Consider the following 71677-nt stretch of genomic DNA (forward strand, 5'->3'; position numbering starts at 1 on the left):
TGGCTGAATTTCCCCAACAGCCTCAATGAGATTATCATCATGGTCAGCTGCCTTGGTCAGTGCCAATACTGCCAACAACCACAGAGCCACTGGTAAGGCTATTTAGCAGACCTCCCAGCACTGTGCCTGCCTAGTTTTAAGACCCCAGAATCACTTTTCAAGCTTAAAAGAAGCAGCCATTTTTGCAGGGGCTAAAAAACACAAAGGCTCAGTGTCAAGGGATGAATGATCCCTTTCCTGGGGCATGGTGATAGGAAGATAAAGTGTTACTTTGAGTTATTGGATCCTATAATCAGCATCCTTTCTAGGATACAAGGATTTATTAAGTAGAGTGTGGTTCTGTTGGTCAACTTGTCCCTCTTTTCCCTGCCAAAAGTGCTCAAATCTAAAATTTTATTATAAATTATATTATTATAATTATAAATACTATCTTTTGATTTCTTCCAAATCATCTCTGCTCTCTGTCTGTCCAAAACATAGATAGCCTAGCTTAGGTAGGTAGCATGAGGTAGCATGAAAGAGGGAAATAAATACTGAACAGAAAGTCAGAAAAGACTGGGTCTATCCTAGCTATGCCCAATGTGTGTTCCCTTGGACAACTGGGCTTGAATTTCATCATCTTTAAAATGAGGAATTGGGGGCAGCTAGGTGGCTCAGTGGATAAAGCACTGGCCCTTGATTCAGGAGGACATGAGTTCAAATCTGGCTTCAGACACTTGACACTTACTAGCTGTGTGACCCTGGGCAAGTCACTTAACCCTCACTGCTCAAAAAAATTAAAATAAAATAAAATGAGGAATTGGTTATTGGTTCAGATGATTGAGAAACTCCCTTCCAGCTCTGACATTCTGGGTTTATGTTCTAAGCCCTATTTAAACTCTGACAATACATTCCAGGATTCATTCCTTCTCAAACCATCTGGGTTCTCATACTGTATGTTCTAAGGTCTCTTCTTGCTCTGACATTTTATGTTCTTATATTCTGTATTCCTATTCCCCTTCAAGCTCTAACAGTTCTATGATTTCACTCTGCAGCCCATTGAAACACAATTAGCTTCAGTGATTAAAAATGAAAATTTCTTACAGAGAAGTAGACAAGGAAGAAGGAAGCAAATAAAAGAAGCAGCCCTATAAAGAAAAAACAGTCAGGTTCCCATTCTGAAAGCTTTGTTTCTGATAGAGGGAAGGGGCCTAAAAAATGAGCCCATCTGTAAATCAAGGAAAGGACAAAAAATAAATTTTCTGAAGGACTCAGGGATTTCACACCATAAAAATAAGAAATGGTCCATTTGAAGACTTCATATAAGGTCCAGGGATTAATGAGCATGTGTGTGGTCCAGGCTTTAGGGACCTAAAACTACTCTTCAGAGGAGACTAGTAAATAATGGGAAAAAAGAACAAGGTAGATAAATTGCATCTGAGCTATTTTGGGGAATGCTCAATGAGAATAGAGGATACACAAGATTCTATACTGAGTGTTAGAAGATGGGGTTCAGAGCTCTGCCACTTACTGACTACGATTTTGGACAAATTACTCCATCTCTCTGGGCCTCCATTTCTTCATCTGCCAAATTAGAGGGCTGGATCACATGATCTGAGTTCCTTCCTCTAAAAGTCTATGAGAATGTGTGAACCACTTAAAAATGTAATATGCTAAAAGATCTAGCCAGGTCAGAACCATAAGTGACCTCCAACTAAAGAGGGTTTCCCACAGTTCCAAACCCACTACCTGCACAATAGCCCACCAGTGATTCTTGCTCCTATCAAACACCGTAGAGTTATCAGTGAACTGCCCAAACCCGTTTGTCTGTTAACCTCAGAGTATCAACCCTCCCTTGCATTCCTTCTGTTTGGCTCCTTGGACATTGTTGGAGTGGTTCCTTCCTCCACTTCTTGGGATCAGCTAGAGGTTAGCAATAGAGAGAAGTCCTCACCCCCAAGCCTCTATTCAGACACATTCTTGTCACCCTGCAAACAAGGGGAAGGAAAGGTCGCTGTCAGCATCCTTCATCTCCAAGACCCAAAGAGAAGGTCGGAAATATTCAGGGAGAGGAAGAAGGCAGGAAAGGGATATTCTCCCTCTCCTCTTTGGAGTAACTTGGGAAGTCCCTTTTTAAAGAAAAGACTGCACAATTGGAAGAATCAAAAAGTGTTGCCAAACTTGTCCAGCCCAGAGGGGAGGAATCTTGGAAGAAAAGCCCCTCCCTCCCTCTTTTCCAACTGTAGATGTGTCCTCTTCCCTGGGTGGGTTTCTACTTTACTCTGTGTGTCTCCCCCACCTTCCTTATAGTTCTCTCTCTGTATGCCAGTGCCTGCTCCCCTTACCTGCCCTCCAAATCCTTCAGAAACTAAGGATAATAAAATATGTGACCCTTCCCTTTGTAATCAGGGTAAAAACCTCTTTCTAGATGACAGCTGGGAAGGGGTTGGGATGTTTAGAAATGGAGAAAGCAAGGATTAACTAGCCTTCCCCACCATCTCCCCATATTTCTGTGTTCCTCTCTGACTTCTCTGCTTTCTCCTTTGAGGGGGTAGAACAGTAGGGAGTGTGTTGGATTCTTCCAGAGGGCAATATGATATAATCCTGGCTCTAATGCTAACTAGGTAAATCCCTTCACTTCTGAGTCTGTGCCTTTACCAAATCTCAAGAGTTGGAATGAATGGCCCTCAGAGACCATCTAATCCAATTGATCCCTGAACAGTTGTTGTTGTTCAGTCATGTCCAACTCTCCACGACCCCATTTGGGGTTTTCTTGGCAGAGAGACTGGAATGGTTTGCCATTTCCTTCTGCAGCTCATGTTACAGATGAAGAAACTGAGGCAAAGAGGGGTAAGTGATTTTCCCAGAGTCACACAGCTATTTAGTGTGGGAGACCTGATTTGAATTTAGGAAGACGAGTCTTCCTGACTCCAGGCCTGGTGTTCTATCCACCACACCACCTAACTGCCCCAATCACTGAACAGAAATCCATTCAAAAACAGACTAAATCCAAACTCTCCTAGAAACTCTCCAGTGATGGTAAACACACCGAGCTCCTGAGGCAGTACATTCCACTTCCAAATTGCCCTAAATGATAGGAATTAGTACCTTACATCAACTCTAAATCTGCCTTTTAGCCACTTCCTCTCTCTTCCCTTCCCCCTACCACAGAGCCTAGTTCTGTCCTCTCAGGACAAACAGAACAAGTCTAATCCATCTCCCCCCTTAAACACACTTTAACTCATTGATGCCCTTCCTAAGATGGGGCACTCAGAGCTTAACACAGGACTCTAGCTGTTGTGTAAGCAAGTTCAAATCCAAGAGGATTATTAACTCCTTCATTCCAAAGGTGATAGTTTTAAAACAAGGAAATCAAATGGGCTTAAATGGAGTTAAATGGAGTCATGGAGTCTGCTCTATCCAGAAAAACTCAGACAACCTTCTGTTTGTCCCCGTTACACATGACATATGAATGTAATAGAATATTATTGTACTATTTAAAAAATCACAATGAGGAAATCAGAGAAGCATGTGAAGACTTCAATGAACTGATGCAGAATGAAGTGAACAGAACCAAGAATACAATATATACAACTACAGTATTGTAAACCAAAAGAACATCACCAAACCTCACCCCTCTTCCATCCCCAACTCAACATTCAGTAATTATAACCAAGCTTGTGGACTATTGCATATGTGTCAGATATGGTTCATGCATTGTTTTTGCTGACCTGTTTCTTCTCTTTTTGGATCTTTGCTACAAGAAATGGCTCATGTGGGGTATATTCAGAAACAAATGAGGCACCAATTCAAAAGATATCAATAAACATAAGACAATTTTTTAAAAAATCAAATAAGTGGATTGGACAGATGAATTCTTTCAGTTCTATTAGAGTTCTTTCAGTTTTATCATTATATAGTTATAATTTTCCTTAGGTCTTTTAATGGGAAAGCTTTGTTAAGTCAAACATTATACTAAATGAGAAGGGTTTTAACTACCACCCCAGACAGAAGGAGGGTGCAGTGTGAGAGATAAAGGGAGAGAAGTATGGATTAGGGAACACAGTCTGGGTGAATGAGAAGCAACACTTTATAAACCACTGATAGGGAAGAGAGAAAGGGAAGGGAATAAACATTTATATAGTGCCTAGCATATGTGCCAAGCACTTTGAAATATTTCATTGGATCTTTACAACAACCCTGCTATTATGATCACCATTTTACTATTGAGGAAACTGAGGCAGGCAGTGGGGTCACACAACTAATAAGTCTCTGAGGCTAAATTTGAACTCATGTCTCCCTGACTCCAGGCCTAGTGTTCTGCACACCATGGTGTCCCCTAGCCAGCCACCTCTTTTATTATTTAGAATAACAATAATAGTAATACAAAAGAAGATTCATCATGGAATGTCAGAAGACATGTGTTTGAATCCTGCTTCTGTTATCTGAGAAAATTAAATTCATTCTGTATCATTTTCTTATTGATCTATTTACAGTTAATTGATTTTCATCATGGGTCTGTCTCTGAACTCAGCTCAGAATTCAGCCAGCCTCCAATGGCTTAAATTTAGAAATCCAGTTCTCTTGCATATCACTGTTCTATTCTTGCCTCAAGGAATTCAACTAACTTGGGTGGGGTGCAGTTTGCCATAAGAGAGTCGGGCCTAATATCTTTACACCACCAAGCTATCAGGGATGTCTGATCTGCTGTCCAAAAAGTCCGGGCCACTATCTTGCAGGTGAACTCCAACAATGAACATTTCTTAGTCATGGAAGAAAGGAGTCATTGTTAGTCTCTCATCACCAAACTTCCAATCACTCATACTGTTCCCTGTGCCTCAGTTATGTAGCCAATCATGTTGGCTCAACTCCATGATGTCACCTACCCTATTGTTCTTTCTTCCTTCCTTTTCTTTTTTCTTCCTTCCTTTTTTTCTTTCTTCCTTTTTTCTTTTTCTTCCTTCCTTCCTTTCTCCATTCAAATACATATTTATTTATTTGTTTGTTTATTTATTTATTTATTACTGAGACCAGGGAAAGACCATAGCTTAAAAAGGCCAAGGTCTCCCACTGTATCTGGGGCCATCTCCAGTCATCCTGATGTATATCTTGCCACTGGACCTAGATGGCTCTGAAGGAGAGAGTGAGATTGGTGACCTTGCACATCCCTCCCTCATTTAAATCCAATTCAGTGCAGGTCATGACATCACCCTGATGTCATGGTCCTCTTTGAGAACAAAGGACAAACAACAGCAACATCTGTCCTCCCCAAAACCTAGAAAAGAGAAGCTGTTCTGTTGCTCAGGGTCTTTGGCTAGAAACCGAGGCAACCATTGACCTATCTTATTCTCAGTTTCATGCATTTATAATAAATTATCTTGCTCAGATAAACATACCTCAGTTTACCCTTTTGTTAAATTTCACTTGCTACATTCTTGTAGTGTTGTTGTTCAGTCATTTTCAGTCATGCCTGATTCTTCATGGCCCTATTTGGAGTTTTCTTGGCAAAGATACTGGAGTGGGTTGCCATTTCTTTCTCATGCTCATTTTACAGACGAGGAACTAAGGCAAATAGGGCTAAGTGACTTGCCCAGGGTCACACAGCTAGTAATTTCTGAGGCCTGATTTGAACTCAGGAAGATGAGTCTTTCTGACTCCAGAGCCTGCTCTCTATCCACTGCACCACCTAACTGTCCTGTTACCTGTATAGCCTTGGACAAGTTCCTTTCCCTCGGCAAGGTAGACAAGCCAATAGAAGGCTGGGCCTGATCCTGGCCTCGAACATTTACTAGTTTTGTCACTTTTGGCAAGACACTTAACCTCTGCCTCAGTTTCCTCATCTGCAAAGTTGGGATAATAATAAGCACCTACCTCACAGGGTTGTTATGGAGACCAGTGAGGTAATATTTGTAAAGCACTTAGCACAGTGCCTAGCATATAGCAGGTGCTTAATAAATGTTTTATTTCCTTCCTTCCTTCCTTCCTTCTCTACACCCCGTGTCCTTTTCTGTGAAGTAAGAAGATTAGATATGATTTAAGGTCCCTTGTAGTTCTAGTTCCTGAGTTGGAAGCAGTAGTTACAATAGACACTGTGCGAGAAGCTGTTCTGTCCTTGTTTGCTTTCCCCCACTCCTACTCTCAATAATCTTCATAATCATTCATTCAACACACATTCAGAACTGGTATCTATCTTGTCCAAAGAACTGTCCTAGAGGTGCCATAAGGTGTAAGAATTGTCTAAGAGGGGGCAGCTATATGGCACAGTAGATAAAGCACCAGCCCTAAATTCAGGAGTACCTGAATTCAAATCCCGCCTCAGACACTTGGCACTTACTAGCTGTGTGACCCTGGGCAAGTCACTTAACCCCCATTGCCCTACAAAAAAAACCAACCAAACAAAACAAAAAAACAAAAAGAATTGTCTAAGATATATTTTTGCCCCAAGGAGTTTATGGTAAACAAGTGCACAGAAAACCATAATATGAGCAAGTGTGCACCAAATACCATGTGAGTGGCATTCCTGGCCAGCTATGAGGCATCAGGAGGCTATGGGGAAAATTGAAATAATCTACAATTGTGAGGAGAAAAAGGTACATAGGCTTGTCCTGTCAGGAATGAAATCTGTTCCTTTCCCTTCTTCCAAGAGATACAAAGAGCTCGAAGGATGCATTTTGAAGCAAAAGAATACAAGAATGCTACTGGGAAGAAGGGGCAACTGGCCCTGACTCTTGGGTGGGACGGCATGTCTGCTATAAGATTTAGAGTTAGCAGATACCCTAAAGACCTTCTAGTCTAACACCTTTTACATATGAAGAAACTGAGGTCTGGAAAGATGACAGGACATGAGCGAGGTCACACAAATAGTAAGAATTGAGATTCTGGGGCAGCTAGGTGGCGCAGTGGATAGAGCACTGGCCCTGGAGTCAGGAGTACCTGAGTTCAAATTCGGCCTCAGACACTTAATACTTACTAGCTGTGTGATCCTGGGCAAGTCACTTAACCCCAATTGCCTCACTAAAAAAAAAAAAAAAGAATTGAAATTCTAACCTAGGTCTACTCATCTCCATATCCAGGGCTTGTTCTATAATATCAGGTCAATAGAAAGAGTAACACGGGCAAGGGCATAAAGGTGGGGAAATGTAGAAAATGTAGAAAAGTAGGTAAAGAACTTTGGTCAGAGCACAGGGTAGTTTAGACAAGGAAGAGGAGAAAAGAATAGAATGCTGAATAGGCCAGCTCAAGTTGGCCCATGAATGGCAGGCTAAAGATTTTGGACTTTAGACAAGAGGAAGCCATTAAAAGTCTCTGAGTATCGAAATAACATGATGGGAGTTATTCCTTGTGAAGACTGATCTGGAAACATATGCAGACGAGATTATAGGGAAAGAAATTGGAGGCAGTAGTTAACACAAGAGGTAGGAAGACCTGGAAGGACATGGTCTCAGTAGGCCAAGAAAAGAGAGTTCTAGAGGCAAGAGATATTATGACTTGGTGACTTACATGGGGCAAAGGAAAAAGGAGTCAAAGGTGCCCAAAAGATTTCTTTGAGGCCAGGTTTTAGAGAATTATCTATACAGTAAATGTATCACATGGGCAGGCTATTAGCTGAGATGACTCCTCTCTCTTTGAGATTCTAAGGGGCTGTAATTAAAAGGAAAAAAGAGAGAGAGAGATCATAGTGGCTAAAGAATTGGTCCTGAACCTTGTCTAGGTTCAAATCCTGTCCCTGATATATATTAGCTATAGGACTCTGGGCCCATCACTTAATCTTTTTCTTTTAAAAAAATGTATTTTGTTAAATATTTCCCAATTACACATAAAACATTTTTAACATTCATTTTTTAAAATTTTGAGTTCCGGGGGCAGCTAGGTAGCACAGTGGATAGAGCACCAGCCCTGGACTCAGGAGTACCTGAGTTCAGATCCGGCCTCAGACACTTACTAGCTGTGTGACCTTGGGCAAGTCACTTAACCCCCATTGCCCCACAAGGGAAAAAAAAAATTTTGAGTTCCCAATTCTCTCTTCCTCCCCTTCCTTTCCCCTTGAGAAGGCAAGCAATATAATATTGATTACACATGTGAAGTCATACAAAATATGTTTCCATATTAGCCATGTTGCAAAAGAAAACATACGAAAAACCTGAAAATTAAAGAAAGTTTTAAAAGTATGCTTCAATCTGCACTCAGAGTTCATCAGTTCTCTCTCTGGAGGTGGTTAGCATTTTTCCTTTGGAATTGTCTCAGATCATTGCCTTGATCAGAGTGTCACTAAATCTCTTAGGGTCCTAAGCAACTTTCTATGACTTTAAATAGCAGAAATGGTTCATATCTGTATTGGTAGAAGTTCCTCAGCTCCTATGAGGAAATAAGTCAGAAGGTAAAGAGGAGATGATAGCCTATTCCATTTAAAGGAGGTATTGAATTCTTCACTTTAATAGAAATGTTGATGCTCTACCACCTTCACAATGAATGTTTTCCTGTAGGATAAAATTTTTTCTCAAGAAATAAATGAGGGGACGTGGCAGCTAGGTAGCGCAGTGGATAGAGCACTGGCCCTGGAGTCAGAAGTACCTGAGTTCAAATTTGGCCTCAGACCCTTGCCACTTACTAGCTATGTAACTCTGGGCAAGTCACTTAACCCAATTGCCTCACCAAAAAAAAAGAAAGAAAGAGAGAGAGAGAGAGAGAAAGGAAGGAAGGAAGGAAGGAAGGAAGGAAGGAAGAAAGAAAGAAAGAAAGAAAGAAAGAAAGAAAGAAAGAAAGAAAGAAAGAAAGAAAGAAAGAAAGAAAGAAAGAAAGAAAGAAAGAAAGGAATGAGGGGAAGCTAGATGGCACAATGGATAAGGCACCAGCACTGTAGTCAGGAGGACCTGAGTTCAAATCCAGCCTCAGCCATTTGACACGTACTAGCTGTGTGACCTTGGGCAAGTCACTTAACCCCAATTGCCTCACCAAAAAAAGAAAGAAAGAAAGAAATGAAAAACTTTCTGGTGGCCGTTTTTCCAAGATGGCAGCCAAAATACCATTTGAAAGGATCAGGAGCAATTACCATTTCATCAGGGCTTCTACCGCAAAACCCCTTAGAAGGCAGGTAGTAAGAGTGATATTATGCCTATTTGACAAAAGAGAAAATAATCTCAGGCTGTGTCCAGATCCACACAGCTGATGATTACAAAGATTACAAGCCCAACCCTCCTTACATACATTCAGTGGCACCATGTTCCCTTGCCCAGGATCACACAAACTTCAACCAATACAGATGTGTACCATCTTTGTTTTTTGTTGACTTTTAGTTGACATTGTTCCCAGCATCTGCACCAATTTACAATCCTTTTGGGGTTATCTCCACCATTTACTAAAAATGAACTCCAAATCATAAAGCTGTTTCTGAATGTTAAGGCATGTGGAGAAACTGGAAAGTAACCAAAAAAGAGCAAGAGAAAGTAGAAAAGAGATATAACATTGATACTGTAAGGAGAGGTCAACAAAGGGTGCTTATGAGAAATGAGAGACTTAATATCTTTTCCCATACAAACATGCTATCGTTGGAAGAGTTAGCCTTATGAAGACCAGTTAATCTCCATCTCCACAGAAGACAACACCAGTTTGTAGTGTAACAAGGGTGAATTTGGTTGACTTCCCAAGTCAAGCATGATGAAACACTAAAACAGGTGGTACAACATGGGGCCTAGTTCTTTAAGGTTCTTAAAGATAGGACAAACATCAATCTTAAATGGCATAGGAGGCAGTGTGGCATAGTTAACCCCATCTATCTGGCTCTGCTAACTTTACAGAGTCACAGCAATTACTTAAGACTTGAAAAGGGACCTAGGACCAACGGACCTAGGCTTAAAGCCCTCTCTACAACATGCCCAACCACTGGGCATCCAATTCAGTCCAATGCGGGGCAACTTAGACGTGTAAAACCTGTACTACTAAGTTTACCCTCTGCGTTTGGTCCTGCCCTCAAGGAGTTCACATTCTAGTAGAGGAAGATGCTAAGCAGTCTGCAGGGATGGGGAATTTATTGGCAGGCAAAGCCTCTCCATTTTGGGTCATAACTACTTTATGATTTGAGGCTAGTCCTTTCTACTTTCCGAGCCTCGATTTCTTTTTTTCTAAAATGGGGGGGGAGGGGGTGCTGGGAGGTGTCTAGACGTCCTTTGGGGATCAAATCCCAGCAGCCTCGATAAAGTCGTCGTCGCTGCCCAGTCGCTGGGTAGGAGTAACCTCGGTTGAGGGCGGGGGTCGTCGGGGGGAGGGGAAAACGGGGTGTGGCGTTTCTCGGGACATGTGTCAGGGTCACCCATCCCCCACTCCCCTGGGCGGCCACGCGGCGCCCCCTGCCGGACGGCGCCCGTGGGAACGCCCGCCCTAGTCCCTGGCTGTGACTTCTCGCCCGGGTCCTGAGTCCGGAGCCGGCGCGAGACCCGACAGGCCCGGATTCCCGGAGCCCAAGAGCGTGGGGGACAGAGGGCGAGACCTTGGGGGAGGGGCGGGGAAAGGAGAAGGAGAGGGGGAGGGGAGCCTACCACCCGGCTGTTGCTTGGTGACCCTGCCCTCTCTCTACCCACCTCCTCCCCCCGCCCTTCTCGGGTATCAGACGGTTCCATTTCCCCAGGAGGGGACGCCCCCCAGCTGAACCTCTCTCGGACAAGCACTGCCGGATGGTTTCACCAGTCTTCCCCCCTATGGATGGTAGAGCGATCTTCGTGACGTCACAGGGGCGGGGCTCGGCGGGGCTGCCGGGTGCGGGAGGCGCCATTGGAGCCGGCTCTGCCCGAGAGCCCCGAGTGGAGGCGCCGGAGCAGGTCGGGCCATCTCGCTGCCGCAGCCGCCGCCCTCCTTCTTCTCCTCCTGGTCCCACTTGTCTTCGTCCTTCGGCCCCCGGGCATGGCGTGCGGGGCAACGCTGAAGCGACCCATGGAGTTCGAGGCGGCGCTGCTGAGCCCCGGCTCGCCGAAGCGGCGGCGCTGCGCCCCCCTGCCGGGCCCCGCGCCGGGCCTGCGGCCCCCGGACACTGAGCCACCGCCGCCGCCTCAGTCCCAGCTCCAGCCGCCGCTGTCCCCGCCCGGCAGCGACCGCCGACTGCGGACCCCGGGTAACAGGGGCGGGCCCTGGGAGTTGGAGTTGGGGCTGGGGCTGGGGCAGGGGCAGGGGCGGCGGCGGAGGAGGGGAAGGGCAAGGGCCCAAAGCCAGAGGCCGGGTTGGGCCAGAGCCGGGGCCGAGGCCCGGGGAGGGGGAGTAGGAACGGGGGCTGGGGACATGGGAGGGGGAAACGGCCGGTGAGCTTTCGACCCAGCCCGGCCCGGTGCGACCCGCCGTGGCCCAGACCTCGGAACGCATTGAGGCCAGGCCTTAAGAAAGAAAAGAAGCACCAAACAGCTGTGCGTCCCTGGGCTCCCGGGGTCCACCCTCTCATCCCTGGTGTGCTGCACACCCATGCTTAGCTACACCAGCTAGGCGATGTTCTGGGGAGGGGGGAAAAGGAGGCGGCTTCGCATTTCAGGAGGCGGGGGCAGGCTGAATTAGAAAAGGGAGCACATCAATACCGTGTCTAGCGATATTGCAGATTATATTAGGGGAACTAAGGCCTTGAGAAGAAAGGGGCGGAGGGGGGCCCTTAAGGGGAGGTGATACAGAAGAGGAGTACGTATTAGAACCCATTTCGGCAAATTCAAAGGGACTGGCCCAGTTTCTTTTGTTAGGAATTTTCTTATGTCAGATCTGGTTTGAAAGCATTAGGCTGGCAGGACTTGGAAATCATTTAAATACCCTAGGATTGTTGTGATTGGATTTGACCTGTAGGTAGTTAAAGAGATAGCCCAAAAAAAAGAGAGAGAAGGGAAGAGCTGCTGTGGGGCTCTCAGCAGAGGCCTTCCTTGGTATAGGAGCCAAGGAATGCATAAAAATTATTTATTTAAAAACGAAATTTAGTTATGTCCAAAGCACTTCCTGAAATAGGAGTGTCAAAAAGAAGTCTTTGGGAAATAACCTTAAAGTATCTAGCCTCCTGATTCCCCAGACTTACAAACTTAGAGCTTCCTTAAACTTATCTTTAACCATTTTTCCACCCCTTTAATCATCAAATTCTGCCATTCCTTCCTTAGAAGTAGATGATTCAATCCGTCTTTCATTTCACTAACCTAATCCAAGCCCTCACCTTCCCATCTAGATTACTGCAATAGTTTTAATCTAGTCCACCCTGCTTTGTGCTGTCAATCTTCCTAAGACATGATTTCATCCTCTCATTCCCTGCTACTTTACAGATCATATCCACATTCCCCATCCTAGCATTACATCAGTTAACCCCATCTTATGTATCTCACTCTTTTCCAAAATTATACATGTTCAGGCCAAACTAGTTTCCTTCCCATCACCCAAATATTGATTCTTTTTTCATTTTTTCACTTTATATTGATCTTGTCTTTACTAGGAAGGGTGCCCTTCCTCTTCCTCATTACTAAACTGAAACTTAACATCATTGGAGACTGAGCTCAAAGCTCAGTCCATTAAATTAACACAATAATCTTACTTTAAATCCCTGCCTTACCACTTAAGGTGCTATTATCATAGGTTTTAGAGCTATCTCTCTCTACTTATTTGAATATTGCCTTAGTATTTTTTCTTGGATTGTTTCAGAGAATGCTGGACTTAATGTTAGAGTATTTCTGGCCGTGCCACAAATTAACTGTGTGACCTTGGAGAAGTTTCTGTGCATCTTTGTGCCTCAGATTCCTTATCTGTAAAAAGAGGAAGATGAATGCTTGCCCCAACTTATCTCAGTATAACATTTAAGTGCGTTCTATATACAAGTCACTTGTGCTAGGTTCTGGGGACACTTAAAATGAAAAAATGACACATTCCCTGCCATCAAGGACCCTCCAGAAGAGGCATCAGGGACAGCCTGCTCAAATAAATGAAAGCAAGAGATATCAAGATGAAATCAGGGAACTGCTCTTAACAGTCCAGTTTTATTGGAACATAGAATGCATGAAGACAAAAATGTGAAATAAGACTGGAAAGGTAGGTTGGAGTTAGATTGTGGAGTTCCTTAAATGCCAGGCTAAGGCATTTGTATTTTTTTCCAAAGTTAATAGAAAGCCATTGAAGGTTTTTGAGTAAGGGAGTAGCTTGGTCTGATCTGTGCCTTAGGTACACTGTTTTAGTTTGCTGTGGGAGAAATGATCCTGGAAAAGGGAAGAGAGACTGAAGTCAAGGAGACCAATTAGGAGACTGTTAAAATAGTCCACACAAAAGATGAACTAGTGTGGGGGCAGTGGAAATAGAGAAAAGAACAAAAGATGTCGTGAAGGTAGAATTTATAGGACTTTGTATCTTAGTAGATTTGAGAGGTGAGGAAAAGGTTCTGAGACTGGAAGGCTAGTGGTACCTTCAAGAGAAATAGGGAAGGAACAGATTCAAGTGGGAAAACAAACTCAGTTTTGGATATGCTGAGTTTTGTAGGCCATTTAGGGAGGAGATGGGCAGTTGGAGATAAGGAACTGAATAATTTAGTGCAGAAATGAGACTTCTGAGAATCAAGTGAGATAATATGTGTAAACATGATTCAAGGAACATAAAGTGCTGTACTTATGTAAAGGAATTATTACAGTGCATATGGCATCTAAGGACAGTCCTGGATGTATTGTAAAGTCAGTAAATGCCTAGTGTATTGAATTTGAAGCATGTAGAAGGCTTCTAGTGTGGTTTTCATATTTTGCATGAGGACCAACCTAGATGAGTTGGAAGAGGCTTATCACCAGTCATAGGATCATCCTGTATTAGGAGCATAGATAGACAGCTAGAAGGAATCTTCAAGGTTCTCCAGTGGAATACTTTCTTTTCTCTTCCCCCCAATCCCCACCCTTTTTTGTTTGTTGGTTGGTTTGCTGATGAAGAAACAACTCCTGAGTGGTTGGGTGACTTGCCCAAGGATACACAAGGAATAAACCAGGATTTGAACCCATGTCCCCTCATTCTAAATCGGTATCTTGCTGGGTCATGACTTTTGAGCTACAGGAGCTCTACCAAGCAGAGGGGTTGTAACTGATATCAGTGGAGGGATGTATCCACACCAAAGAAACGAATCCTCAAAGTAAATATGACCATATAGATACAAATGGGAGCACAACTGGAGGATCCTAGAATCTCAGAACCAGAGGAAACCTTACCCACACCTGAACAGGAATCCCCTCCACAACATCCCCAGTGGTAACTGTCCATTCTTTGCTTGAATATCCTTCAGCAGTGTAGGGCCTTCAGTCATGACGTGGTCTCATTAATAGTAGGAGTGTGCTTTTCATTATAGTGAACTGATCTCTACTGTTCTTTTGTTCCTGGTTCTTGTTTCTGAGGTGTCAGCCACAAGTCTGTGACAGTCCTGCAGTTATTTGATAGTGGCCATCTCCCCCAAGGCTTCTTTTCTCAAGGCTGAGCATACCCAGTGCTTTGAGTTAGTCCTCTATGGCCATTCTATTTGCCCTGATATACCCAGCATGTCAGCACCCTTCCACAAATCCAACAGTAAACACAATATCCTGGAGAGATGCCTGGCCAGTACAGAAAACAGCAGGACTATTAGCACCTCCATTCTGGATATCTTGACTTTGATTTATGTAGCCTAAAATAGAATTGGTTCTTTTGTCTACCATGTCACATAGTTGGTTAGTGTTGAGCTCATCACCCCCTGAAAGTCCTAGGGTTTTTTTCTCATTTCTTTCTATCCTGGGTTTAGCCTACTGCTTTGAGGATCCATTCTAGCTAGTTACTCAGTCATTTATACTGAAAATAATTTAAGTTCAGTAATGAAATAACACATAATTACTGAGGGCTCACCATTCAGGGGATATTTTGTATGAATGGAGCCTTTGGAATTAAAAAAGAAAACCTTTGATTCCAGAGTGGAAGACTGAAAGCATATGGGGTAAAAGTGGGAGAAGTAGTTATTTTGCTGCATGTACAAATGAAACCAACCTCGTGAAGAATTCATTTTTAAATCACTAATTCTTTGCAGATGTTCCAGGATGGCAATAGCTATCACAAAGGTTTCAGTTTAAGGGTTGTCAAGCTTCACCAAAAAAACTTCTTAAAATAACTCATTTTACTTCAAAATAATTTGAAAAATGCCATACAGCTCTTTTTGTGAGAGAAATTATAACATCAAACAATATGTTATCTGTATTCTAAAAGTGAATTTGGGGCAGCTAGGTGGCGCTGCAGATAAAGCACTGACCCTGAATTCAGGAGGACCTGAGTTCAAATCCGGCCTCAGACACTTAACACTTACTAGCTGTGTGACCCTGGGCAAGTCACTTAATCCTCATTGCCCTGCCCCCTCCCCCCAAAAAGTGAATCTGTCGTCCTTCCTCAAGGGTGTGAGTGTTGGTCCATTGAACAGCAACAGTAAGTCTCATGCCCTATGTTTCCATCTTTGCCCAGATAGATAGATAGATACATACATACATACATACATACATACATACATACATACATACATACATACATACATACATACTGCTGGGCTGTTTCCAGGAACCTTTGGACTTCATGCAAGCTGCTTGTGGGATCCAGTAGGATATCTCATTGCCAAATAGTTCAAGAATTATTGATTTCAGTGTTTCTATTATTGCCACTTACAAGAAAGAAGGATTTTTTTTTCCTTAAAAGATACCCTTTAGTGCTTTGTATAGTTTCAACTTCTGGATATGGGTGCTGGGTGGTATGTTAAAAGCTAGTGTGCGGTCTCTTTTTCTTTTAAAATCACCTCTAAATACAAATGATGTTTCCTGATCTATATGCCATTTCAGGGTTGTTATTGGTCAGTCTTTTGGAGTGCAAGGGATTTGCCTTCCCAGTTTATTCACCTTGTAGCTGCAATGGCAGCTGGTAGTTGATGAAAGACCTTCTGTTCTCCAGAGCATTTGTTCTCCTCACACTTGTCCTTTCTTGTCTTTGCATTTCTTTACATATTTGTGCTGAATCTCACAATTCTTTGGTCTTGGGACAAAAGAGAGGAGGACCTCATAGTTTCAGTGAGCCAAAATTAGAGTCGTTAAGAACTTTTGAATGAAAACTCTGCTAAAATTATATTCTTTTAGAAGACTATTCAAGCCAAGAACGATGAGTATACATGGCTTAGTCTTAAATAAATAAGACTACCCTAACCTTCTTTGGGGTTTCATTTGTTTATAAATCTGAGGCCCTTGTGTATGCTTTCTAAATGGGAAAGTGAATACTTGGGAACCCAGAAGGTTCACTAGGAAAAGAAGGGAGAGAATGAGAGATAGACAGAGACACAGTTGTGCGTCTGTGTGTGTGTGTATTTCAAACTTTGGCATAGCTATAGAGCTGATTTTTATTCTTTTTGTATTACTAGCTTAAATCCATGTGGTTCAACAAACATCAAACTGCCCTGGACCACGGTGATTGGTACAGCAGAGACAGACTATGACATCCCAGGCCCCGCCCTCCACCCCATTTGTTTTTTTTAATCATCCCTGCTCTTAAGGAGCTTGTTAGCTACTGGGATACACCACATATTCAAAATCCGTATGACTCAAGGTAGAATATGGTAGGGGCAAAGGAGGGTCCAGGCAAAATGATTTAACCACTGGAGAAGAGAGCTCTTATTTGTAATAAAAATAGACATCTAAATTGATTGCTAAATAACAGCCGGGGTGTAGATAACACTTAAAAAAAAAACAACGAAGTATTTTATAAAACTTGTGAAGCATTTTTCCTGAAACAACCTGTGAATTTGGTATTGCCATCGGCCCTGTCTCCATTATAAAATAGATGAGGAAATTGAGGCTCAAAGCAGCAGGAATCTGCCCTGCCCTGGAGCTCAGGCTTTGACCCTTTTCTCTGAACTCATGAAAGGGGAGGGGTTCTGGGCTCCAGAAGTATCCTGGCCACATGTACTTGGCTCCTTTGAATTTTTCCAAAACATTCCTTAAAACCTTTTGGTAAAAGAAGTAGCAATAATACTAATTATAGCTCACCTTTCTGTAGCACTTGAAAATTCATGCTCATGACAAATCTGTCTGGTGAACAGTGCAGATATTATCTCTTTGGGGGGGGGGGGGCGTGAGGTAATTGGGGTTAAGTGACTTGCCCATGGTCACACAGCTAGTTAAGTGTCAAGTGTCTGAGGCTGAATTTGAACTCAGGTCCTCCTGAATCCAGGTCCGGTGCTTTATCCACTGTGCCACCTAGCTGCCCCCTTGCCTCCATTTTATATGAGGAAACTGAGCCTTGGTACCTTGAGGTGCCTTGCCTGAGACCACAAAACTACAGACTGTCAGAGCTGAGCTTTTTGACAGTACTCTTTCTCTTACAGTGTTCTGCAGTTGCTTTTCCTAATGAAGTGCTAAAGAGGAGAATCGTTACTTAAGGTGTCCTTACCCACTTTGAAAGACAATAAAAATAATGACTAGAAAGCTCATTTTCTTCCTTTGTTCATTCAACAAATAAAGCTGGCTTCAGTTATCTCCTCAGGCCTTTTCCAGCTGTGCAACCCAAGGAGTCAGTCCTCTCTGGGCCTTGGTTTTCTTAGCTGTAAAGTATCAGCTATTTTAATAGCTCTACCTCAAAAGGTTATTGTGAAGATCAAATGAGGTGATATAGATATATACAGAGCTTTGCAAACTTTAAAATGTTTTACAAATGCTAGTAGTTATTTATTAATTGTATAAGGATAATGCTAAATATTGTAGAGGAGACAGAAAATAAAAGTCACTGTCCTCATAGAGCTCACAGTATAGTGGAGGGAGAAAAACATTTGTGCAAATAGCCACAGTATAAGATAGGATGTGCAGGACAGTGGAGAAGTATACAGTGCTATGATCAGAGATGCAAGAGACTTCTTCCTGAGGACACCAGGGCAATAGAGAGGAAGGGGAGGGAGGCAGAGGCAGTGTGGTGTGATGGAAAGAAACTAAGTTTGGATCCTGCCTCTGAAACTTACAAGCTGTGTTACCAAGGGCAAGTCATTTCACTTCTGAGCTCTCACTTTGTCATACTTACACTTAAGGTGCTAGCTATATGCATGTGTGTCTTTCAGAATAGACTGAATTTGACAGGCTTGAAAGGACCAGTAGAAATTAGCAGTGCTGACAGGTGAAAACATGAACATCCCTCAAATACATTTAGCTGATTTAGTCTAGTTTCCTGAAAGAATTAGAATTGGGTTGCTCTTGTTCAGTGTGTTCAGAACCTAAAGGAAATGGCCACTTTTTTTTTTTATTTTGGTTAAACCAGTGCATAGACTACCCTTTCAAAACTACAGGGTTGGGGGCAGCTAGGTGGCGAAGTGGATAAAGCACTGGCCCTGGATTCAGGAGGGCCTGAGTTCAAATTTGACCTCAGACACTTGACACGCACTAGCTGCGTGACCCTGGGTAAGTCACTTAACCCTCATCGCCCTGCAAAAAACAAACAAACAAACAAAAACCTACAGGGTCCAGGAACATTTGAAGCATTCAGAGAAAGAGGAGAAGTTAGCAATATCTAATAGAGAATTTTTCGTAACTCACTCATGTAGTGTGTTATGGTTTGCAAAACGCTTGAAAATGGTGGGGGCAGTGGGAAGTAAAACACTGAGGTAGAAGTGGGAGAACAAATACCTTGAGGAAATAGTCAGTGCTGTATGGAAGGAAAAAACTGAAGAAATCAGAAGATGCTGGAAAGCATGTAAAGGGAACCTTGACAGAGGTTCATTCATTACCTATAAAACTCCTTTGTGGTCAGACAGGTTCAATGAATGTTGACTTTTGAACTCTCACTTAAAAATTAAAATTAACAATAATATAGTATATACAAAAGTACCAGAACATTACTTGTTGGGCTCTGTGAAAGAGTGAGAGAGAGAGAGAGAGAGAGTGTGTGTGTGTGTGTGTGTGTGTGTGTGTGTGTGTGTGTGTGTGTGTACACTTTTCATTTTCTCATAAGCAGGGATTATTGTCCTGATGGTTACTGATATCTTTAATGCATGATTTTAGCCATATGGGTATTATTCTACCCTTACAGATTGCAACCCCTCTCTGACCTTTTAACTTTACATGTGCAGGTCATTGTTGGTAACACAACAGTTGTTTGGTTTGTGGTGTTCCATGAGTGCCAGGCATATGTCATCACCAGGAGATTGATTAGAGAGATGGGCTTTTGCTGCGATATGCAGTTTAGTATGATTGAAAGCTTTCCAGTTTCCTGGTAGTGATCTAGCTTGCACATGCTCCCCAATTCTGGGATCAACTCATTGTCCATCTGCAGTACCTGTCCAGGATCTTGGTAGATTAATTATGGACTACCATCCAGGGTTGTAAGAATAACATAGTCTGTAAATCACTCAAAGTCAATAGTCAGTGAACTTTTATTCCACTTCTGCTATGTTCCAGGCACCATACTAATCCCTGGGGATACCAATGTGGAAAAGATAGTTCCTGCATTTAGGGAAGCCACACTTAGTAAGGGAGAAAACAAATGAAACAAAGATCAAAACCAGAGGGACTGGGGCAGCTAGGTGGCGCAGTGGATAGAGCACCAGCCCTGGAGTCAGGAGTACCTGAGTTCAAATCCCACCTCAGACACTTGACACTTATTAGCTGTGTGACCCTGGGCAAGTCACTTAACCCCAATTGCCCCACCCAAAAAAAGGCAGAGGGGGTGGGGGAATTGGTGACGTCAAGTTCAAAATGATTGCAGCTGGGTGGGAAATGAAGCGATGTCTGAAGAAATCCTGAGATTCTTTCAAACTAGTATTGTGGCATAGTGAAATGAGTACCGAATTTAGTTTTGGAAAACGGGTTAAAATCCATCCTCTGCTACTTACTGTCTGTGTGATCCTCAGCAAATTCTTTTTGGGCCTGTTTCTTAATCCTTAAAAATGAAAGGACTAGGGGGCAGCTAGGTGGTGCAGTGGATAGAGCACTGGCCCTGGATTCAGGAGGACCTGAGTTCAAATCTGGCTTCAGACACTTAATACTTACTAGCTGTGTGACCCTGGGCAAGTCACTTAGCCCCAATTGCCTCACTTAAAAAAAAAAAAAGAAAGAAAGGACTAGACTAGATGATCTTTAAGGGACCTTTCCAAGCTTAAATCCTATCAACCTAAATGCTTACTACTCAGCGTTCTGTGTTGGCATTGCACATGGAGATTAGTAATGTATTACAGTCAATCTTTAATTGACTTTAAGTTACTTTAAGTATTTTCAATAAAGTTACTTGTTAACTTTAATAATAGATATTTATATAAAACTTTAAGATTGTTACATTGCTCTGCATAAATCATCTCATTTAAGCCTCACAGCAACCCTATGAGGTAGGTTCTACAGTTATCCCCATTTCTTTTCTTTTCTTTTCTTCTTTTCTTTTTTTTTGGTGGGGCAATTGGTTAAGTGACTTGCCCAGGATCACACAGCTAGTAAGTGTCAAGTGTCTGAGCCCAGATTTGAACTCAAGTCCTCCTGACTCCAGGGCTGGTGCTCCATCCACTGCACCACTTAGCTGCCCCCAGTTATCCCCATTTCACAGATTGAAAAGCCAAGCCTCAAAGAGGTTCTTTCTTGCCCATGGACTCACAGCTTGTTGATATCGGGGTGAGATTTGAATCAAGGCCTCTGACTGAAGACTATCATATTATTCACTAGATGATATTGCCCTTGGGTGTTCTGAATTTGTACCAAATACAGGTCATCTTGTGGTCCCAGGGACCGTGTTGCAATCTACTCAATTAATTGCAGGCACTTAGATCTTCTAAGCCTTACCTGTCAGTGTCCAAGTCAAATAGACAGTGGTAGACCCTTTGGGCCAAGTATTGCCCATTCTAATCGTATCCTTCCACCTAGGCTCAAAACAGCCCAGTAGGAGAGGCAGGGTAACTTGCTGGCCCTGTGGGTGGTATGAAATGACTGAGCATCCTGCTTCCCTTCCACATCTTACATATACCCTTTGCATTACCCTGTGTCTATACACAATTCAAATTCTCAGCATCACCAGTGATCAGAAAGACTTCAGAGAAACCAAAAGTAGATGATCATCAAGAAAAGTGTGGAGAACCCTGTTGTAAATGGTACCTAGCTGGGCTGCTCAGTATTCCGTAGGCATGGGCTCCCTAGTCAAAGAAAAATGGGAAATTGAGGTGCTATTATAAGGGGATGGAAGGCAAGATGGTGTAAGAAAAATGCACTTGTACTTTGGGAGGCCAAACAGTCCAAGACAAGTCCTCACTTGGCATCTTCCTAAGTGTGCAGCCTTAAGGAGTGGGGTGGGTTTTTTTGGTTCTTTTGGTTTTGCTTTTTGTGGGGCAATGAGGGTTGTGACTTGCCCATGGTCACACAGCTAGTAAGTATCAAGTATCTGAGGCTGGATTTGAACTCAGGTCCTCCTGAATCCAGGGCCAGTGCTTTATCCACTGTGCCGTCTAGCTGCCTCCCGGAGTGTTTTATAAACCTAAAGTATTATATAAAAGAACTGATATTTATTCATTCATTCATTCATTTATTTTGGCAGGGCAATGAGGGTTAAGTGACTTGCCCAGGATCACACAGCTAGTGTCAAGTGTCTGAGATCGGATTTGAACTCAGGTCCTCCTGAATTCAAGGCCAGTGCTTTATCCACTGCGTCACCTAGCTACCCCAAAAGAACTGATTGAACATAGCACATGCTATTTTTCACTTTCTTTTTTTATTCTTTTATTCAAGTTCCCTAGTACAAAATGACTAATATGGTAATGTTTTACATAATTGCACATGTATAATCTATATCTGATTGCTTACTGCCTTGGGAGGGGAGGGAGGGAAGGAGGGATAAAATTTGGAACTCAGAACTTTATATTAAAATGTTTATTTTTTTTTTTAAAGGAAAGGAGATTGTGGTACATATGTACTTTTAGGAAATGCCCCAAATTTAGTTAGACAAAGGAAATCTTTGTCCCTTCTCTCCTGCTGAACTAGGATTTCTTAACCATTTGGTGTGTCAGGCCCCATTGGCAGTCTGGTGAAGGAGCCTGTGGACCCCTTCTCAGAATCACGTTTGGGTTTTTTTGTTTGTTTTTAAGATACATAAAACACATAGGAGTAAAAGGAAACCAATTCTTTTGAAATTCATTTTTCAGAATTTGTAAAAAAGATAACAGGCCCTAGATTAAGAACTCATGCTGTAAAAGTTTGAGGAGAAAGATACAGTGAGTTTTCTTTTTTTCTTTTTTCAATTAGAGCAAATATTTCAGAACATCAAACAAGAATATAGCCGCTATCAGAGGTGGAGACAATTAGAAGTTGTCCTTAATCAGAGTGAAGCCTGCACTTCAGAGGGTCAGTCACACTCTTCAGGACTTACAGCACCGAGCTCACCAGGTAAGAAGGGTACAGGTTTAAAATTCCTTTTGTTTACAGTCATAGGGTTTTCATTGACCTTTCAGATTTAGTATTCATTTTACTTCAGCAAGCTACATATGTGCATATATCCATTTTGGAGAAATATTTTTTAGTTGAGTTTAAAAATGAAAGTCAGGTTTTTAAGTTATTTTAGTAACACTTTTTTTTTTTTTTGGTGAGGCAATGGGGTTTAAGTGACTTGCCCAGGGTCACACAGCTAGTAAATGTCAAGTGTCTGAGGCCAGATTTGAACTCAGGTATTCCTGAATCCAGGGCTGGTGCTCTATCCAGTGAGCCACCTAGCTGCCCCCTTTTATGTTAATTTAGGAATTTGCCCAGTAACTGTTATAAGTTAGAGCCACCTGAGAGATGCCTCTCTATGTAGTCACACTCCACAAAAGATAGTGCTGACCAGTGATGGCTCAGTCACTGCCAAGTCATTAATGCAGTACTTGTAAATACTGGTGAAAAGTGGTGGAACCCAATGGTAATATTGTTGCTATGGGATTAACTCCTCCTCATCCACAGCCTCATTTCGCTTCAAGTATTTTCATTGAACCAATAAATCACATTTGTCAAGGTCTGCTTGTCTTTGCACAAGCCAGATGCCCAAAGTGCTGTCTCTTCATACTAGTGGAGTGCACTAGGGTGATAAACTGCATGCTATCTCTAGTAATGTTTTATATGGCTTAATATTATTAGTAATCAGAGGCCAGCATAGAATCACAGTATACTGTTTCATGGGAGTGAGGTGACCATTTGTCAGAGAATTCTCATTTCAGACAAGGGTTGTATTATTTGCTCCTCTGAGCTCCTTTTCAGCCCCTAGAGACTGGTTCTGAGGTAGAGATGGTGATAATCACTGATGCGTAGGCTTTCAGAGATTGATTCCATCGCATATATTTTTCCGCTAAGAACTTGCCTGTCCTCCAATTTTTTTTTTAAGTGAGGCAATTGAGGTTAAGTGACTTGCCTAGGGTCACACGGCTAGTAAGTGTTAAGTGTCTGAGGCCGGATTTGAACTCAGGTCCTCCTGACTCCAGGGCCAGTGCTCCATCCACTGTGCCACGTAGCCGCCCCTGTCCTCTAAATTTATTAAAAAGCATGGAATGTGCTGTGGACTTCGGCTTTATTTATTTATTTGTTTGTTTGTTTGCTTGCTTGCTTGCTTATTTATTTATTTACTTACTTATATATATTTTTTATATATATATAATTTTATTTATTTATTTTTTTGCTGGGCAATGAGGGTTAAGTGACTTACCCAGGGTCACAGCACTAGCAAGTGTCAAGTGTCTGAGGTCGGATTTGAACTCAGGTCCTCCTGAATCCAGGGCTGGTGCTCTATCCACTGCACCACCTAGCCACCCCACCCCACACTTTGGCTTTTTTGATCATCTTGGCCAGCCCCCTTCACTCCCTGGACCTCAGTTTCCTCACATTAAGAAGAAATTGGACTAGTTGATATATGGGATCCTGGACATCTAGGCCAGCCCCTCAATCTCCTTTGCACCACACCACCTTCCTCCTTCATGAGGTCTCTTTCTGCTTTGTCACAGTCTCACTTTTGCTTTAAAGCCTGATCTATTTGTTGAAGTCTTTCAAAGCTTTTTTGGTAACATCCAAGCATTAAATGTGTGCCACACTTGATTCTGTTAGAACCATTCTCCAAGCTATGTTTGTATAACGGTCTGCAGTTCTCAGGCTTTAGTATATGTGCTCTCAATCAATTGCAATAACCTTGTGAATTAAACAGCACCAGGATTTTTCAACCTCATTCTCCATATGAGGAAACCAAGGCTCAGGACCCAAGGTCTTGCGGCTCACAAGAGGCAGAACACAACACTGCTCTTTCTCTAAGCTTTGGAACTTAAGGGAGAGTTTGGCAGCAGCTCCACAGACTTTGTGTTTTACTTTGTTTAGGTTCATCCTGGATGAAAAAGGACCAGCCAACATTTACATTACGGCAAGTGGGAATATTGTGTGAACGTCTCTTAAAAGACTATGAAGATAGAATTCGGGAGGAATATGAGCAAATCCTCAATACAAAATTAGCAGGTGAGTTGAGGTGGTGCTATACTGATGCAAGTAGAGTTTTCCATGAAATAGTAACTGCCATAGTGTTTTCACTGGTACAGATATGAGTTTGTTTTCTAAGGTATCACCTTTGGCTGCTGAGGCACATGGTTTTGCTATCATTTTCTAGTTGTTGGTTTCATGTTATGCACATAAATATCCTGTGTGTACAAAGTCACTCAGATACTGACTTGACCTGGTTGGTGTGAATGACAAGGAGTGTATTGTGGCACTCGTTCAGCTATGGCACTTTACAGATACGTGGCAGAGGCCGGGGGCGGGCTGCCCCCTAACCAGTCCTCGGCCTTGGAGGTCAGACCATTCAGGTCAGGCTGGAATGGGTTTCTTGGTAGAGAAAGAGGCAGAGGTAGGAACTGCTTAGGGACTGTGACTGAGACAGTGCCACGGTGTCCTAATTTAGGGCCCCCAATGGCCTGCAGCCTTTAGCAAGTCACTTCACTTCTGTCCTCAGACTCCTCAGCATTCTCACCTTGTATTTGGATGGTACTTGACAGACTTAAATGTGATGTGGTGCTATTTGGTATAAGGGAGTGAAAAAAGCCCGAGTGAAATTAAAGGAGCGCGATAGGGGAGAAATTAGCTGGGCTCGAGGACTTTATGAAGTTCTAAAGCAGATGATTTTTAATTTGACATAGAGCAGAACAGCGGCTAGTCAGGAAAGGATTTGAAAAAGGAAACCGAGTTAGAGGGTTTAAGTAGATACTTCCTCTGCCTCTGGCCACCTACATGGAATTTGGCTGGGAGAGACTTGAAGGAATCATCTAGTTCAGCTCCCTCATTTTATAGATGAGGATGTTGGGGGCCCAAGGAATGGCCCTCAGAGACTTTCCCAAAGTTACAAAGCTAATATGGGACTGAGAGCTAGGATAGAAGCTCAGGCCCTCCAATTCTCAATCCAGTACCCTTTCCCCTCTACCTGCTAGACTGCTTTAATTACCTTCTCTGCCTAGATTCCTCCAGTGTTTTGTCACTGACCTTCCTCTGTCTAAAGTCACAGGTCTTTATTTAGTCAGTGCTGTAATTGTCCATTTTTGCAGAGGGCCACTGTAGGTAGGCCTGAGGATTAAGGGAGACTGGAGTGTGGGGAAAGTAAAGGAAGGGTGGGGGTGGGAAGGAGTAACAGAGAAGAGAAAGAGACCTTTGGCAGGAGGGGAGAGGGCTAAGAACAGCTGGCTCAGGCGTACTCTCACAGCTCTCATTTTCTATATTCTTCCCTTCACACACCAGGTCAGGGATAGAGTAGAGGACCCTCTGAGCTTTTTTTTTTTTTTTTTTTAGTGAGGCAATTGGGGTTAAGTGACTTGCCCAGGGTCACACAGCTAGTAAGTGTTAAGTGTCTGAGGCCGGATTTGAACTCAGGTCCTCCTGACTCCAGGGCCGGTGCTCTATCCACTGCACCACCTAGCTGCCCCCCTCTGAGCTTTTAAGAGTCTCTGACAGCCCTCTTCCCAGTAACTGCATGTTCAGTTATTCATTCCCCACCCCTCTCCTTGCACTCCCATTCAGGTCAACCCCTTCTCTCTCCTTTGTGTCCACTTGTCCAACTTCTGGCTCTAAGCCTAGGCCTCCTCTGCTTCCTTCCCTATGCCCCCTTGTATCTGTCAGGATGTTTTCCTGCTTTCTGGTCAGTTTCACCTTGGAACTCCCTCCCCCAAAGAAGCCTTTCCCAGTCAGCTGGGAAGTGGCTGGCAGGGTTTTCACTGTTGTTATTTGCCCTGCTAACCATCCTCCATTCACCCTCTGATATTCCCTTGGGCTCTGTGTGGAGAAAGGAGTGATGCAAAGAGGGGGTACAGCTTGCAGTTTGTCTTGATCAGTGTTCTCTAGTATGTACACTGTCAGTGCATGACTTTCTGTTTATGAAGGCACTCAGCAAAGGTTTGCTCTTAAAGACAGAGAGGCAGTTAGGAAAATAACACTCTTTCAAATACCAGAAGACCAAAGTGAGCACCTGGCAACTGGTTATAGAGGAAGGGGCAGGTCCTAGGCTGGCTATAGGAGGACTGGCGGGCTTGGAGACCAACTTGAATGTGGGGAAAGGAGTCTGTGGAGTTGATTAGAACCCTGAGATTCAATGCATGGAACGGTATCTTTTCCCCTCATAGAACAATATGAATCTTTTGTGAAATTCACACATGATCAGATCATGCGACGATATGGGACAAGGCCAACAAGCTGTAAGTGATTCCTCTGACTCATTTGTCAGGGTCATCTTTATCTTTTCTTTTTCCAAAAATTCTAAAGAGTAAAGATTTTTACATTGTGTGCCCTTAGACCCATAGGGTCTTCTGCTGAGGGCAGTGGTGAAACTGGGCCAGGCCCCTCTGCAACACAAGGTGCCAGGTAATTTAATGCCCCAGCCCTTTTAGGGCAGGTGCCTTTTCCCTCCTCCCATTGATGTGAATGCTATGAAAAAAGGCAATTAAACCCACCCAAGAAATCCAAATTATACTTTTTCCAGATTTAAATCCATCAGTTTGGTCCCTTGACTTAATTTTTTCATTCAGTGCTCAGGATTTCTTGATTGTGAAGATGATGGAACTTGCAGATACCTAAAGTTTACTTGAGTACATCAGGGGTCTGTGATTTCCTCATGATGGGTCCTCCCTCCATCAGGTTAGACTTGCAGTCCTCCTTTACTTTAGGAGATGGTCATCTTGAGCTGCTGGGGCTGAAAAATTCCTTCCCTAGTATCTGATTGATCCTCTGGCAGAGAAGTTTCTCCAAACTTACCTTAGATGGCTCTTGGAAAACAGACCCAAGGTTAGTACTTAGACCACTGACACAGCATTAAGAGCCTCGTAGCACAAATGGACACTGGTGGAAGCCTAAAGTTCTAACGTAGTCAAAGAAAGTGCAGAAGAAATGGGCCCAAGTTCATTTGATTAAATCTTGAGAGTTTTCCTTCCAGTGAGTAGTAAAACCAGTATGCCATAGAGTGTTCTGCCTGTATTTCCATGTGTATATCCAGGAAGAACAAGGCTGTGTTTTTACTGATAATTGCCCTCTCTTTTTGCAGATGTGTCTTGAATTTTCTTTGCATATCTGGGTACCTGGTCTGACCTCAAGAGATGGCTGCTGTACACTTTTGCAACTGGTTTGATATCACATTTCAGCTCCAACTTTGCATCCTGAGAACACTTAAAATATCTCTGCAGGTCCATTTTTATATCACTTGAAAGACCTTGAAACTTTCTAGTTGCCACAAAGCATAACTTTCTTTTCTGCTCAGCCAATAAACAGCTGTGCCCTACCATGAGATTTCCCAAACACAAAATACATGGAGCAGCAGTTTAGCAACGTAAGCCTTTATTGGCGCTAAGCAGATGGAACGTCTCCCCAAGCCCAGTTCTGTAAGGGGTGTGTGTGTGTGTGTGTGTGTGCGTGCGCGCGCGAGTGGGTGTGTGTGTGTATATGTGGGTGTGTTTTTTAAGTTATTATTTGTACTGTGCAAATTTTCTGATCTTGGGGATCCTGGCTGTGAATTTGATGCACGACAATTATGGTTAGAAGCATTTTTTGGTCTACAAGGATCAATAATGTTTTGGTGACCATAGAAGTTATAACCGTGGATTGTTTTGTGTGTAGCTATTATTGTTAAATACAGGGACTATTTTCAGGCACAGAATATTAATCATAATTTAGGTTGGACAATAGATGTGATTATGATGACGGAGGTTTTTGTGCTCGTAGGTTTTATCTACAGCATGGAATCAGTACAAGCTGGAGAAAGGAACATTTGACCTATGGACTCGGCCTAGCCGTGCTAAGAAAACACCTTGACTCCAAGCCTTAAAATACACACGTGGAGTCTGCAGCTCACAGCAGCCTGTGTGCTCATTTACACAACCAGGAGCTCCACCAACACCTTTGACCTCTCAGAACAAAAGGCTTCCCCAAGAGCAGTAGGTTTTGCTTATCTCAGTGTCACACAGGTGAATGAGGGTGGCCCTGCTTGGTCCAGCGTCGTATTGTTACAGTTAGTAACGGTATGTTCATCTTGGGTCATTAGACTAGAAAAAGAACTTCTGATCCCACATTCAGGTTTTTCCAAATTCTTCCAAGATGTTTCAGTGCTTGGCTGCTTGGATTTTTTTTTTTTTTTTAGGGGGTGCAACCCCTGCCCTGAGTTGATAACATGCTGTTCTTCTCCTTTGAATTTTCAAGGTTGAAGGACAGAAAGTAACCTCTGTTTTGAGGAGGTGGGAGTTCAGTGTACTTTTTTTACTGTGACTTGTCAAGGACCATATTCCACAGCAATGCCTTGTTTCATTTATTATTGTTTCTTGAAAGTTAAATGTTTTTAGTTTAAATATAGGCTAGAATTTTAAATTAGGGCTTATTTTGAAAAACGCTGAGTTTAGTTCAGATGTATGCCAATGCCTTCTGGGTGGATAATATTCAGAGACAGTTGTTCTTGATCAGATGGCATGGAGAAACCTTTTGGAATAGTCACATTTGCAGATTGCCTATTGATGAATGTCTTTGACTTAAATCTAACCAAAAAACTACAATGTTATCCTTTGTACATTTTCATTATATAGTGTTAACGAGCTTAGTTGCAAACCAATAAAATACTTAAGCTATTTGTTTACCTTGCCTTCTTAATATTGTTATCAAACACTTATTGAATTCATATGATTTTATAGGAGGCTGCTGTAATCCTTTCCTGAGTTTGACGTGACATGGAAGATTTTCGTTTTTCTCCCCCAACCCAGGGGCGATCTTTAATGATTCAAGAATGATTTTATCTCAGTTTTCAGGGTTAGTGCTTCATCTCTGTTCTTCCTCCAAGTGGCAGTGGCTACCAGTACTGGTTAGGAAGGTAGATCTTCTAGAATGTCAGCTTCTTGAGGATAAAGCCCTCGCTCATCTTTTTCTCAGCTAGGACCAAGAATAATGTATTACAGTTGATATGTAGTAATATCACCCTGACCAATTATTGGTCATTCGAATGTTTACAGTGTGTCAGAGCTAGAAGGGAACTTGGAGATCATTGAGTTCAACCTCATTATTTTATAAATAAGGAAACTTAAGCTTAGACAGGGAAAATCACTTGCCCATGGTTAAACAGCTGGGACTTACTGACTCAAAGGTCTACTGACTCAAAATCACATGTTCTCTCTGGCTAAACTAGGTCTCCATACCACAGGTGGGTGGGCAGTGACTTCTTACCCTCAGATGAGAAGGTCACCCCTAGCTAAGAGGATCTAGCTCCCGTAGTTTCTCTCTGGGGTGTCTCTCAATTCAGCTCCGCAAATGAATTGATATCTAGGGATAATACCATAAAGGGATACAAGTGGGAGAGAGGGGAGAGTATGTTTGAGGTGAAGGAACAACCAGGAAAAAACTTCCTTTGTTTTGCTCTTTCTTCTTTTGTTTTGGTTACCAGCCTTAACAGTGATAAAAGTTGAGATGACCAGAAAGGAGTTTCCAGAGGCCAGAGCATAGAAAGACAGTGTGGCACAGTAGAAGCAACTGTTGAACTGGAGTCAGACCTGGCTTGAGTCCTGACACTGCCTCCTCCTGATAATGTAGGAGTTGGATGAACTTCTTGATGAGGAAGAGTGAAAATGGGGCCGTGGTCTTTGAGACCCTGACAAGGAAAGCTTAACTAGGGATTTATGGGCATTGGAAGGGCTTTCCCAGAATGTCCAGTAAGTAAAGATGAGCTAGCCTCAGAATGAGTGAGCTGGATTAGAGAAGGGGGAAAAGTATCTTTTTAGGCCCTAGACATCTTTGCACCCACAGCACAGAACTGTTAGGTCAGGCCAGCTGAGTGTCTGTAGTGAGTTCTTAGGACAGTTATTAAATGATAAGAATTTTTCCAACTAGTGAACTAATTGGAAAAACCATCACTGTTGGGAAAATTCTCACACATTAGGTCTTCTGTTGTCTATCTCCTCAGAAGCACTGGGGTTTTTTTTGTTTGTTTTGCGGGGTACTAGGGGTTAAGTGACTTGCCCACGGTCACACAGCTAGCAAGTGTCAAGTGTCTGAGGTCACATTTGAATTCGGGTCCTCCTGAATCCAAGGCCGGTGCTTTATCCACTGCACCACCTAGCTGCCCCCAGCACTGTTTTTTTTGTTTGTTGTTTGGTTTTTTTTTTTTTAGTGAGGCAATTGGGGTTAAGTGACTTGCCCAGGCTTACACAGCTAGTAAGCGTTAAGTGTTTGAGGCCGGATTTGAACTCAGGTACTCCTGACTCCAGGGCTGGTGCTCTATCCACTGCGCCACCTAGCTGCCCCTCCCAGCACTGTTTTTAAAAACAAAAAAATCCTCTCCTTTTAGAACACCTAAGACATCAGTCATTAGTGCGTTGTAAATAGGGGGAAGATTAGAATCTCTGTGCCTTAAACCTCCAAAGGTGTTCTAGTAGGAGTTAGCCCAAGGATGCCAAAGGACATGATGGTGACAAAAATTCAAGCAATGTCATTAAGCAGGCCAAGCAGGGAAAGGAATGAACATTTATTAAGTGCCTACTCTATGTGTGCCAGGCACTGTGCTAAGCACTTGATAGATATCACATTCGACCAACCCAAGGAGTAAGGTACTAGTGTGGTCCCCATTTTATAGTTGAGGAAACTGAGGCAAAGAAAGGTTAAGTGACTTGCCCTCATAAGACATCTGCTGCTAATAGGTGTCTGATCTTGTATTGGAATTCAGGTCTTCCTGACTCCAGCCCAGTGCTTCGTGCAGATTTAAATCCATGGCTGGCATGCAGTGGGGAGGCCCAGTGGATAGCCTGGCAACGGTGTGTAAGTAGAGCCTAGGCTCCTTGAGGGCCCACACCTAGCACTGTGCCTGGTACATCGTAGGCATTGAATTGAATGGTGGTGTAGACTGGCATGTTGGTGGAAGAGTTGAATTCGGTGTAAGCTTTTCAGTACCGTGCTGTGCTATGTTGAAGGAGGCCCTCCCAGCATAGCACAAATTGATGTGGCACTTTTGGGTTTGACACACCTTACAGCCTTGTATGGTTAGTAGTACAAGAGAATTAAATCCCATTTTACAGATGAGGAAACGAGCTAATAATAGCACGAAAGGTTCCTACAAGTAGTTAAGTATTAGCCAGGATCATTGAAACTCCAGTCTTGCCATCATAACAATCTGCCTCTCTTCTCTCCTCTCCCTCTCCATCCTCCATAGGAGAAGAGCTGATTCTGAACATGGAATAGACCCCCCCTTGTCGTGGCTCACATGTGCCTCGAATGTTATAGGGGCTTCATAAACGTTCATTGTCCCAACAGATGCATTTGTCATGGGGTGGGGGTTGGGGGAGGGGGAATCAGAGCAGGCAAGTGACTGTTGAGGTTGGGGAGCATGTTTAGGGAGAAATCAGAAAGTATTGTCTAGTTTGAGCTTGGGTTACCTGCTCTAGTAATCAGAGGCAACTTGGTGTAGTGGAAAGAACTCTACATTCTAAGTAGGATTGGGTTTAAATCCCAGCTCCATCTGTCACCTTTGTGAACATGGGCAGACACTTTGACTCTTTGGGCCTCAGGTTCCTCATACACAAACTGTAAGGATTGAATTCTTAAGCTGGGGTCTGTGAACTTTACTAAAAGAATTTTTTGGTTTCAGTATATTCAGTATATATTTCAATATTAATAATTACCTTTGCAGTCCTCTGTATTTTATTTTATGCATTTAAAAACATTATTCTGAGAAGGGATGCATAGGCTTCACAAGACTCCCAAAGGGGGTAGGGAGGTGGTCCCTCACTAAAAAAAAAAAAAAAAAAAGGTCAAGAACCCCAGAATTAGGGGACAGCTAGATGGCGCAGTGGATAAAGCACCGGCCTTGGATTCAGGAGGACCTCAGTTCAAATCCGCCTCAGACACTTGAAATTTACTAGCTGTGTGACCCTGGGCAAGTCACTTACCCCTCATTGCCCTGCAAAAAAACAAACAAGAACCCCTGAATTAGATGATCCCCAAGGTTCTTGGCTGTGCCTTCCCTCAGATCTCTATCCTTATTTCCCAATTCATTTCATATTGACTCAATGAGCCCCACATGAACTGCAATGAGCTCCTCTGGCCAACAGATCTTGTCCATTTGCTGACCACTGCCCTCAGCCCATCTTCCATAGTCCTTAATGTACTGGCCAAAGTATGAGGAGCTCCCATGTAAAATGGGAAATTGAGAGTTTTCTCCTGACACCAGTCTTCCTGGCTGCCTTGGCTTCTCAAATCTCCTCCTGGACAGCGCCACCGTGTGGCCACCTTCAAGTCTTCTGACACCACCTCTGATTGTCCAGGCTTCTGGTTGCCTTTTGCCTAGGACCATCAGAACCTCAAATGGAGACCACCAAAGTTATAGGTGGCTCTTTTTCTAAATTGCTCTGAGCCCTTTACTCTTCTGTTTTCTATTTGACTCTTACAATAGCCCTGGGAGCTTTATTATGCCCATTTTGAAAATAAGGGAACTGAGATTTTGGTTAAGTGATTAGCCTCAGGGTTAGCTGGAGTTTTGAATTCAAGTCTTAATGCTGAGCCTACTAGCTGTTTATCTAACTATCTGCCCATCAATTTCAATCCACAAGATTTTGTTGTTGTTTGGCCTTTCTGGAAGAGGACCATAACATTGGGGTGGTGACTTCCAGTGAATTGGATTTTAAGTGAGGCAGGGTTATGTGAAGTCACCAACCTCATTCTCCTCCAGAGCCATCTGGGTCCAGTGGACACAGCTACTAAGTGTATGAGGTAAGATTTGAACTCAGATCCTCCCGACTTCAGAACCAGTGCTCTTTCCACTGAGCCACAAGATTTAGAGCTGAAAGGAAATTTGGATGTTATCTAGCCCAACTGCTTCATTTTACAGCCCAGGAAACTGAGGACAAAGTGAAATAACTTGCCCAAGGTCATGCAGCAGAGTTGGGATTCAAACTCAGATCTGACTCAAAACCAAGTGTTCTTTCCACTACACTAAGCTCAGTAGAAATCTCCCACTTTCCCTTCAGCCTACCAGACTCCCAAGCTACCTCCTCTGTGAAGCTTGTCTTGGACCCTCCTCTCCCCCCCTCACCCTACCAAAGAACTCCAGGAGATCTTGTTTTAGATTCCACCTCTGATATTTATTAGCTCTGTGACCAAGGACTAACCATTTCTCTTTCCTTCACCTCAGTTTCTACGTCTATAAAATGAGAGTAATAATACTTGTCTTACCTGCTTCACTAGCTTCTTGTGAGGAAAGCATTTTGTAAACTTTTAAGGATTAACTTGGGAGCTCTAATCATGCCACCACCCCCTTCGAAGCCATTACCAGATTACTATAAGTAGATCCCTTTTCAACTTAATCCCATTTGTACAACTTCGAAGTCTCTCTTTTTTTTTTTTAAAGGTTCTCTACTTGAAATGTCTCCCCTTTTCAGCCCATCAAGGGCCTTCTGACCTAATATTATTTTTTTCTTTTTTTTTTTTAATGAGGCAATCGGGGTTAAGTGACTTGCCCAGGGTCACACAGCTAGTAAGTGTTAAGTGTCTGAGGCCGGATTTGAACTCAGGTACTCCTGACTCCAGGGCCAGTGCTCTTATCCACTGTGCCACCTAGCTGCCCCCCTAATATTATTTCTTAAAGCCTATCTCAGCCTGGAATCCTGGGCACTCCTAATGGAGATAGAGGGAGGTGGCGGTTTCTTCCAGGGCCACTTTGTCTAATCCATGAACCAAATTTATAGGGGCAAGATGGTGTGGTGGATAAAACCATAGAAAGAGCTGGATTCAAATCCTATCTCAGAGACTGTGTGACCCTAGGCAAATCACCTTACCTCTTTGGTTCTCATTTTTCTCCTCTGTAAAATGAGAGGGGTAAAGTTTGATGGCCTCTGAGGTTCCTTCCAGCTTTATGATCTTGTAATGCTCTTATCTCAGATCATTATAATTCCTTTAACTTGTCTTTGACCAGTGTCCAGTAATCTGCCTGTCTTTTGGGTTGATCCAAATCCGGGTTGTAGAAGGCACAGGTAGAGATGATTATGGAAGGCTTTTGATGATCACAGTGCATTTGTTTCCCAGAAACAGGTAATGGGAACAAAGTGGAAAGGGAAAGGGACCAGAGTTTTGTTAACCTGAGAGAATGGAGCTGTGTGGATGCTAACTAGAGGATTTTGCTTCGGAGTGGATACCTCACAATATCTCATTTAACCCATGGCTTCTCAGCCAGGGCTCCTGGGCCAAGGGTAGCCTGTCACCAAGTTAATTTAACAAAGACTTAGTAAATGGCTATATAGATACTTATGTCTATACACATATATATGCTGTTGTTTAGTCATTCAGTCGTGTCCAACTCTTTTTTTTTTTTTGTGGGGCATTGAGGGTTAAGTGACTTGCCTAGGGTCACACAGCTAGTGTCAAGTGTCTGAGGCTGGACTTCAACTCAGGTCCTCCTGAATCCAAGGCCAGTGCCTTATCCACTGCACCATCTAGCTGCCCTGTGTCCAACTCTTCATGACTCCATATGGGATTTTCTTGGAAGAGATACTGGAGTGGTTTGCCATTTCCTTCTCCAGGTCATTTCACGGCTGAGAAAACTGAGGCAAACAGGATTATGTGACTTGCCCCAGGTCACACAGTAAGGTCTGAGACTGAATTTGAACTCAGGTCCTCCTGACTCCAGGCCCAGCACACACAAATTAAGACTCCTACATTTCTCACTAGGGTATGTGCATTTAGATAACATGGTTCCTGCTCTCATAAAGCATACAGTGGATGAGACATCAATCTCAATCATATATGATGAGTTCAAACAAAGCATTATTAGGGTGTGGGGTGGTGGGTGGAGGAAGCATTATGAAGAAGGTTGTTTTGGGGTTGGGTCCTAAAGGGTGAATGTTAAGCTGATAGGGCAAAAGGTGGGAAATAGCTGGAGCAAAGATGAGAAAGCATGCAGAATATTTGGGAGACACTAAGTAGTACAGTTTGCTCTCCTTTGTAGTAGAGCACTCTGGTGAAGGAGTTTGAACTTGGCTGGGTAGCCATTGGAGGAGTTTGGGCAGAGGACAGCTATAAATAAGCTAGGAAGACCTGTCTGGATCCAATGGGGACAGCAGTGGTGGTTTTAAGTTTTGTCCACAAGGGGGAGCTACAGCAGTCACAAGAAAGCTTAGAGCTAGCCTAAGATAGCAGGAACAGGAATTTCAACTATTTGGGCTATGCCCAGGAAGCAGTGCCAGGCCTTATGGAGCATATGCATATTTTACAGGACAGGGCATAATGTTGAAGGAATTATCCAGAGATGAGTAGCAGTTCCTTACACTTACATAGCGTGTGAAAGTTTACAAAGTGCTTTTTCAACAACAACCCTGGGGTATGTAGTACAGATAAGACCCCTACTTTACAGAAGAAGAAACTAAGACAAAAATGGTGAAGTGACTGGCCCAAAGTCACGCAACTAATCTTTTTGCTGCTGGAAATCAGTCAGTAAACATTTATTATTAAGCAAAGCACAAATGTCTGTAGATGATTTATACTATTAGACTCACTGTTGGCTCCCTTGCTTGGTAGGAAAGTGTCCACGGGTTATAAGGCTGGCACTCATCCTTATAGTCCAAGAGTTTGGGGGAGACAGATGGGAACCTAGAAGCGGAGATCCAGAGTCAAATGGAAGCCAAGATGGGTTACACTGTGTCAGAGGTGGGATTAGAACCCTTATACTCCCAATTCGAAAGCCAATATATTTTCAATAGTACCACACTCTTTCCCATGAATGTGAAAGCCCATCATAGAATAAAAATTCCAAGAGCTCAAGGGCCTAGGGCCTTTAGGGATTCTCAATCTGGGGTCCATGAACTTGGATGGAAAACCAACTGTATCTTTATTTTCACCGACCTTTTGTTTCCTTTGGAATCCCATGTGTTTTCTACATTTGAAAACATTCTGAAAAGGGGTTCATTGGGGTCCATGACAATAAAGGTTAAGAACCGCTGACCTAAACTGGGCACGGGGACACATCTATAGTCCCAACACAGGGGAGACAGGCTGATGGATCACTTGAGCTCAGGAGTTCTGAGAGCATCAGTGGGTTAAAGTAGATTGGGTATGTATCAGCACCAAATTTGGGGAGCTCCTAGAAAGAAGGGAGCCACTAGCTTACCTGAGGAGGATTGAACCACCTCAGGTCAGAATCAGAGAAAGTCAAAGCTAGTAGAGGTATCAGGCCTGTGAGTAGCCACTATACTTACAGCCTGGGCAAGATATGAGACTCAGTCTCCAAAAGCTGATTTAATTTTATTTTTTGTTTAGTCATTTCTCAGTCATGTCTGACTTCATGATCCCATTTGGGGTTTTCTTGACAAAGATGCCACGGTGGTCTGCTGTTTCCTTCTGCAGCTCATTTTACAGATGAGGACACTAATGCAGACTATCTACTATACCATCTACTATTTACTACACAAATGAGGGGGTTTCCTGACACATAGTAAACAATTAATAAATGCTTATTGATTAATTGACTTTATTCTTCTTTTCATTTTTACCTAGAAGGAAACCTAGACTCAGGGGAATTAACTTGCCCAAAGTTACCCAACATGGGAAGCAAAGCACTTTTTTTCATGACAGCCCAGCGATTGACAATTATCCCTGTGTTAGATATGAAGAAATTGACACCCACAGAACAGAGATGCCAGACTCAAGATCACACACACACAGCTGTTTGCAAGCCCAGACTACAACTGACACATCCTGACTCAGCTCAGGGCTTTTCTTGCAGGACCCTTAGCTGCCTTTCCTTTTACTAAGTTTGGATGATAGAAGGTACAGAGTAGACAAGATGTGGGGGAGATTTCCAGAAGAGAATAACAAAGACACAGGAAGATTAGGATGAAATAACACACTAGATGGGCAGAAAGAGAAGCTGGTTTGAGTGCTAGGCTGTGATTCTAGAAAGCAGTTTGAAACTTTGCCCCCAAGGTCACTAACCTGCATACCCTTGACTCAGCAATACCCTTCCTAGGCATATATCCCAAAAATATCAAAAGAAATAAAGGGCCCATATGTACAAAAATATTTATAGCAATTCTTTTTATGGTGGCAAAGAATTGAAATGGAGATGAGGGGATGCTATCAACTGGGGAATGGTTGAATGAATTATAGCATCTAATCGTAATGTAATATTATCATGCTGTAAGAAATAAAAGGATTTTGAAGAATCCTAGGAAGACTTGTATGTACTGATAGAATGAAGCAAGCAGTCAAAGAGAAAGTTTATACAATTAACAGTATTGTAAAAACGACTTTTGAAAGAGTGAAGAACTCTGATCAAAACAGTGATCAACCCTAATTCCAGAGGACTGATGATGAAGCATGATACTCATCTGACAGAGGTGATGGATTCAAGAGGCAGACTGAAGACACGTGTTTTTGGACATGGCCAACGGGGGGGGGGGGGGGGGGGATTTATTTTGTTGGACTGTACATATTTGTTACAAGCAGGGGTGTGCTGGTCAATGCTTGACAACCTGTTATCCAGAAGAAGAAAAAAATAGAAGCATGACATACTTCTAAATTTGATCCAAATTATTGAGATTTTCTATCACTTGAGTCTAGATATTATACTAATTAATGAAACAATAAATCATACCCAGTTTTGTCGAGTTTGCCAGCGTCCTCAGTAAAAATGCCTGCACTGATAATTGTGGCGAATAGAGCTGAAGTGGTTTCAGCACACCCCAGGCAAGATTTGTTTTGTTTTCCAAAGGGGAGGAAAAAGTGGGAGGGAGAGAAAATAAATGCTTGTTAATTGAAAAAGTTTTTAAAACAGATATGGTTTGTTTTTTTCCAAAGAGTATTGGATTGTGATGCATATTGGTTCTGTGACCTTGGTTAAGTGACTTAACCTCTTGGGGCTCCCAGGCAATTTTCAGACTCTAAATTGCCAAGCAGTGCTTGTGTGTGTGTACATTGGTTGGGAAAGTTTCATCACCAAGAGTTTTTTATATCAATGAAATCCTAGGTCTGATTAAAAAAAAAAATCTAGGCTCTCAATCCTTCCCCTTCTCATCTGTGGCTAGTCACCAAGTCAACAGCATTTAAAAAGCTCCAGCTATGTGCTAAGCACTAGATAGACCACAAAATGGGGGAACGATCTGCTCTCAAGGAGCTCACATGGGGAAACAACGTACAAACAACTTTGTATAAGCAAGATACAAAGGATACAATGGAAACCACTGAGAGGGAAGGCTTGGGCAGGACTTCTTATAGAATGTGAGATTTTATTTGGCACTTGAAGGAAGACAGACGGGGAGGTCAAGAGACAAATGAAGGAGACCATTCTAACCATCGGGAATAGCTGTGAAAATGCTCCAAGTTGGAAGGGAGGGTCTCCTTCAAAGTACAGAAGGGAAGCCAGTGTTACTGGACCATAGAATACAGAGTGGGAAGAGTAAGTCATAAGATGAAAGCACTGGAATTTATTGAGTGAAGTGGGGAGTGGTGTGATATGGTCAGGCATATGCTTTAAGGAAGATCATTTTGACAACTGAAGGAAATATGGGGGATTGGGGGGTGGACAAGGCAGGGAGAACAGCCAGTGAGTAGGCTGTTGCAGTAGTCTAGATAGGAGGGAATGGGCCTGCACTGGTATTGGGGCAATATGAGAGAAGAGAAGAATAGATGTTGCAAAGGTAGAGTCAACATTACTTTGTAACTGATTGTATGTGGGTAGTAAGAGTCAGTCAACAAACATTGAATACCTACTATGCTAAATGCTGGCAGAATGGTTCTTGTTCTCTAGAGCTCACTAATGGAGACAACATGAAAACAACCATGTACAGACAATCAGATTTGCACACATGGGGAGAGGAAGTTTCATCACCAAGAGTTCCTTTCAGGGAAAATCATAGGTCTGGTTTAAAAAAAAAAAAAAGACAGCTTTAATCCTTCCCCTTCTAACCACCCTCAGCACAAAGCAGACAGAATAAATTGAAGATTCCAAACTCCCTCACCCCCTAAAAGAAAAAAAAAAACTGCCTTGCACCACTTTTATGGAATAAGCATTTATTACGTACTTGTTCTGCCAGGCACTTTACAAATATGAGCTCATTTGAGCTGTAAGGTAGGTGCTGTTATTATCCCCAATTTACCATTAAGGAAACTGAAGCAGAAAGATTAATTAACTTGGCCAGGTTTACATCATATATGTCTGAGGCTAGATTTGAACTCAGTTCTTTCTGACTTCAGGCCCAGAGCTCTATCTGCTGCACCACCTAGCTATCTCCCTATAATATTATTTATAAAAGAACCTACTCAGATTTTCTTAGCTTGTATTTTATTAAAAATAAAATCGGGCAGCTAGGTGGGACAGTGGATAGAATACTGGCTCTGCAGTCAGGAGGACCTGAGTTCAAATTTGGCCTCAGACACTTGACACTTAGTAGCTGTATCACCCCGGACAAGTCACTTAACCCCAAATACCTCACCAAAAAGCCAAAACAAAAGAAATAAAATCAAATCAAGAATGTATTGCTGGGGCAGCTAGGTGGCGCAGTGGATAGAGCACTGACCCTGGAGTCAGGAGTACCTGAGTTCGAATCCAGCCTCAGACACTTAACACTTACTAGCTGTGTGACCCTGGGCAAGTCACTTAACCCCAATTGCCTCACTTAAAAAAAAAAAAAGAATATATTGCCAATTGACCAGCCACAATTGCAGAGGACTAATGCTGAAGCATGTTACCCACTTCCTGACAGGTGATCTTTGTTTCGTTTGACTATATATAATTGTTAGGAAAGTTATGTTTTTCTTTTTCTTCCATTAGGGTGATTTCGTTTAGAAAAAAAATTTTAAACACAAGTTTTATAACACATTTTATAAAAACATACAATAAAAATAACCTAAGTAAATGCATGCTGCATTCACTGTCATAGAATCAGATTTGGAGGTAGAAGGAACCTTTCGAAGTCATCTACTCCAACACCGCTTTTTACAATCGAGGAAAAAACAGGTTAAGAGAGGTGGAGGGACTTTCCTGAGGCCAGACAGTTAAGTGGCAGGACCAGGATTCACACCTATGTTTTCTGACCCTAGAAGACCTTGATTACAAAGGTAGCCCTCTTTCCCACTACGCTGTGATACCTCCCAAAATCCAAGGGGACATCACAGTGGCTGCTTCCTCCCTTTGCCAGGCTTTAAACTTCCTAGATCAATGGGTGTGCTAGCTAACTGAAGGCCCAGGGAGGGGTCAGATTATTACTCTGCCCCTTCCCCCAGCATACTAGAGCAGATCCCTAGCACACATTAATCACAAGGGAGCCTCTTGGACCTGCTCATGTCCCTAGGGATCAGCCCCACTGGCCAGAGGGCAGGCTTGGGAAGGAGAGAGGGGGAGAAGGTGGCTGGGGGGGGGGGGGGAGAGGGGGCTGGGAGGAACTTAGCCTCAGGTGGTTTACAGTTAAAAGTTGCTACTAGAAAACATCTAATAATTTTGGCCATTGCTCTCCGCAACCACCACCATCCCAAGCATTCCCTGACTCTCACTCCCCTCACTCCATAGTAAGGAAAGCAGCTTTGTGAAGCATAAAGCACCATGGACATAGGAGGTATTCTAATTTTTATTATAAGGCAGGCCATCCCATTGCCTTATCCCTAGGTGCATTGCAGATTTCCTCCAAAGCTTCATTTGACACCGAAAGAACTGGATGTAGAGCTCTTTCCACCACACCAAGCTTCCTGTTATCCCTGGTAAGGGCCACAGGTTGCACAGGGATGTCCCCCGCATGTAGCATGGAGAGCATCATTGTGGGGCTCCATGAGACAGAATACATATCTATAGCATCTTCTCCAAGGGAGATTTTAATTTCTGCCAAGAGGGCAAGAGGAGGTGGGGGTCAGAGGCCACTCTGCTCTCCTCAGAGAGGGGATTCGAGGCAAGAGTTCTATCTCTGCTTCCTTCAATGTTGTTAGTCTAGGGGACACGGTTTTCAGTTTCAAGCTAACTTCGGATCACTAAGGTGTGACCCCTTTCTCACCAAATACCAATTTCACAAGAACACACATAACACTTAGCCCAGAAAACCCATTTATTCAATGACATCACAAGGTGATACTTTGACTTGCCTGTGAACTGGATGGAAGCGAGGCAGAGTTTCACAGAGTGGTCAGCTAAAGTCATCAAAGTCCAGCAACAGGACAAAAGGCAGAGAACATCCATCTTCAATACCTGACCAAAGCTCTAAGTGCTCCACAACACCTGCTTCAGCTGCCTTCGTGGCTCTTATCAGCCCATTCCACCCATGCTTGGGGTAGATACTCCCTAACTCACCGACATGTTTGAGGCCTGTCAATTACCCCAAATGATGTCTAACCCCTTTGCTGAGACAGTTTTACTGGGGTGTGGCTGATGCACATTCTACCCCTAGAATATATGCCGGACAATTCAAAGTGAAAGAACTCTCCCATTCGGATTGAAGTAACTCAATTAAACCAAAAGAGAGTCCTAGATTTCACCCTAGGGGAACTTCTCCAAAGCCTCTAGTGTAAAAAGCTGAAGCTGAAAAAAGGACAAGATGGATTGTCAACTCCCAGGGTCTTTTCCTTCAGCAGCTTAAGATGGGGTTGGCTTCTTCCATCTGTCCTCTCAAAGCTGGAGCCAGAAGGGAGTCAGGCTTTAAAGAGTCCAGAAGAAGACTCCTTTCCTGGCAATTCTGCTCCATCCTTCACACAGGTGCAGGACACTGATCTCCACCAAGAGAGTCCCATACCAATAACCTTTGGGATTGGGGTTATGCTAGAAAAAATTAAAATAAAAACTGCAAATACTCTGATATGTCTAACAATTGGAGAATGGATGATTGAATTAAGATATATGAATGTAATGGAATAGTATAGTGCTATAAAAAAAACCCATGATGCATACAGAAATATGGAAGGACCTATGTGACAGGGTACAAAGCAAGATTTGCAGAATGAGAACTATAAACACAGTGACAACCATTTTTAAAAATAGAAAACAATGCCAGAGATGGTCGAATTTTAGGCAAGGAGTCAGAATAAAAACCTCTACTTGATTGTTCCTTCCGAGGATCTACTTTACTAAATGCGGAGGTTCCTTTTACGTAAGATTTATTTGGATCAAAAGAGATAATATAGGGGGGGCAGCTAGGTGGTGCAGTGGATAAAGCACCAGCCCTGGATTCAAGAGGATCTGAGTTCAAATTCGACCTCAGACACTTGACACTAGCTGTGACCCTCACTGCCCCGCAAAAAAAGATAATATATAAAGCACTTTGCAAAAACTGAAAAAGTGCTAGTGTTAGTTATTATAAATGCTCTTTGTGTGTTTATCCGATCGTTTCTGTTGTCATTCAATTTATAATAAAATGATTAGCAATAAGCACCCCTCCTCCCCCAAGTTTCCTTCTGGGTCTCGGACCAGCCATTGCTTTCCATTCACTGCTATCCTTCTTCATGCACCAACAGAACGTAAATAGGTTTGGAAGGCAAGAAACGTGGGTTCATTCCTGCCTATCCCCTCTGCCACCGAGGTGCCCAATCCGTTCCCCACACGGAGCCCGTTTTCTTATCTCTATAATGAGAGGTCTGGACAACATTTAAAAAGATGTAAATCCTATGAACAGATAGATATCTGATCCCACCCCTACCTGGCTAGAAGATGGTGCCCGCCGATCCTCCCCTCCACCCTCTTTCCCCCGTGGACTGGTCCATATGGTTTCGTCCAAGCCCGGCCGGTTCTCCCCCAATCTCATCCCCTCCCTGCACGGCGGCCATCTTTATGAACGCATGCGCAATACAAAGATTGCTCTTTCGCGCCCCCCCCCTCCCCCCTTCAGCCGAACCTGCTCAGAGAGGCGGGGTTTCTAGGTGTCGTGCAGCTGCGACGACGCTTTACGGCCAGCGGGGCCGCGAAGAAGCTGTCGGACGACAGAGGTTTATGAAGGAAGGGGACGAGGTGTTTGGACTAGGCCGCAGGTGACCCGCGGGTGTCCGCCCGGGGTGGCGGGAGGGTGGGAAGGCGGGCCGGTCAGCAGACCACTCTTCCGCACGCCTTTATCAGGGGTCCCTTCTTGCTGGGCCTAGGGCCTACCTGACGGGAGGGGGTGGGATCTGCACCTTCGGGGTGACCCCGGGGCCGGTCACCCAACCCCTCAGATCCTCCGTTTGTTCTAGGGCAGGGCTTCTTAAACCAATACTCGTGACTCCTTTTCTCCCGAGAACTTTTTATGTGACTCCGGGTATATAGGTATATAAAATAGGTTATATGTAACCCTTTACTGTCGCCAAATCCTTCGCGACCCTTACGTTCACTGACGTGACCTTTGTTCCGGGGGTTTAGGCGGAGCGACCTCTGAGGCCCCTTCTTGGGACTCCTGAACGACGGACGGCGCCCTCGGGAAGCCTTCCTTCTTCCCAGCCTTTCCACCCCCTGCTTTAGAGCTAATAAGCTTAACTTAACAATTGTTATCTTGTCCGACCCTCCCAAACACCCGGAGCAGGGAGGCTGTCGTTATTCCCACTGTACAGAGGGGAAACTGAGGCTGACAGCTGCTACATGACTTGAGCAGGGTCACTCAGAAGCTGGATTTAAAATCCAGGCCCTGCGATCTACCTACTGCACTCCCCAGCAATTTATTTTTACTTTGCTGATAAGGGGCAGACCTGGGTTATAGACCCCGCCCTGCTTCTGACCTCTTGTGACCTTGGATAATTTCTGGATCTTTAGAGCCGAAAGGGGCATTAGAGATTATCACCCAATCTCGTTTATTTTACAGATGAGGAAACTGAGGTTAAGTAACTTGTACCGTTACTAAGTGTTTGAGACAGGATTTTTATTGATCTCTTCATTTACATCGCTGTGGTCATGTATTTTCTTGGTTCTGTTTACTTTTGCCATGTTCACTCAGATTTCCGTATATTTCAACAAATTCTTCATTATCTTCCATGCATTTGGTTTTTTTTGTTTGGTTGGTTTTTTGTTTTGTTTGGCGGGGCAATGAGGGTTAAGTGACTTGCCCAGGGTCACACAGCTAGTTAAGTGTCAAGTGTCTGAGACTGGATTTGAACTCAGGTCCTTCTGAATCCAGGGCCAGTGCTTTATCCACTACCACCTAGCTGCCCCTCCTCCATGCATTTGTGCAGTCCATCCCTATTGCCTAGAATGCACCAGAAAACACTATTTTGTTTTCTTGGCAGAGATGCTAGACTAGCTTGTCATTTCCCTCTCCAGCTCATTTTATAGATGAGAAAACTGAGGCAAACAGGGGTAAGTGACTTTGTCCAGGGTCACACAGCTAGTAAGGGTCTGAGGCCACATGTGAGCTCAGGTCCTCCTAACTCCAGGCCTGGTACTCCAACCACTCCATTGTACTACCTAGCTGCTCCTGAAAACACTCTCTAGTATCTGCTTGTTGAAATTCTCTTTCCTACAAGGCCCAGCTACCTCTTCCACCAAACCTTTCCTGATTCCCTCAGCTGAAAATGATCTAGGCCAGTTTGACAGGATCTCCCTTTGCTGCTGACACATTCTAACTTATACTATTCATTTGGGTCCACATTTTATCCCCCAGTGCCCACTCCTTTTAGACTGTAAGCTAATTTGGAGTAGGGAGTGTATAACTTTTTATTTTTGTTTTCTTTGTGCTAAGCAGTGTCTTTCACATGGGTATTAAATGTAAATTTATTGAATGAATGAAGATAGCTAACTTGTGATCATGAACCTCAAATGACTCATCTGTAAAATGGGGATAGTAATATCTGTATTTACCTCCCAGCATTGTTGTGTGGAAAGCACAAATTATCATAGAAATGTTACCCACTCATCATCAATAGTTCTTTGTCTCTACTAGGCTATCAGGTCCACAAGGACAAGGACCTTGCTTTTCCTAAACTGTATATTCTCACTTTTCCTCTGAATACCACAGGAATCTTGCTGAAACACAATTCAAAACCACATTTCTACACTGAAAGTCCAATGAGATTAGTCGACCAATCAGCAAGCATTTATTTAGCCCTTACTGTGTGCCAGGCATTTTCTAAATTCCAGGGATACAAAGGAAGACAAAAACAGCCTTAATATTTAGGATCATGACTATAAAGGTGGAAAGGATCTTGGATATCATTTTGTTGAGAGGCAGCAGATATAGTAGAGCTCTGTGTGTGTGTGTATTCTTATGCATATGCACGAACACACACACACACACTCACTCACTCACACACACTCTTTGGTCTTGGAGTCAGGGAAGCCTGAGTTTGGATCCTACCACAGACTCTTAGAAGCTATGTGAATGACTGGGCAAGTCACCTAACCTCTCTGAGGCTGTTTACCCCCTCTGTAAATTTGCCTCTCACCTGGGGTAGGGAGGGGTCTAGAGCATTAGAGGAGCTAATGTGTGTAAAGCATTTTTGCAAACCTTAAAAGCTGTATCCATGCAATCTATCATAATGAAGAAACTGAGGTTCAGATGGGAAATGCCTTGTCTGAGGTCAAGTTAGCAGAGTGGGCTTTGGATCCATTTGCTCTGATTCTAATTTGGGGTTTATCCTTCTTTTTTTTTCCCAGAAGCACAAAAAACATTTAATTGTCTTTTATTGTATACATTTTGAAGTAATTACCCAATTTCTTGTTTCACAGGAAACATTAAGTATACTCAGCTTAACATATGTGTTGTAAACCTGCCTTGCTCCCTAAGTAAGAGAAATCATTTGAACAATTTATCCAGGAGGCCATTTCATCTGATGTCCACCAAGGACATGCAGACAGATATGATAGACAGATTGGCCGCCCCCCCTCCCCCCTTCGTTGATCACCATTCTATCCTTTTCCCCGGGACCAGTACACCTTTTCCCTTTGACCACCTAACACTTTGATATTGCAACAAAGCCATGGTGCAGTAGACCATACTCAACTGTCTTTTGAGTCAAGAAGACTCTTCTTCCTGAGTTCAAATGTGCATGCTTTCTGCATGCAGTAAGTACTCTAGTAATTATGAATTGAGTAAGTGCTTCAAATTGACTGCACAGCAGATTCTAATAATTGCTAACATTTATCTAGTACTTGAAGGTTTACAAAATGCTTTCCTTATGTTATCTCGTTTGATCTTCACAGCAGCCCTGTGAAGTGGGTGCTTACCATTTTAGAGATGAAGAAAGTAAGATTTAGAGAGATTAATAGACTTACCCAGTCACATGCCTACTATGTGTCAGAGGAGAGAAGTAAAGTATGTGACTTACCCTCACTTGCCTACTAGGTGTTAGGGGTAGGCCCTGACTTTCTCCTTAAAATCCAACACTCTTTCCTTTCCTGTTTTTCTAGTAGGAGGCTTTTATTTATGGAAAACAATTTGTAAAGCCAGTAGAAAGATGTTATTTTTATATTTTTCTCTGAAAAAAATCACTTATCTAGCATAATACTTTTCTGATGAAATATGTTCTCTCTTATTTGGTTCTTATGTTTGTGAGCAAGTTTTGAATTTTAAATTCCACAAAAACTTAGCACCTATTATGTACAGATGAGACTATGCCAGGTATTGGGTGAGATACAAAGATAAGGGCATGATATTTGCCATCAAGAAGTTTATGCAGGGGCAGCTAGGTGGTGCAGTGGATAAAGCACCGGTCCTGGATTCAGGAGGACCTGAGTTCAAATCTGGCCTCAGACACTTGACACTTATTAGCTGTGTGACCCTGGGCAAGTCAATTAACCCCAATTGCCTCAACAACAACAAAAAAAGAAATTTATGCAGATTCTTCTTTCACAGCATGACTAATGCAGAAATATGTTTACTCTGATTGTAGATATATAATCTGTATAAGCTTGCTTTCTGTCTTGGGGTGGGAGGGAGGGAGAAAAATTTGGAACTCAAAATCTTATAAAAAACATACAACTAGAAAAAAATTAATAAGATTGAGAGGAGAGAAAGAAGTTTATGCAGAGTCAGGGGAACACAAACAACACAAGTAACTAATGCAGATTAGTAAATTCAAAAGGAAGGTACATACAAAGGGCCATAAGAATTTTGAGGAAGAAATTAGTTTCCATTGAAGGAGCAGAGAAGATTTCATGGAAGAAATAGACTTGAGTTTGGGCTTGAATCAGGAGTAGGATTTTAACCTTGAAATTTAGTTGAGAGTAGTAAATCTCTGTCTTCAAAGGCTATCTGTCATAGTTGATTAGCATATTTTCTAAAGAGTTTATTATTTGACTGGGTTTTGTGGTTTAATATTGTTTCTCCTGTTAACTTTTATTGCAGCCATGCCATTCTTCGATATTCAAAGCCGGCTGGGCATCAATGTTGACAAATGGATGACAATTATGAGTAGTGAACAACCTTACAAAATGCCAGCCCGATGCCATGCTTTTGAGAAGGAATTCATCGAGTGTGCCCATGGAATTGGTATGACCCGAGCCAAGAAAGAATGCAAATTGGAATATGAAGATTTCATTGAATGTTTGCATAGGCGGAAAACGGTGAGAATGCAGAACAGTGTTGGAAGTGGTTAATTGTTCTTTGGGAAATGGCTCAGTTTATGTCCATTTGTGTCCAGTAGTCAGCTTGTTGTACATGGAAAAAAAACATTAGGGGAGCAGCTAGGTGGCACAGTGGATAAAGCACCAGCCCTGGATTCAGAAGGACCTGAGTTTAAATCCAGCCTCAGACATTTGACACTTATAAGCTGTGTGACCTTGGACAAGTCACTTAACCTTCATTGCCCTACAAAAACAAAAAAAACACATTAGACTGTTCTATAGTGGTGGGGGAGGTGGCGGGCGCAGCTAGGTGGTACAGTGGATAGAGCAGTGGGCCTAGAGTCAAGAAGACTCATCTTCCTGAGTTCAAATCTGGCCTTAGCCACTTACTAGTTGTTACTCTGGGCAAGTCATTTAACCTTGTTGGCCTCAGTTTCCTCATCTCTAAAATGAGCTGTACAATGAAATGGCAGCCACTCCAGTGTCTTTGTCAAGAAAACCTCAAATAGGCTCACAAAGAGTTGGACAGGAGTTTAAAAAAAGACTGAATGACAGCAAAATAATTCTCTTCATTCCAGTGCTGAATTCAATAGAAAATTGGTTTATTTTGCTTAGGTTAGTAAGATTACTATAATAACCTTCTAAAAGGCAGGTAACTGTGTCATATAAGATAATAGCAAGAGTGTAGTGTTGGTATCCACTGCTTCTTCATCTAGGTGAGATAATTGTTAACGCATACTTTATTGGCATAGTAGTGACTTTTTTCTTGTTATTCCAGTAATTTAAAGTCACATGAAAGAAAGTTTCCTATCCTTTGGTCATGTGCAACAATAGTAACAAGCTCTTCTAGTAATTCTGGATCTTCGTTGTCCTTTGATAAATATTTTGATAGGTTGATAGATATTTTGAATTGAATTTAATAATCGATGCGAAGTAGGTAGGAGCTCTTCATACTGCTGAGACCCATTCCTGTCTCAGAGTAGAGGAACTCCCAACTAGAGGGCTGACTCTGGTTTGACGTGCACTCCTAAAGAGTTTGTAGAAGTATCCACCCTCCTTTCTGTAAATATATTCCTGCCCCTTAAACTTCCCAGCTCTTTAGAAGCATTAGAATCATAGAGTTAAGTATTTCTCTGTTTGTCTGGGTGGGTGCACATATTCACACATGCCTGGTTAGGTTACAGCAGGAAAATCACTGTTGGTCCCAGAGGCTGCCCTTCATAATCATCAGAAATATTCCAGGTCTGTGAACCTTGGTGCAGAAGAGTACGTATAGGGGGCAGCTAGGTGGCACAGTTGATAAAGCACTGGCCCTGGATTCAGGAGGACCTGAATTCAAATCCACTTACTAGCTGTATGACCCTGGGCAAGTCACTTAACCCTCATTGCCCCTCAAGGAAAAAAAAAAGAGTACCTATTGTAAATCATACTCTATCCCATTGTTTAAAAAACAACAACAAACAATCCTGGATTAGTTCATACCCTAAAGGATCGGTAGTATTATATTTGGTTTAGCCTGACAAGGGAAGGGAGGCTGATAAAATAAGAAAAAGGTATCCCAAGGATCCCCCTTTGAGACTTTATGCATACTTGATAAAGTTAAAAAGGAGACATCAACACCATCTGTTGATCCTATGGGACAGGCAAATGGTTTCTTTTCTTTCTTTTTAAAAATTTATTTTATTTTCTAAAAATTTTCCAATTACATGTAAAGATATTTTTTTAATTCCAAATTTTTTCCCATTCTCCCCTTCCCCCTCCTGAAGCCAGCAAGCAATCTGATATAGGTTATACATTACAATCATGTCAAACATATTTCTACATTAGTCATGTTGTAAGAGAAGAATCAGAACAAAGGGAAAAAACTGCAAGAAAGAATCAACAATGACAAAAAAAGCAACAACAAAGGTGAAAATAGTATGCATCAATCTATGTTCAGACTCCATGGTTCTTTTTCTGAATGTGGAGAGCATTTTCCATCATGTATCTTTTGGCATGTCTTGGATCATTCATTGAACTGCTGAGAAGAGTTAAATCTGTCACAGTTGATCATCACACAATATCATTGATACTGTGTACAATGTTCTCTTGGTTCTGCTCATTTCAGTTAGCATCAATTCATGTAAGTCCAGGTTTTTCTGAAATCCATCTGCTTATCATTTCTTACAACACAATAATATTCCATTACATTCATATACCACACCTTGTTTAGCTATTCCCTAATTGACAGGCATCCCCTCGATTTCCAATTCTTTGCCACCTCAAAAAGAGCAGTTATAAATATTTTTGTACATATGGGTCCTTTTTTGTTTTTTATGATTTCTTTGGGATATAGACCTATTAGTGGTATTGCTGTGTCAAAGTATATGTATTAGTATATGCCTCTTGGGCATGGTTCCAAATTACTCTCCAAAATGGTTGGATCAGTTCACAGCTCCACCAACAGTACATTAGTGTTCCAATTTTCCCACGTCTCCAACATATATCATTTTCCCTTTTTTGTCATATTAGCCAATTGGATAGATGTGAGGTGGTACCTCAGAGTAGTTTTAATTTGCATTTCTCTAATTAATAGTGATTGAGAACATTTTTTTCATATGACTGTAGATAGCTTTCATTTCTTCATCTGAAAACTGCCTGTTCATATTCTTGAACCGTTTCTCAATTGGGGAATGACTTGTATTCTTAAATATTTGATTCAGTTCTCTATATATTTAAGATATGAGGCCTTTATCAGAAACACTGGTGGTAAAAATTGTTTCCCAGCTTTCTGCTTTGCTTCTAATTTTATTTGCCTTGGTTTTATTTGTGCAAAAACTTTTTAATTTAATGTAGTCAAAATGACCCATTTTGCATTTCATAATGTTTTCTATCTCATCTTTGGTCATAAATTCTTCCCCTCTCCATAGATCTGACAAGTAAACTATTCCTTCCTTTTCTAATTTGCTTATGGTATCACCCTTGATGTCTAGATCATGTATTCATTTTGATTTTACTTTGGTGTATGGTGTAAGATGTTGGTCTATGCCTAGTTTCTGCTGTACTGGTTTCCAATTTTCCCAGCAGTTTTTGTCAGATGGTGATTCTTGGGGGCAGCTAGGTGGTGCAGTGGATAGAGCACTGGCCCTGGATTAAGGAGGACCTGAGTTCAAATCCAGACTCAGACACTTGATACGAACTAGTTTTGTGACCCTGGGCAAGTCACTTAACCCCAATTGCCTCACAAAAGAACAAAAACAACACCCTCTCCAAAAACAACAACATAGTCTTGGAGCAGCTAGGTGGTGCAGTGGATAGAGTACCGACCCTTGGAGTCAGGAGGACCTGAGTTCAAGTGCAGCCTTAGACACTTGACATTTACTAGCTGTGTGACCCTGGGCAAGTCACTTAACCCCAATTGCCTCTCCAAACAAACAAACAAACAAAACCAGATAGTGATTCTTCCCTTCCCGCCCCCCTCGCCCCATGAGGGTTAAGTGACTTGCCCAAGGTCACACAGCTAGCTAGTAACAAGTGTCTGAGGCCAGTTTTGAGCTCAGGTCCTCCTGAATCCAGGGCTGGTACTTTATCCACTATGCCACTTAGCTGTTCCCTCAGATAGCGAGTTGTTATCCTGGAGGCTAGAGTCTTTGGGTTTATCAAACAGGAGATTGCTATATTCATTTACTGCTGTGTTTTGTGTGCCTAACCTATTCCACTGTTCCCCCTCTCTATTTCTTAGCCAATACCAAATAGTTTTGATGGTTGCTGCAAGTGGTTTCTTTTCACCAAAGGTTGTAGTAGACAAGAAAATAAAGCTTTCCTCATTTGGAGACCTTTCATTCTTGGTGTTAGGCAGGGAGGGGACATGGGGAGTCTCAGATGTATAGTTTTATTTAGAACAGAGATGTGCAGTTTGTGTCGAAGGGATCCATTTCTACCTTTTACTTAGGACAAAATAAGTCTTACTCTCACATTCTTCTTGTTGTACTGAATCGTTTATTGATCATACTAAGATCTTGGCTCTTTAAAAAAAAATCACCTTTTTAAAAGACTGGAGTAACAGAGTCAGTAAGCAGCCTGAGAAGTTAGACTCCTACAAACTGATACAGAGTGAAGTAAGGAGAACAATTCACATGATGACCACGGTCACCCAAAGGAAAATGATATTAAAAGACTTCCAAATGCTGATGGGTGCAGTCAGTATCTTGGGCCTTAGAGTGAAGCACACTTTCTGCCTTTGTCAGAAAGAGAGGGTGAAACATAGGGCAAAGTGAGGTCTCTGTAGTCAGACATGAACAAAGCATCAATTTGTTTGGCTTAAATAACTTTTATTTGGAGAGGTGGTAGAGGTGCAAGGAGGGAGAGTGTATGTCATTGGGGAGAGACAAGTGATTTTTTAAAAACATCAATGCGTTTAAAAATTTTTAATCATAATGCTAGAGATGGAAAGAAACCTTGGAAATTAATCCTGCCCTCTCATTATACAAATAAAGCCACTGAGGCCTAGGGTTGCGGGAAGAGAAGTGCCCTGTGTTATGAGTGAGTTATTGGCAGAACCAGAACTAGAAATCTTCCTAAATTCAAACCTAACTCAAGCTCCTGCCCATCTTTGATTCCTCTTCTAGCCACTCACTAAATAGACAAAGTGGCCAATACTAAAATAGCCTTGTATCAGGAGATGCTAGTCACCCAGTGCACCTAGGCCTTGCCCAAGGTGGCATTAAGATTGCTGGGGCTAGGGGCAGCTAGGTGGCACTGTGGATAGAGCACTGGCCCTGGAGTCAGGAGGACCTGAGTTCAAATCCGGCCTCAGACACTTGACACTTACTAGCTGTGTGACCCTGGGCAAGTCACTTAATCCCAACTGCCTCACTTAAAAAAAAAAAGATTGCTGGGGCTTTTATGAAGTGTTCTGTGGAGAACACATGAAGAGGGAGATGCTGAAAAGGCAGCTCACCAACCTCTGTGACATAATCAAGAATATTAAAGAATTGTCTGTAGCTTGCCTAGCCAGGAGCCTCTTTGAACCTAGTTCTGGGGGTCCTGGGGCAACAAACAGAGTTGCTCACCAGGCCCAAGTTGGTTAGGCTATACCAGAGTGTGCTGCTTTATTGGCAGAGCCTTCAGGTATCTGGAGTTACTTCCATGCCAGGGTTAGGTATCAGAAGAAGAGTTTAATAGAGAGATAACCTGGAACCTAGACCAAAGTCGTCTTCTGTAGCCCAGCTTCTTAGATAATCTTCCTGAAATAGCTAAAGAGGCCATAATCAGTTTTTCTTTTTTGCCCCTTGTAGAAAATGTAGCATTCTGCTACTTTAATAGCTAGAAAATTACCATCTAAAGATGGTGCATCAGCATTTGGCACTGCTGACCCTCGGTCCCTCCCTTGGCCACTCTGCCATAAGACCTTGCACATGATTAATGCTTGAATTGTATTCAACTGTATGTCATAAGATGTAGGCCAGGTTTACAATTGTTTCTGTAACCCTAATCTGTGTGGCATTGTCGTGGTCAGCCAGAAAGTAGCAAGAGTTTCAGGGGTCAACTTGAAAAGCTGCCTCTTTCTTAGCCTCATATTAGGCTCTCAGTGGTGACAGTCACTAAGCAAAAATCAACTCTCTAGTGTGGAGAATGTAATCTGCAGTAAAAATGCAGTTTAAAGCTTTAGTAGCTTTAAACTAATTAAGACTTTGAGGATACCCTATGTTATAAGATATGTGTTGGTTACTTAAAGTGCAGTCACACCAGAAGAGAAATCATCAATAGTATCACTGTCAAACATAAAGTCTATAATATAGGATATAGATTGTCCATAGAATGGTGTTTATTTGTAAACTGCATGATTATACCTTTCTAAATGTTTTTTTCAATGGCTGTTTATTTTTCCATTGGCAGATAGAACGCATGGGAATGATCATGAAGCAGAAGGAGAAGCTAATGAAGGAAGGGAAGTATACTCCCCCACCTCACCACTCGGGCAAGGAAGAGTCGGGGCCTTGACCAGCCAGTGGTGACATTGAGTGGTGTCACTCTTTATGATGGGATGAAAGTATACCCTGTTGTCCATGGGAAAGGCCGATTTCTTAAAACAGATGCCTCCTTCCAAAGGTTACAAATCAGAGCATGAAGCCATCCTGCTTTCCCCTGTCCCCGGTTCTCTCTGTCCTTTGCCATTAAGACAACCACACCAGGCAAGTTGGTGGCAGTGGTTCACCCTTGAATATATGATTTGTGATTCTGCCTGTATCTGAAAATAAGCATTTTGGAAAGTAAACATGTACCAGTGTATTTGTTCTCTTCTTCCATTCTGGTTTATTTTTCTTAAATGGCAGGGTAGGATTGGTGTACACATGTGTACATGTGTGTGAGATTGTGAGTGTGTATGTGTGTTTTGACCTGCAGACTGCAAGGTGGGTGAATACCAGGTTAATATATTGGAAGAGGGCATGGTCGCCAAGTTTTAATCTGCTTTTCTAAACAAGTAGGAGGCAGCGTGGTAGCGTTTTACATTCAGAGGCAGAGGACTGGATTACACATCCCAGTCCTGCCCCTTACTACTTGTGTCATTTCACTGAGCCTCGTTTTCCTCATCAGTAAAATGAAAGAGTTGGACTGTGCCATCTTTAAGGTCCCTTCAGTTCTAACTCCAAATTAGAAAAATAGGGTTGAAGAAAAAAAATGTTCTAGATGTAGAAAGGGGGTGGGGGGTTATAAAAATAAAAAAAATGTGTATGTAGAATGAAAGAATATAAGGTACTAAAGCATTATTTTAAGTCATCCAAATATCCATTTTGAGGCTAGAATAATAATATGGTTCTTGATGCTTCTTCATTGTCTTATTAAAAGAATTGGAATTCAGCATTCAGGTCTGAGTCCTTGCATCCTCATTTTGTGGCCAAACGACATTTACTCATGGCACATCTCTCATCCATCAAGCTGGAAAATCAAGCTGGAGCCCTTCCAGAAAGTGCCTGAGATGCATCCCAAAGTTAGCTGCTTCTACTTGCTGCCTGCCCTCTAAGTTTCTCAAAGGTTCTCAGTTGTGCATCGATCACTGGACTTGGTATCAGGAACATGAGTTTAGACACTTTTGAGCCATGTGACGCTGTGCAAATCCCTTAACCTCTGAGCCCCAGTTTCCTCATCTGTAAAATGGAAATAGAAATCGTGCCTCCCTGGGTTGTGAAGATGAAATGAGAAAATACATAGAAAGTGATTTGCAAAACTTAAAATGTTACAGAAACTTTGTTAAATGTTCAGGGGGAGCTATATGCTCTGTGGCCCATTTCACCCATGAATTTTGAAAGTTTGAAGTGTAAGGAAGCTTATCCCAGAAAGTTAATAGTAACAAAAATAAGTCCCTTGACTATTAGCTATTTAAAGCTTGCAAAGTGCTTTCTTATGTGGAAGAACTGGACAGCAATCCAAATAGGCTGCTAATTGGCATTCTCTCTCAAGCAATTTCCACTTATGATCAATGCTTGCCTAATGTTAATTCTAGGGTATCCTTGAAGATTTGCGGGGCAGTGGGGTTTAAGTGACTTGCCCAGGGTCACAAAACTAGTAAGTGTCAAGTGTCTGAGGCCAGATTTGAACTCAGATCCTCCTGAATCCAGGTCTGGTGCTTTATCCACTCTGCCACCTAGTTGCCCCCGAAGAAGATATTCTGAAACCAGTCACTCCCTCTTTAATCCCCTTTTAGTCTGTCCCAATTGAATTTGAAAGACATTTTCACACTTACTACTTTTTTCACCATAGACATAACTAAGTCTCTTAGTTTCAGGGAATCAAAATTCCTCCCTAGAATTGAGTCTTCTGTTTAAGGAAGACTGATTAGGTCCTTGATTCAAGCAAGACCAAGGACTTCAGACTAGTACGGTGTCATGATATCTCTTAATATTTATTATATGATTGAAGCCCTGGTCTTAAGTCACCACACTTACAACACTGAAGTAGGTAGTGCAGGCATCATTATCCTAAGATTATAGGAAATTGGCTCAGAAAGGTTAGATGATTTGTCCAGAGTCACATAAGTATGTGTCAGATCCAACTTATAAATTTACATCTTTTGACTTACTAAGTTTAGTACTCTTTTTTTTTTTTTTTTTGGTGAGGCAATTGGGGTTAAGTGACTTGCCCAAGGTCACACAGCTAGTAAGTGTTATGTGTCTGAGGCTGGCTTTGAACTCAGGTCCTCCTGACTCCAGAGCCAGTGCTCTATCCACTGCGCCACCTAGCTGCCCCCTAAGTTTAGTACTCTTAACCACACTGCCTGTCAGCAGAAACCAAGTTTCATGGCCTAGAACAGAAGTAGACATGTGACCATTAATTTAAAGTCATCTAGAACCAAAAGTATTGGGTATGGGGGAGTTTTTGTTTTTGTTTTTTTGTGGGGCAATGGGCGGTTAAGTGACTTGCCCAGGGTCACACAGCTAGTGTCAAATGTCTGAGGCCAAATTTGAACTCAAGTACTCCTGACTCCAGGGCTGGTACTCTATCCACTGCGCTACCTAACTGCCCCTGGTATGGGGGAGTTTTAACCAGGGAATTGAGAGATCTGGTTTCTAATAGGGGCTCTTTCAGTTTGTTAGCTGTGCTACCTTGGGCAAATTCCCATCTCTGGGCCTCTCTTTGCTGCTTCAAATGAGGATAAGGACCAGAGGTTGAGGTCTGCAAACTACTGTTAAGGGCCAAATTGGGCTGACTGCCTGTCTTGTAAGGCTGCAAGCTAAGGATTTTTTTATATTTTTAAATGCAACAAAAATGTTAAATGTAAAAAGCATTCTTAGTTCATTGGCCTGTACAGGAAAAGACAGCCCACCAGTGGCTATAGTTTGCTGATCCCTGGAGAGACTTGAAAATCACTAAAGTTCCTTCCACTCTTGGTGACTGATTTCCTTGTGTCTACTTTATTTGCTTTGCTCTGAATTTTAGCATCAAAGGAAACCTTAGATCCCAACCCATCAGTCCTTAAGTAATTGTAGAAAAGAAAAGAGACCTTTTATTAATGCTTTCTGTTCTTCAACACTGGAAAGAACTGGCACCCATTGGAGAATAAGATGCATTCTTTCCACCAAGCACTCACAACCAATTCAAGAACAAGTATTAGTTAACTCTTTGGCTTTCACAATTGGCCATCTTTTTGCTTTTTCTCAATCTTCTATCTACTTGGGAAGGGTGGGATAGCAGCATTTTGGAGCCCAATAGAAATTCAAAATAAATTAGACCAACTTGATCCTGGCTCCAGGAGCTTGTTAGCACACTGTATTTTAAGAAGTCTGAACACGAATAATGTTCTGCTAGGACTGTTTGTGCTTTTTGGTCTCCAAAGCTGATGCAAAATAGAATTGGAGGGGGCAGAGACAGCAGAGAGATCCTTTCAACTTAATGATTCAACCTTATGTTAAAAGGCAAGTCAATTTTGTTCCCATAAAGAAAATGGTACTGTGTGTGCAAGCTTCCTGTGGCTCTGATCCTTCTGCCCTCTGCTGCACCCCAGTAATTTGGGCCTGGAACATTAGGGGTGCTGCATTCTGCTTAACCCTGAATATATTCTTTCCATTCAATCATAAGAAAGTACAGAATATTGGTGTTTTTAATAGGTTGGCCTGAAGTCAGAGTAATTATATCTGGGTGACTTCTCTCTGCCAAGTTCCTTTACCTGTTATGCCCAGGTACTTAAACAAAATTCACTTACCTGATTTTCAGTGAGGAATATTTATTCCCTCTTCTTTCTTGAATGGGCATAGAATATACAGACTGTTGGAGCTAGAAGATTTATTAGAAATTATCTACTCCAGTCTCTCTGACAGGTCAGGAAATTGACTCGGGAGTAAAGAAAATTTCACTTGTGATATTCAGCAGCAGCAGCAAGGAGCAACGTTACTGTCTGCAAGCCGCAGCTAGGTCACAAAGCATATACAAAATGAGCTATAGCATAGTCCCAGTCCTCAAGGAACTTTCATATAAGACTAAGTATACCAAGACTGGTTTTACTTGGTTATTAAGGTCTATTGTATTAATGATTGCAACTTTCCTGGACTTGTTAGGACAGTTACCTCAGGGGCAGCTACTGGGTCTTCTTTAGTGATTCCTGTAGTATCTAGTACAGCCTGACCATCTGCCACCATTAGGGCCAACAAGCCAGCCTTGCTGAGGCAGCAGGACATCCTGAGGAAGAGGCAGGAGCTAGCATGTGCCCAGCAGGTAGGCCATGCTGCTCACTGCCACCACTGTGACCACTGTCTTCCCTTAGACCCTAGTGGAGGTCATTCATTTACAGGGCCATTCATGCCATGGATTGGTAATAAATACTCATTGAAGTTTATCAGAGCAGGACATTCTTCCTCAGGACTGAAATATCATCTTGACCCTATGTGAAGACTCTGTATTGAATTCCATGGGAGGGAAAGTGCTGGGTATGGCTCCAGGGAAGGAACTCTAGGTGAGACCTATGTGTGGTCATCATATGTCAACATCGATTCATTTTCCTGAACCTGACACTAAAGAATTTACATTATGACTTAGTGGGTCCTGAGTGATTATATCCACTAGCAAAAACGTTTTGAAGTTGGAAGAGGTCTTATGTCACGTTAGGCCAAGTCCCTCATTTCGTAGAAGAGGAACATAGGTACAGAGAGGCCCACATAGTCATAGCCAAGTAGAGGCAGAATGGGCAGTAACGTTCAGATCTCGGACCTCTCCACAGTACCGTGTGCACGCTCTCACAGGAATTCTGAGGACTCAGTTCCCTGTTCAGCAGCCCACAAATGGCCCACCACCAGAACATGTTGAAAGGCTATACTGGAGCCCCTAGGTGGTGCAGTGGAAAGAGCACCGGCCCTGGATTCAGGAGGATTCAAGTTCAAATCCGGCCTCAGACACTTAACAATTACTAGCTGTGTGACCCTGGGCAAGTCACTTAACCCCAATTGCCTCACACACAAAAAACAAAACAAAAAAACCCGAAAGGCTATACTGCCTATCAGGACCAAAAAGTGGCCTGCGCATGCTCATTGTCTTTAAACACCTCCAAACTGTGATGACTGTGCTTCTGTAGGATGGGTTCATACCCTTTTATTTTTACAAAAGCACTAAGGGAGTAGTTTGGTGCTTGGGAATCTTCAAAATCAGCAGAGACCTTGGCTGTTCTATTACCTTTTCATATGTAAGCAGAGTTAGCTTGGTTAGCAAAGCCCAGAACCAAAAATAGTCAAGCAATACTTGAGTTTTAAGAGTCTTGATCAGAGGATTCTGAGTAATTATCATTGTTTTCAAGTTGAATTCAGTGACAAGTCAATGCAAATTACCCAGGCAGCTTTATTATTGGGGTAGTTTTTAAAATTTTTTTCCATTTAGCAAAAATCTATTTTCTCTTCCATCTTCCCTCTTCCAACCCTCCATTGCAAAAAAGAAAAACAAAACTCTGGTAACAGAAACAATCAAGTAAAACAAATTCCTGCACCAGATTTATCTAAATATATTTCATTCTGTACCCCAAGCCTTGTCAGGAGATGACTAGTATGCTTCATTATTGATCCTGGAACCTTGGCTGGTCATTGGGTGCACAGTATCTTAAAATATTCAAGCATCTTTGAGTCATTCTCTAAGAATTTTTCAGACCTTTTGGTCTTCCCAAGTTGTTCTGAAAGCATCCTGCTTGTCATTTCTTATAGCACAATGGTATTCTGTCACAATCATATTCTACAACTTGCTGAGCTATTCCACAATTGATGGGCATCCCCTCAGTTTCTGTTTCTTTGCCATCACAAAAAGGGCTGCTGTAGCTAGAAAAAAGGAATTAAAATACTGTGGAGCTCCAATAAGTATAAAGCAAGATCTAGCAGCATCTACATTAAAGAACTGGGACTACAGCCAAAAATCATGTACCCAGCAAAACTGAGCATAAGCTTTCAGACGAAAAACTGGGACTTAAATGAAAAAGAGGACTTTCAGGCATTTGTGATGAAAAGACCTGAACTGAATAGAAAATCTGACTTTCAAATACAAGACCCTGGAGAATCATAAAAAGGTAAACAGGGAAAAGAAATCACAAGGGACATTAAAAGGTTAAACAGTTTACATTCACACATGGGAAAATAATACTACATCCAATTCATAAGAACTTTTTCAATAAGGAATACACAGAGGACACAGATCTGAACTGAATATGAAGGGATAGTATTTGCGAAGCATTTATTTTTTGTGTATCCTTGTCCTTTGTGGAGCAAACAGGGTGGGTTGTCTAGTGTCTGGGGCTGGATTTGGGCTCTGGGCCTCCTGGGCCCAGGGCTGGTGCTTTGTCCACTGTACCACCTAGCTAACCCACGATGACGTCTTTAAAATAGGGTTGAGGGGTAGGAGGAATAGACTGGGAGAGGTGGACTGGGGAGAGGTAGCTCACATGAAGGAAACAAGAAAAAAGCTTATGGAGGGGAGAGGAAAAGGGGGAAGGAGAGGGGGAGTAAGTGAACCTCACTATCATCAGAATTGGCTCAAAGAGGGAATAACCTACTCAAGCAGGTATAGTAATATATTTTTGCCCTGAGGAAAAGTGGGAGGGGAAGGAGATGGGGGGGGCAGAGAAGAGAGGAAGGAGGGAAGGGAAGTTTGGGGGAGGGAGCTGTAAAAAGCAAAGGTGGAAGGTGAAGATGTTCTGCATAACACCACATGTATGACATATATTGAATTGCTTGGTTTCATAGGGAGAGTTGAGGAGGGCGGGTGGAAGAAAAATTTAGAAAACAGAATTAGCTCAAAGGCTCATCAGAGTGGGCTCAAGGAGGGAATAACACACACACCCAATTGGGAAGAGTAATCTATTTAACCCTACAGGAAAGTAGGAGGGGAAGAGGATAAGGAGGGAAGGGTTAATGAAGGGAGGGTAGAGTGGGGGAGGGGGCAATCAGTAGCAAAACACTTTTGAGGAGGAATAGGGCAAAATAAGATAGACAATAGAGTAAATTTCATTGGAAGTGAACGGGGTGGAGGGAAATAGTTATGATGATTGACTACAATGTCAAAATGTACCTACTCTGCTGGGCTATTGTGAAGAAAATTCTTTGTCAAGTTCAAGGTACTATATAAAAGTTATGATGAACAGGATGCTATCAGAAAAACTTGGAAAGACCCACATGAACTGAAGCAGATAGAAATGTACTGTATACAAAATAACAACATTAGTGTAAGATGAGCTGCTGGGAAGCACGTGGTTATTTTCAGCAAGGCAATGATCCAATATAATTCTGAAGAACTTAGGAAAATTGCAGTCCATCTATAGAGAAAGAACTGATGATATCTGAAAACAGACAAACACATTTTTTTTTTGGACAATTCCTTAATCTGAAGTTTTGTTTTTATCTGTTTTCTCTCACAACCTAGCTAACGTAAAGTTGTTTTCCATGACTACTCATGTATAATTTATATTGAATTGCTTGAGTTCTTGGGGTGGGGGTGGTAAGGGAGAGAGGAAGAGAAGTTGGAACACAAAGTTTAAAAAAAAATTTTATGTCAAAATTTGCTTTTACATATAACTTGGAAAATGAAATTCTAATTTCACTTAAAAAAAAAAAACAAAAAAGGGCTGCTATAGATATTTTGTACATGTTGTGAGATTTCAAATTGGATACTAGAGCATTAATCTCCCCTCTTTAACCTTTCCCTTAATTTATCTCCCAGACTAGTAAATGGAAGAAACCTCTGGTCTCTAGTTAGAGTTTTTATTGTTTGGTAGTTACAAAGTGATGTTGATTAGAGGGATAGGAAAGTAGAAATATAAAACAAATTGTCTTAAGTCTAAGCTTAGTCTCTATTCCGTATAAAACTCACCAAAAGCCCAAGGCCACCTTTGGGGGGAGAGAGCCGCATCAACCACGTGCTGCTACAGCGAGCCGGGCCAAGTCGAACTCCAGTCAGCGTCTGTCTGTGCTGCGCACGTCCTCAGACCAGGAGAGCAGGAAAGAGAGCCCACTTCCGTTCTCTCCTTGCCTTTTAAGCTCGCACCCCGGAAGTGGAGTGCTTAGCAGCCGGGCTGGCGTGCGTAGCCCATGCACGGCCGTCAGTCTCCTCCCCGAAAGGGTGGTCCTTCAAAAACTGGCGTCTTTCCGTATTCACTAACTGACTATTAAAAACTTTTTTATAAATTTTTTTTTTAATTTTGTGGGGCAATGGGGGTTAAGTGACTTGCCCAAGGTCACACAGCTAGTAAGTGTCAAGTGTCTGAGGCCGGATTTGAACTCAGGTACTCCTGAATCCAGGGCCGGTGCTTTATCCACTGCGCCATCTAGCTGCCCCTATTAAAAACTTTTTACCACAATGTAGATCCTTTTTCTTTGATATCTTTGGAGTACAGAACTAGTAGTGGTATTGCTGGGTCAAAGGGTATGCACAGTTTTATAGCCCTTTGGGCACAGTTCCAAATTACTCTCCAGAATGGTTGGATCAGTTTACAACTCTACCAAAAGTGTATTAGTGTCCTTATTTTTCCACATCCCCTCCAACATTTGCCATTTTCCTTTTCTGTCATATTAGCCAATCTGATAAGTGTAAGGTGGCACCTCAAAGTTGTTTTAATTTGCATTTCTCTGATAGTGATTTAGAACATTTTTTTTTTTGCAGGGCAGTGGTTGTTAAGTGACTTGCCCAAGGTCACACAGCTAGTAAGTGTCAAGTGTCTGAGGCTGGATTTGAACTCAGGAACTCCCGAAGCCAGGGCCAGTGCTTTATCCACTGCACCACCTAGCCACCCCCACATTTTTTCATATGACTAGATAGCTTTGATTTCTTCTTAACTGCCTGTTTATATCCTTTGACCATTTATCAGTTGGGAAAGTGATTTGCATTCTTATAAATGTGACTCAGTTCTCCATATATTTGAGAATATACCTTACCAGAGAAACTTACTGTAAAATTTTTTTCCCAGTTTCCTGCATCTTTTCTGAATTTGGCTGCATTGTTTTTGTTAGCAAAAACCCTTTTTAATTTGATATAATCAGAAATATTCATTTTATATCCCATAATACTCTATCTCTTCTTTGGTCATAAATTCTTTCCTTACCCATCAATCTGACAGATAAAATATTCACTGCTCCCTTAGTTTCCTTATGATATCACCTTTTATGTCTAAATCATGTATCCATTTTGACTGGATATATATGGGGGGGGCGGGGCAGTGAGGGTTAAGTGACTTGCCCAGGGTCACACAGCTAGTAAGTGTCAAGTGTCTGAGAACGAATTTGAACTCAGGTCCTCCTGAATCCAGGGCCAGTGCTTTATCCACTGTACCACCTAGCTGCCCCCTTGACTGGATATATTTTTAACACACAACAGAAAGCTTTGAGGGATACCCAAGCATTGAAGTGTAGAGAGGAAGGCAGGGGCAATAAGAGACAGGACGCTGGAGCCAAAGCCACCAAAAGGACTAGGACAGAAACTGACACAAAGCAGGGCAGCTAGGTGGTGCAGTAGACAGAGCACCGGCCCTGGATTCAGGAGGACCTGAGTTCAAATGTGCCCTCAGACACTTGGTACTTACTAGCTTTGTGACCCTGGGCAAGTCACTTAACTCTCATTGTCCTGCAAACAAAAAAAAAAGAAGAACAAAAAGAAAAGAAATTGACACAAAGTAGGACAGGGAAAGGAAGTATAACTTGATGTTTCTAGGCTTAAGGCCTTGTTAGGAAGAGGAAATTCAAGATGGTTTTGTAGGAGGCAACCCCTTGCATTTGACATTTTGTTAGATTCCTCCCAGGTTGACGGCTGGGACCCCTGACTCCCCAAATCTAGGCAGTTCTGAGATGGCACCTTAGACTGATGGTTTATGGAGAAGGCTAAAGTCTAATTGACTTTCCACCTTTGACGTCACAGGCAGGGAGCTGCCAAGGAAGTTGGGCAAGGAAGGTTCCAGACTTGGGTGGAGGAAGAGGAGAAGGGACAAGGAGAGGGGAGGTGGTTTTCTAGGCAAGAGGAGAATGTGGGTCTAGAGCAGAGACAGACTATCCTGAAAAAAGCTAGGCCTACGTTTTCTGGACTACCACAGATGTAATCTCATCCAAATGAGACTCTGGGGTCCCCTTTCCTGTCACCTTCCCATCTCATGGCTGTGGACAACCTTCCTTGCTGAGAAACTATGGCCATTCAGACTAGTAAGTACAACAGCAGTAACAACATAGCAGCACAAGTTTTGTTGTTGTTGTTTAGTCATTTTTCTCAATCATGTCTGATTCTTTATGACCAATTTGGGGGTTTTCTTGACAGAGATACTGGAGTGGTTTGCCATTTCCTTCTCCAGTTCATTTCACAGATTAGGAAAATGAGGCAAACAGGGTGAAGTGACTTGCCCAGGGTCACACACCTAGGAATTGTCTGAGACTGGATTTGTACTCAGGTCTTCCTGACTGCTGGCCCAGCACGCTATTCACTGCACCACCCAGTTGCCCTCAGCAACATAAGTAACCGGTGCTATCAAACCGATTGGTTCGTTTCTAAGTGTAGCCATAAATACTCCCTTTCTTTCTCTACTCTGCTATTTGGGAGCCTGATTTGAACCAAACCAAAAGCTACCTGCATGTACCCCGAAGAGTGCCTGTGGTCTCCCATACTCATTTTTGAGAACAGCTCATCTAGACTGGCTGCCTGGATTATCTGATGCTGAGTAGGACGAACACAATTTAATGCTCTTGTTTCAGTTACTTTTCCAAATGTTCTGTTGCAAGTTTAGCTTCTGTAACTTTAAACTCTCCTGCTGCTGAAACAATTTTTAAAGGAACTGTGGAGGAGTCAATTTGTACATAGAGTCAATAGCTAGAGAGAGGATCCCTGAAGAAACTTAGTAAAAGTTCAGTGATAGGGAGCCTTGGTGTTGTACATAGATTCCAAACCCACCCACTGACTGAAATCCCTGTAACTTCTTTCCACAGTGAAGTGGGGAAGCAGCAATGGTATCAGACACAAGGTAACTGGAAAAGAGAGGTTTTATTTACATTCACTCTTAAGAGTCTAAAGAACATGGGCATAACCAAAATATTTTCAACTCAATTGTAGCAGGAAAATGGCTCTTTTAAAATCAAGAATACTGTGCTTAGGGGGCAGCTGGGTGGCACAGTGGATAGAGCACCGGCCCTGGAGTCAGGAGGACCTGAGTTCAAATCTGGCCCCAGACACCTAATACTTACTAGCTGTGTGACCCTGGGCAAGTCACTTAACCCCAATTGCCTCACGGGGGGGGGGGGAGAATACTGTGCTGAGAAAATCTGGGGAGGGGGGGTAGGGTTTTGTGTTTTTTTAAGGTTGACTTCCCATAGTCAGTGGGGTTTTTGTGATTATTTTATTCACTTGACCCTCTTCTTCTTGGATAGGAAACATTTCTAAATACTCTTTTGTTCCCTTATCACTCATTTAACACTTACTTAAACCTGATTTAGGTCAAAACCAGAGCTCAGATTGAGTTCTCTCTTAAAATTTTTCAGATCTGCCATTTCTTGTTTCGTATATAGGCAACTGGAAGAGAGATAGGGAATAGGGAGAGACATAACTCTATCTCATCTTGTTCTGTCTCTGCCCTGGTGATTTTTGGAAATATATTCCTATGGACAGTTGGAATCCTTAGCCTGGCATTCAAAGCTTTCCACCATCTGGCCTCAGTCTTATTTCCTACCACATTCCTATGATTATATATTTACCTTGTGCTACAACCAAATGGGACCACTCACTGTTCCCTACCTACTTTTTGTGCTTCCTAACTTCATGCTTTTGCTTAGGAGGCAATGTGGTACAATGGAAAGATCACTGCATTTGGAGCCAGGGGACTTAGGTTTGCATGCCAGTTACTTACCTTGGGTAAGTCACTGATCTTGTCTCAACCTCTATAAGCACTGTTAAGATCTCTCTCCAGCTCTAAATTTATGGTCCTGTGATGATATGCTTTGATCTTCCCAATCCCTCCCAACTCTGTCTGTTTATATTTTTATCTATTTAGTCCTTCTCAGGGCTGCTCACCCACCTTTGGGGTCACTCAACCCTCACCTGTCGCTCCAATAAGCTGTAGTATACACAGCAGCCATGCCCTGGTAAAACTGGCTCAGCAGATGAACTAAACTAGGTTCAGGGTAACCAATAGGCCTCAAACTTGTCTGTGAGTTAGGGGGGTGTCTACCCCAGGCATGTGAAGACTTCACCCAGTAAAATGGATGAATGAGAACAATTTGTTCCAGGGGCCATGAAGGTGGCCAAAGAAGGCCCTGTAGCTATACGACTTTGGTCAGGCACTGAAAATGCCGGGGCCAGCCACTGCATCCCAGCCGTTGATAGTTGTCTTAACTTTTGTCTTGCCACTGGACTTCAGTGACTCTGGAAGGGAGAATAAAGCTGACAGAACTGCCTCACTTACATCCAGTTCACACTCAGATCAAGACATCACCCCATGATGTCACTGTTCCTCTTTGAAACAATCCTTCAAGGCTTAGCTCAAATCCACCTTTATTTTCAGTTTATAGGTACACAACCCCGTTTAGCTCATTCCCAAGGCTGCCTTAGTCCCCTGGTCTCAATCTTGTCTCTGCAGTCCCTTGCCAACACTGGTCCTAGTGCCAGCAGTGTCCTAGTACCTTCCAACAGATCTCTCCATGTTCATTCAGTTCAAGAAGGATTCATTTAGTCCCAAATAAGTGATTGAACAAGGTGAATTGCCCAGTTTATGACATCGAATTAATCTATCAATACCTCTATCTTCGAGACCCATTTCAGATGGAGCATGAGCTAGGTCCAGATTGAATACAAGGAAGATCATAGTATTTAGAGATAGAAAGGCCCACTGAATTCAAACCCATTTTACAGATGAGAAAACTGAGGCTCTGAGAAGAGAGATGATTTGTCCAAGGTCACACAAATAGTAGTTAATGATAGAGCTGGGATTTCAATCTAGATCTTCAAACTCTAAAACCAACCTTAATTACTCTTTTAATGATAAACTGCTTGCTGCCACAAAAGTCTATTATTTTGACAACATGATTCTTCTGACGATACTGTGTAACTGTGAAGTAGAATGCAAGGGCCTCAGAAGAGTAAAAATTATAGGTAATGCAACCAGCAATGGAAAGAAATGAAAAAGAGAGCATTTGTTAAGCACCTACTATGTGCTGAGCACTGCTAAACACTTTACAAATATTATATCATTTGATTCTCACAACCACCTCAGGAGGTAGGTACTATTATTATTCCAATTTTTCATTTAAGAAAACTGAGGGGGGCGGGGCAGCTAGGTGTCACAGTGGATAGAGCACTAGCCCTGGAGTCAGGAGGACCCGAGTTCAAATCCGGCCTCAGACACTTGACACTTACTAACTGTGTGACCCTGGGCAAGTCACTTAACCCCAATTGCCTCACCAAAAAAGAAAGAAAGAAAGAAAGAAAGAAAGAAAGAAAGAAAGAAAGAAAGAAAGAAAGAAAGAAAGAAAGAAAGAAAGAAAGAAAGAAAGAAAGAAAGAAAGAAAGAAAGAAAGAAAGAAAGAAAGAAAGAAAGAAAGAAAGAAAGAAAGAAAGAAAGAAAGAAAGAAAGAAAGAAGAAAACTGAGGGAGACAGGGATTAAGTGATTTGGCCAGGATCACACAGCTGCCTGAAGCTAGCTTTGAATTCAGGTCTTCCTGATTCCAGGCCCAGCACTCTGTATATTGCAGCATCTAGCTGGCTAGTAGAGAGATATACATTGTCTCTCTGCTAATGTCTAGTCTCACATCTCCAACTGCCTATTGCACATCTCAAACTGGATGTTTTAAAGACACCTTAAATTCAACATGTCCAAAATGGAACTCATTATCTTCCTCCTCCACCCAATCCTTCTCCTTTCCTATTATAGGGGCAGCTAGGTGGCACAGTAGATAAAGCACCAGCCCTGGATTCAGGAGGACCTGAGTTCAAATTTGACTTCAGACACTTGACACTTACTAGCTGTGTGACCCTGGGCAAGTCACTTAACTCTCATTGCCCCGCAAAAATAGATAGATCAATAGGTAGGTAGACAGATTGATTGATCGATTGATTGATTTTCCTATTACTATAGAGAAAACCCTCATCCTTCTAGGCACCCAGACTCCAAACCTAGGTATCAATTTCTACTCCTCTCTTACCCATCTACCCCCACCCCACCCCATGTCCAATTGGTTGCTGATTCCTTTTGTTTCTACTTTCACAACATCTCTCCAGTATGACCCCTTCTCTCCTCCAATACTATCCACACTCTGGTGCAGGCCCTTACCACCTCATGCCTAGACTATTGCAATAGTAGTAGTGGGGGTGGGGGGTGGGGGGGAAGAAGTGGGGTGTGTTTCTGCCTGCCTCTTCTTTTCCCACTCCAGTCCAGGTCCTCCACTCTGAACTGGTCTTTCTAAAGCACAGGTCTGATCATGTCACACACACACACACACACACACACACACACAGACACACACACACACACACACACACACACACACACTCCTATGGCTCCCTATAACCTCCAGGAGCAAATATGACATTTTCTGGTTGACATTCAAAAGCCTTCATAACCTGGTCCCCCCTCCAACATTTCCAGTCTTCTGACACCTTGCTTCTCTCCCCTCACACCCCCAGCCACATCCTTTGTGACTCAGTGACCCTGGCCTAACAAGATGCTGTATTTCTCCACTCTGCATTTTCATTAGCTGTCCCCATGCCTGGAATTTTCTCCTTCACCTCCATCTCCTGGCCTCACTGTCTCTGTTCCATTCCAACTAGACTCTCACTCTTTTTAAAAGGCCTTTCTTGGTCTCCCTTAATGCTAGTGCCTCCCTTCTGTTCATTAGCTGCCATTTATCCTGTCTGTATCTTGTGTGCAAATAATTGTTTTCATATTGTTTGCTGAGAGCAGGGACAGTCTTTTCCCTTTCTTTTGTACTTTCAGCATTTAGCACAGTGCCTGGCATATAGTAGGTGCTTCATAAATGCCATTTGACCAGAAAGACTTACATGAACTGATGCAAAGCAAAGTGAGCAGAACCAGGAGAACATTGTACACAGTAACAGCAACATTGTGTGATGATCAACACTAATAGATTTAGCTCTTCTCAGCAGTGCAGTGATCCAAGACAATTCCAAAAGATTTTTGATGGAAAATGCTCTCCACATCCAGAGAAAGAACTATGGAGTCTGAATGCAGATCGAAGCATACTATTTTCACTTTTTCGTTTTGTTTTTTCTTTTTTGAGGTTTTTCCCTTTTGTTCTGATTCTTCTCTCACAACATTACTAATGTGGAAATATGTTTAACATGATTGTACATATATAACCTATATCAGATTGCTTGCTGTCTTGGGGACGGGGGCGGGAAGAGAGAGAGGGAGAAAAATTTGGAACTCAAAATCTTCCAAAAACCAATGTTGAAAACCATCTTTATATGTAATTGGGGAAAAAATAAAATACTATTAAGTAAAAAATTTTTAAATGCTAGTTGCCTTAAGGCTATGTTATATTACCAGTGATGATTTCCCCGACCCCCCCCCCCGCCAATTTAGTGTAAATGATATTAGAAAGGTTATATATGAACAGAAAAAAAGATGTGAGAGAACCAGATAGCCCCAGAGCTGCACAGATTGTTTATAACTTATTGGACTAACCATATGAGGATCTCCAGCACACTGGGCATATCTTTTAAGAGGATTTATAGGAAGACAGACAAGATGAGAAGCAGAGGATGAGAAGGACCCAGGGGTTTAGGTCTGCACCAATGGAGATGGTGTGCCCACACTACTGAGATCCTGAATCCCTCTGAATTCCTCAAAGCACAGAATAATAATGGCTGATGTTAATATTTACAGGGTTCTTTAAGATTTGCAAAGCAGGGGCAGCTAGTTGGCACAGTGGATAGAGCACTGGCCCTGGATTCAGGAGGACCTGAGTTCAAATTCGGCCTCAGATGCTTGACACTAGCTGTGTGACCCTGGGCAAGTCACTTGACCCTCATTGCCCAGCCCAAAAAAAAAAATTGCAAAGCACTTGACCTATCTCATTTGATCTCCCTTCAAAAGAGATGTGCCTTTCCCTCCTCCTCTTCTCTCTCATCATGTCTTCAAGATGAGCTGAAGCTGCAGAAGGATACTCCAAGTCAGAATGACTTTGCTTCTAGAGCTGGCAATGCATCTGAGTCCAGGCTGACTCCCTCAGTGCAGAGGGACTTGTGGCCTGAACTCTAGCCATCAGCGGATCCCATTTCCAGCCTTGGCAATTCATTAAACTATTCCCTGAGGCACGCAAGGGTTGCAATCTGCTTTAGTAAAGACAGTGCCCACTCTGATGAAATCACGGATCTTGAAGTGGTGAGGTAGCTGTGAACACTGTGCTCCAGGTGCCCTAATGAGTGGAAAATCGAATAGTCCTCTCTGCCCTCCCAAACAGGGAAACCGGGAATGCCTTTGATAATCTTTCCAATTCCAGTTGCTCTTGTGTGTATTCCTTGGCAGTGACTGGGAATGATGTCATTTGGAAGATCCTGCTGAGAAACCTTGCTCCTTCTAGCTTGCATCCAAGTTGGCTTCATCATCAGGAGGCAAATGCCGGCTGAAGATTAGAAACTTATTTGTGTTCTAGTGCGTTTGTCCAAACTATGAGGCAGTTCCTCTTCCCATGTGACAAGCCAGGACATTGTGTTACTCTCCTGCCTCCCTTTCCTCCCTCCACAGGACCAGTGTAAACTAAATGGGAGGAGGCTCTAATAGCTTCTGTGAAGAAACACTCCAGAGAGGCTAGGAATAGCTCCTCAGCTTCCTTTCCCAAAGAGTCTCCTCCTCTTCTCATTACTGCCAGTTCACCAGACCCCCAATGATCCCTCTGGGGACCCCTCAGGGCCAGTGTTGAAGGAACTCACATTTTCTCTTCAGGGCTAAAAACAAAAACTTGGTCAGGAACTAAAGGGGAATATAAAATGAAACAAACCAATTCAACAATTACTGTTGCCAGGGCAAGATCTGTGAAAAGCAAATCTTTTGAGGGCTACAAGAAAGTCAAGGGATATGAAAATAGAAGTCTTCTTAAGTGACCACCCTAGTTCAAACTCTCATTACCTCTCTCCTGGGACTATTATAATAGCTTCCTAACTGGTCTCCCTGCTTCCAGCCTTTCTCCTCTCCAAGCCATCCTTTACACAATTGCCAAATTAATATTTCTATGACACATCTGACCATGTCACTCTCCCACTACATAAGCTTCAGTGGCTCACTAGTGCCTCTAAGATAAAATAGAAACTCCTTGTCTGGTGTTTAAAGCTTTCCAGGATCTGGCTCCCACCTGTTTTTCCAAACTTATTTCATCCAACTCCCCCTTATACACTCTATAATCTAGGCAGTCTGGCCTTCTAATTTCCTTGAATTAAACATTCCATCTTCTGTCTTCTATTCCTGGAATGAATGAATGAATGGGGCAGCTAGGTGCCTCAGTGGATAGAGCACCGGCCCTGGATTCAGGAGGACCTGAGTTCAAATCTAACTTCAGACACTTGACACTAGCTATGTGACCCTGGGCAAGTCACTTAACTCCAATTGCCTCACAAAAAAAAAATGAATGAATGAATGAATATGTGTTATCTCATTTAATTCTCACAACAACCTGGTGAGGCAGATGCTATTATTCTTCCCACTTTTCAGATAAGGAAGCTGAGGCCAAGAGAGATTAAATTACTTGCCTGGGTTACTCAAAGTCTCAGACAGGATTTGAACTCCGGTCTTCCTGACTTCAAGTCCAGCACTTTATCCACTGTACCACCTAACTGCCTCTACCAAGAACATACCACATCCCATAAGTGTTGGGGATATAAATATGAAAG

At 42.6% G+C, this 71677-nt stretch overlaps 2 protein-coding genes across 3 annotated transcripts; both read left to right on the plus strand.

The window, feature by feature from the left end:
- Positions 1-10694: 10694 nt before the first annotated feature.
- On the plus strand, positions 10695-27831 carry AKIRIN1 (akirin 1). Of its 2 annotated transcripts, XM_043996846.1 has the most exons (5): positions 10695-11080; positions 22194-22334; positions 24279-24413; positions 26558-26629; positions 27472-27831. In XM_043996846.1, the coding sequence occupies exons 1-5, from the start codon at positions 10873-10875 to the stop codon at positions 27480-27482; spliced, it is 567 nt and encodes a 188-aa protein (XP_043852781.1). In that variant the 5' UTR covers positions 10695-10872; the 3' UTR covers positions 27483-27831. The 2 variants fall into 2 exon arrangements, with proteins under 2 accessions (XP_043852781.1, XP_043852782.1); XM_043996847.1 differs by lacking the exon at positions 26558-26629.
- A 15413-nt stretch (positions 27832-43244) lies between these two features.
- On the plus strand, positions 43245-54141 carry NDUFS5 (NADH:ubiquinone oxidoreductase subunit S5). Its single transcript, XM_043999143.1, has 3 exons — positions 43245-43376; positions 47654-47871; positions 53749-54141. Exons 2-3 carry the CDS (start codon positions 47656-47658, stop codon positions 53851-53853), a joined length of 321 nt encoding a protein of 106 aa, XP_043855078.1. The 5' UTR covers positions 43245-43376; positions 47654-47655; the 3' UTR covers positions 53854-54141.
- Positions 54142-71677: the final 17536 nt, after the last annotated feature.

This window comes from Dromiciops gliroides, chromosome 3 (assembly GCF_019393635.1).
Source record: "Dromiciops gliroides isolate mDroGli1 chromosome 3, mDroGli1.pri, whole genome shotgun sequence".
NCBI classification, from domain to species: domain Eukaryota; kingdom Metazoa; phylum Chordata; class Mammalia; order Microbiotheria; family Microbiotheriidae; genus Dromiciops; species Dromiciops gliroides.

Excerpts from the sequence above, each read along its gene's own strand:
- NDUFS5 (XM_043999143.1), top strand. The coding sequence starts at position 47,656 with ATGCCATTCTTCGATATTCAAAGCCGGCTGGGCATCAATGTTGACAAA. Across the intron at positions 47,872-53,748 it reads GTTTGCATAGGCGGAAAACG|ATAGAACGCATGGGAATGAT; the intron begins GTGAGAATGCAG and ends TTCCATTGGCAG.
- AKIRIN1 (XM_043996846.1), top strand. The coding sequence starts at position 10,873 with ATGGCGTGCGGGGCAACGCTGAAGCGACCCATGGAGTTCGAGGCGGCG. Across the intron at positions 11,081-22,193 it reads CCGCCGACTGCGGACCCCGG|AGCAAATATTTCAGAACATC; the intron begins GTAACAGGGGCG and ends TTTTTCAATTAG. Across the intron at positions 22,335-24,278 it reads TACAGCACCGAGCTCACCAG|GTTCATCCTGGATGAAAAAG; the intron begins GTAAGAAGGGTA and ends TACTTTGTTTAG.